Source organism: Atractosteus spatula, assembly GCF_055471065.1.
Source record: "Atractosteus spatula isolate fAtrSpa1 chromosome 10 unlocalized genomic scaffold, fAtrSpa1.hap1 SUPER_10_unloc_3, whole genome shotgun sequence".
Lineage (NCBI taxonomy): Eukaryota > Metazoa > Chordata > Actinopteri > Semionotiformes > Lepisosteidae > Atractosteus > Atractosteus spatula.
Window position 1 is genome coordinate 1072367 of NW_028296623.1, and position 53048 is coordinate 1125414.

General features: G+C 44.0%; 2 protein-coding genes and 1 pseudogene across 2 annotated transcripts; 1 reads left to right on the forward strand and 2 right to left on the reverse strand.

The window, feature by feature from the left end:
* Positions 1–11769: 11769 nt before the first annotated feature.
* Positions 11770–22771, reverse strand: LOC148812395 (uncharacterized; annotated as a pseudogene).
* Positions 22772–32160: 9389 nt separating this feature from the next.
* On the reverse strand, positions 32161–35796 carry LOC148812396 (uncharacterized). Its single transcript, XM_088908618.1, has 6 exons — positions 35754–35796; positions 35255–35590; positions 34526–34804; positions 34015–34117; positions 33539–33619; positions 32161–32206 (listed from the first exon to the last, which is right to left on the reverse strand). Exons 1-6 carry the CDS (start codon positions 35794–35796, stop codon positions 32161–32163), a joined length of 888 nt encoding a protein of 295 aa, XP_088764744.1.
* Positions 35797–48021: 12225 nt separating this feature from the next.
* LOC148812397 (uncharacterized) lies at positions 48022–51686 on the forward strand. Its single transcript, XM_088908619.1, has 6 exons — positions 48022–48061; positions 49187–49549; positions 50111–50128; positions 50245–50355; positions 51162–51223; positions 51567–51686. The coding sequence occupies exons 1-6, from the start codon at positions 48022–48024 to the stop codon at positions 51684–51686; spliced, it is 714 nt and encodes a 237-aa protein (XP_088764745.1).
* The last annotated feature ends 1362 nt before the right edge of the window (positions 51687–53048 follow it).

The window sequence follows — 53048 nt, forward strand, 5'->3', positions numbered from 1 at the left end:
AGAGGTAAACTTCCTGACACAGACTCTGGTACAGTTAGTAAATCAAGTCCAGTTCACAGAAGAATTAGCAAGTCCTCGACAGGCAGGAAATGAAATGCAAAATCATTTAGATTAAATCAAAACCGAGAGAAGATCACATTTAAAACTAGACAAGTGCAGGGTTTTCAATAAATTTTAAACAACAAAACACTGAATGTGACACAGCAGTATTGTAACTGTCACACACTTCTCCTGTTTCACTTTCATTCTCAGAGAAAAGGAAGCTCATCGTGCAGCACTTCCCTCTGTGGTTTCTCTGGGTTATTCTTCAGTATTTTGTCCTGCTGACCTGTGTTCCTGCAGGTCACCACACCTCTCACAGTGTTGTCATTTCTGAGAAGTGTTGTCATTTCTGAAAATCATTCATTTTTTACTCTTCATAAGAACCTCTGTTGCTGCCTGGTGATGCCCCACTCCTCCAGACGCTGATGCCTCTTGCCTGGCCTGAGGCTCAGAGCATACTTATCCACTGGGCTTGACCCCTGAGCTTTCCCAAAATACACCTGTCCTTTGATGTCCCTCAATAAAGCATCTTTCATCCTGTCTATTTCATGTCATGAGACCCCCAGGCTTCTTAGCCCTGTTCAGCTCCAGACAGACCCCCTTGTTCCTCCCCTGAGAGAGGCCAGTGAGTTCCCACACAATCACTCACCTGACCAAATGCCTCAGTGCAGCATCTGTTGTTGTTGATGTGTGGTCAGGAACACCTCTCTTTCTAAAGCAGCTCCGGTACCTCTTCTAGTCCACTCAGTCTCTCAGCGGTGCGTGCTCCTATCATAACAGCTGGTGGCGTTCTCAGTTATAAACGCACACAACAGGACAGGAGACACAGTGAGAGAGAGGCAATAACAGATAATCGCTCATTAATAATTATACTCTAAACAGGTGGGGAGCTGTCTTCTGCACCCTTAGAACAAGATACCTCCTGCAAACTTTCTCAAACAGTTAAGTGCTCTTCTGTATAAATGACTGCTGCAGTAAGTGCCCTACTGTAAGGGTGAATAAAGGCCTGGGAGCTCAGCCCTGCACCTGCACCCTTTGTACAGCTGTCAGCTCTGGTGATCTTTCCAGCTCTGATCTCCAGCTCTGCACTCTAGTCCTGTGTCCTGTACTGGTCTTGATTGCTCCTGGTTCTGTCCCTTCTGCAGCATGCCAGCCACATTCTCGTGGGCGATGCAGCCTGATAACATCTTTCCAAAACCAAGGTACAGAATTATAGAAAATATCCAATAAAAATCACAACAGGGACATACAGACTGTAAAGCAATCAGTCATAGATCCTAGATATACAGTATGATGGATCCAGATTATTTTGAGGCTTATCAGACAGTAACAAGTTCTTGTATAATAACAAACCGAGGGAGAGCCCCTGGTGATTCCCCGAAGAAAATAGTGCTATACAGATGCAGCCATTCAAAATGCAACCCCATACCATGCGAAAATACCCACAGTTCACTGCTTTGTACTGCGGTACATGATTTGGCTGGCCAAAATGAGCGACGGGGGCACTTGTGGTGCATTGGTTGTTAGTGAAACAGTTTAATCTACGCCCTACACCCTAAAATTATCCTTTAGTTGTAAAATTCCATATAAAGATCCAATACTAAGTGGATTAAAACATGCACAGAAAAGAGATTAAATGATTAAATCTTTTCACTAACAACCAATGCACCACGAGTGCCCCTGTCGGTCATTTTGGCCAGCCAATCACTTACCGCGGTGCAATGCAGTGACCTGTGGGTAATTGCATGTGGTACAGGGTTGTACCGTGCATTTTGAATGGCTGCATCTGGATGTAACCGAATGAAAGAATTTGATGCTTAAAATGTTAAGGAAGAAAGTGGAATAGTGGTGTGTATTTTTTATTTAAACTACAAATACCAGCCATATACAGCTTACATAATATGTCTATGTTCCTAAATTAATATAGTTTATGAGCAATCTCCGGGAAACAATTATAGGCATGGTGAATTGGAGATTGCAGATTCTCAAAACTTACTTTGTATGATTGGAAACGAATATGTGATTGGATCAACGACATGCTGTGGTGTTACTATTTGTTAACAAAAAAATAAAGTCTTTTTTTGTGTCACAACAGTTAAACTGATGCAGACGGTTACAAAGAAAGTGGACCACTGTAATACTTTGAGCTTACAGCCTGTCCAAGGTCATTCATTATTAATACTATTAGTAATATCTTCCATAAAGACTTTGATGCATAAAATATTTCTGCAGAATTAAAATATTCATGATGAAGGTGGAAGGTTGTGTACTTTTGTCCAACTGAGCAATCTTGCTGTTATAAAATACACCGACTTTTTAATGTTTCATGATTAACATGCTGTAATACACAGTTTAAAATTCTTAAAAGTCTAAAGAGCATACAACTTAAAGTCTTAATGGGAAAAAGATTGTCCTTCAGCAGTGACTGGGCATTTTCTGGCGACTGCTCAAATGCTGGACATGAGAGGTTAAGCTTTATTAGCTCCACCTGGCAGTTTTACAAGGTGATTCTGGATACTATTAACATAACATGCGGTATGACGTGTTATGACTCGTTGTGACGTGCCAAACCTACTGCGTTTTACTGCAGTGTACTCCATGCATTTTGGCTGCATCTGTATATCAGAACCATAGAAGCTTTGATGTTACCTTCAATGGTACATACTTATCTTAAATACATGTTATTGTATATTGTATATAAATACACAAATTATTGTTTGTGCTGTTTGCTGGGGGACAAAACTTCATGGAGTTGAGCTGGGTTCACGTGGTCTGATCCACAGACATTGCTCTTCACCTCTGGAGATCTATGTGTTAATGAAGACCCAGTGTAAAGGAAGCGTTCTTACGGGACCCTTTGCAGACGACACAATCTGGGGATGAGTGAGGGAAAACACGGGGAAAAAAGCATGCAGGAGTCAGGAATGACAACAGGAATGGGGGCGTGTCCATGGTGCGCAGGTGTTCAGGGGGGTGAGTCCGGGGCAAACAATCCAAAACAGAATCCAATGGGAAATCGAAGACGAGGCGGCCCATCCGAGATGAAGACAAACAGGATTAAAAACCGTAGCGGGATCTGGTGGAGGGTTGGGGGGGAACAAGGGGGAGAATGGTTCCAGGCACTCCAGATCCCGGACTTGCCTGGTACGGGAACCAATGTAGAGCCGGGAACAGAGAGAGTGCCTGGCTTTTATAGGGAGGCAGGAACCAGGAGCAGGTGCACAAAATCACCTCAAAAGTGCAACAGTCGTGACACCCAAAAAACCTACAATCGTGACACCCAGTGTCTGAAGCACAGTTATTGTTCTCTTGAAGGAGAGATGTTAGGGATTGGGAGGTCACTGTGTAAATAGTTGCTGTCAAAAGAAGTCAGCCTCTTGGACTTGGTCACATTTTATTGTGTTATGTATTTAATGGGGACTGTTTTGCCATTGATTGACACAAAAATCTCTATTCTGTCAAAGTGAAAGCAAAATTCTACATTCTCCTAATTCTGATTTTTCTAAATTAATTATAAATACAAAACCAAAAATAACAATCTCATTACATGTCAAACCTGTATACTTAGTCTTAAAGTTATTTGCTTGTTGCTAAGCTACAGCTTCCTTTGTAGTTAAGCTGAACAAGCCACTTCCTCTTAAAGCAGCTTACAGAAGCAACTCTAAAGCACACAGTGACTAGTGCATACACTCAATGTAACTTAATTTATTTGAAAAAAAGGCCGACACTAAAGTAATCTATTATTGTTTTCTGTAATGTGTTTTTATTCCATTTTTTTCTGATTCAGTACAATTTTAATATTTCCATTTTTTGCACTTTTTACCCTCTGAACAACCATACTAATCTGATTGGATTGATGATCATAAATATGCCTCAGTGTTCTTATTTTGATAATCCAGTTTTGGGTGTGTCAGGGAAACAGTGATAAATATGTTGTGATTTCCTAGACATTAGAAATGAGTCCTTAGCTCTGACTACAGAGTTAAGACAGACTGAAAAAAAGTTACCTGCAGGGAGTAAGTGGCAAACACAGGGTAGAAAGTGTAGGAGTGAAGCAGAAACAGGATGCACTCTGTTGAATCTTGAATAAAATAACAGTTATTATTAGAACTGCTGCCATTTGCAAAATCAACACCTTCTGTGGTGCAAAAACATGTACATAAGCAGCTTGTGAATGTGTATGTGTGATGTTGGAGTCTGTCACTGTGCAGGCCCCTGTACTGCAAAATGAATAAATCTGGCTCTGTTGAATTCTCAGTCTTTGATTTCTGATTTTAATTGTAATGTTTGGCATGAGAATGTACATTATTCTCACTGGATTGGTAGCCAATTAAGTATAAATTCAGGTGACCAATTCCAGTTCTTAATAGGGTCGTAAAGGCAGCCTACCTCTCAATGTGACTAGATTTTGAAAAGAGACGCCACATGTTATAGGGTATCCAGTCTGCAAGATGACTGTGAATTTGCCTTTTAATTTTGTAAAATGCATCCCTTCAGTGAAGACTGAGTTATGACTTGGGCTGCATCATAAGCTTTGTGCGAATACACTCCCTTTAGTAGTCTGTTGAGCTCAATGATAAGAACTGTTAAATCTGATCTAAATATTAGCTAAGTAGCAGTCCTCCAGTTCAAATTCAGATTTTGGATGTAAAGACACTTTCCAGATAAATTCACTAGGAATGACAACACTCAAGATCAAAGCGTGATGAACTATTATGGGGTGGATATTGGCTTAACCCACTTGGCTGAGGGCCGACCTCCTGGCTGTCACGCCCTCTGCAGCCAGAGGGTGCTCCTTCTCTGTCCTGTCCCTAGTTTCCTGCCTGTCGTCCTTCTGGTCCCTCTCTTTCCCTTGGGCTATATATTTCTGGGTCTTGCACTCTGCCCTCGCTCAGCATTGACCTTCAGATGTCCTGAGACCCGCCTAGCACCAGGTCGCCCCACGTCCGCTACCTGAGGGCATAGGTTTCTATACGGCACTCCTGAACTCTAACGAACTAACGAGCCCGGGCCTTTTTCCTGTTCTGCCGCTACGCATATGGGTCTTTTTCCGCTCTCTCTCCTGCCTCTCCACGGTTAGTCCCTTTGGACGTCCATGACACTGGCCATAGGACAAGGAGGCCAAGTCATCCCTCTGTCATCCCTCCCGAACGTTCGTTATAAACTCCATTTAGTAAGCTAAATACATAGTAAGTCTACACAATTTTCTGTCACATCATTTTACAATGTTTAATAAACACAGTATAGACATGGCCCTTCGTAGCTCACAGTATTTGCCCATCCATAACAAACACAGGAATTATTTTACAGTATGTAATCAGATGATTATTTTGTCCTTAGCCCTGCTAATCTGTTTCTGTACACAGCAAACAAAGACAATCTCAACCTACTTGCGTTGATCTGTCCCCATGATCTGTGATACTGTCATTCCTGCCACTGTAAAGATAGAACCAGCTACAATTTAAAAATTTCAGGGATTAAATTTTGCGATGTCATGTACATACAGTATGCAATTTAAAATACACCTCTGTATGGTTTCATTTTGACCTTTCATTTTACTTCTTGTTTTTTCATGTTGAGCAATGCACATGCTGGGGGCTATTTTTAATTTGCTGCTGCTTTCACAGCACGGTTTCCTGGAAAGGTTAGTAAGGTTAGTGGAGGGGTAGTGCTCTGCAGTTAGTTCTTGCAGTTGCAAGTTGTTGAACAGCAGTTCTACCTTCACTGGTAGCTTCAGGAATAATAAAATATGGTTATTGACTGAAAACAGAGTAAAATAAGTTTTTCTTTTTCTGTGCTGGAGTTTGTTCTACCAGAGATTTTAGAGCACATTTTACAGCTCTTGTCCTTTATCCTGAGCAAACCCATAGTCGTTACAATACTTTCTTATATATGATAATACAGTAAATCTCTTCTTCTACCCACACATGTTCTCACAGAGATTTTACAGTCTTTTGGATAAAAGAAATCATGTGGTTGAACCAGACAGATGTATCCAATCAGAAACTGACCCATGAGAATTGGGTGAATTAATGGTTAATTAATGATTAATAAACTGAGGGAGGTGGTGGGTGACCAGAAGACAAACAGACGGGAGACAGATATGTGAGGTGTTTTGAGTCTTCATAAATTACGAGTGTTAGAGCAGCTGATAAGAGCACTCAATTGTATTAAGTCTCTGTGATATTTATTGACATGTTCTAATTGATTTGCAATGTTTTAGATCTAGACTTACCCAACAAATTCTCTGCGAGTGTGTAAGTGCGTAGCTGTGTAATAAAGTATTTCTGTCAGTCCTCACAGTGAAGCTGCCCCCCATACAAACAGCCAAAACTATGAAACTCCATGTTAATAGTGCTTATTCTTGAGAAAGAGCAGCTATTGTATATATTTCAATTGAGATTGTATTGTAGTTCTAAGTCTGCAATATCCCTCCTTCTGTTAGAGGCTCTGATACAAGGGTGTGCAAGGGGAGTTACTTTACTACAATAAGGATGGACATCTAGTCTGCATAGTCTAGCAGTCTGTCACACAGGCAAATACTTTTTGAGCATGAAGTCAGCTGGACTCCCTCTGCAGACCTTGTGACTCTGCTTTCTGCTTCTCTCTCCACTATCCTGATTCTCTTTGACCTTTGACATGACTGGCCACATCCTCTTCCTGTCCTTGATATTTCCGTTGCTGCTCTTAGCTGGTTCTCTTCCTGTCCCTCGAAGTGCTCTTTCCAAGTGTCCTGGTGAGGCTCTGTCTTCATCTGGCCTTCTCCCCCCTGGTGGTCATCAGGGGTTAGTACTGTGGCCCCTTCCTTTCTCTGTGTATCTTCTGCCTGGGTCCACCTGTTTCATTGCTTTGATGATACTGATGATACTCAGATCATCCTCCTGATTCTCTCTGTCTCTAGATCTTTCAGTCTCTCCCTCATGCTCTCTCAGCAGCTTGGGTCATAAAGGCCAGTGATCTCTGTCTGTATCACAGGGGAACCATTACCTCAGGATGGATTATCTCAATCTCCTAGCTGCTGCTGGACACTCTGTACATTGCCTGCAGTGTCAGCTTACAGCAAGAGCTTGTCTTAATGACGGTGCTGCTGCAGTCTTGCTGCTCGGTGACCTGTGGAGGAGAGGAGATCACAGGGTGACACTGCTGGGAACAGGGGAACAAAAACACGACAGGAAGTCGTGCTGGAGAAACAGATGGACAGTGACAGGAAGTGCTGGGAGAGACAGACAGAGGGACTGGAAGTGCTAGAGAGACGGGCAGACACAGGAAGTGCTGGAGAGGTAGACAGGCAGAGAGACAGGAAGTGTTGGGAGAGACAGACAGATAGAGACAGGAAGTGGTGAAGAGGTAGACAGACAGAGAGACAGGAAGTCCCCTGTACCTGGCTGAGAAGTACGTTCCCAGGGAGCACAAAAATGTTCAGTTTGGGCAGCAGGTCCACACCATCCCCCAGCTGCAGGAACAGCAGCACCTGTCCCAGGATACTGGAGTCCCACAGGCTCTTCAAGAGACCCCACAGGGACAGGCCGGTGATGGACGTGAGAGATGAGATGTCACAGGTGTGGAAGCAAAGACTCAGGTGTGTCTCCAGTGTAGGAGATGAGATGTCACAGGTGTGGAGGTAAAGACTCAGGTGTGTCTCCAGTGTAGGAGATGAGATGTCACAGGTGTGAAGGTAAAGACCTCAGGTGTGTCTCCAGTTGAGCAGATGAGATCTCACAAGTGTGGAAGCAAAGACTCAGGTGTGTCTCCAGTGTGGGAGATGAGATGTCACAGGTGTGGAGGTAAAGACTCAGGTGTGTCTCCAGTGTAGGAGATTAGATCTTACAGGTATGGAGGTAAATACTTTTCCTGGAGGTACAAACACTTACTTTGGTTCTGTTAACTTCATCAGGCTCATCTCCCCCAGACAGTGAGCCCCCAGTCTCAGGTGCCCCAGATGAATATTCCTCAGCTGCTGAACTTGTTGAAAGAAAGAGCTGGGCATCACGGAGTGACAGGAGTGAGTCTGTCTCAGTATCTCAGGTGGTACAAACTGTTGAATACAGCTGTCTGATCTTCTGAGACGATCTAGGTGCTGTTTTGACACCATCATCATGATTATGGGCTCGTTATGGATCTGGAGTGATATAGCTCACTGTGTTTAGAGTCTACTGTAACTCTCATGCCGTGTAGATTTCTGGGTTCTTCTGCGTGTTCAGGATCCCTCTGTTTCCTGCATTTTAGAATATTTACTTCATATCGAAGTCTTATCACACTGCTAGAGAAAGTGTGGATCATCCTGGATCAGAAGGGACAAGTGAATTTGTTTATTTCAAGTGAATTTCTTTATTTTATTTGATTTGGCAACACTGATTGTACCCTTTGGTCATGCTAATAAAGCATCTTGAATTGAAATTGAATTCATTACAGAGAGACACTGCCGCAGGTCAGTCACCGATCCACACAGTCTTTCCCAGCAGCAGAGGAAGACTGGATACTTCCTGGACACAGAGTTCCACTGAAACACTGATCTCTTCCTTGTAAGAGATCTGACTTACTGAAAACCTGCCGTTAGTTTCCCATGTTAAGAAAAGTACTTTTAAATTAATAGTGTATGTTGATCTTGTTTGTATTTTGTTATTCTTTATACATATGTCATGTATACTTTTTGGATATAATTCTAACGTTGTATACAGTATACAGTAACAGTATATATATGTACACTCATACCCCGGTATGAGAATGATCGGTATATGAATTTTCGTAAAATATTGTAACGCATACGGCCACCAGTGAGTGTGTAAGAGCCGGCTTACCAGAGCGGTGACGTCACCGCCCTTCCCTGTGATAGCAGGGGTTGCAGCCGCTGGGCTTAGGGGAGATCTCTCTTTAGCTCAAAAGGCTGGGTCCCTGTTGAGTGACGCCAGAGGCCTGGTTTCGTGTCCCTGATGGTGGGGGGCCGACCAGATGCAGTGGCGGCAAGGGCGCCCACCTGAACCCCGAAGCCTTACAATATGAACATGAAGAACTTGTACCATGTAATTCATTATAAGAACAAAATTTCGCTAAGCCAAACTCTGAAGTTCGAAAGTGACCAATTTTGGCTGAACGCTTGAATTCAGCGCCAGCGAACAGTTGTTTTGTTCTGCGTGGGCATTGTGGAGGCAGCCTTGCTTTGTGTACAATTCAATTCAATTTATTTTTTTATATGGCACCTTATATATATATTATATATACACCTTATATATTTTTATATAGCACCTTTCGGTAATTCGTTATAAGAACACAATGTCACTGATCGGGACTCTGAAGCTGGAAAGTGACCGATTTTGGGCCTCTTGTTTTCCATCATGGGCAGATTGTGGCCGAGATTGCGAACAGCTGTTTCCAGCGGGCGACAGGCATTGTGGGCAAGGACAACCGTGAGGCAGCCGGGCTTTGTCTACGATCACAGCGGGAGCTTGTGCGCTCATTTTCAAAGTGTTTCTAGTGTTTGTTTTAGAGGTGCTGTTCATGATGGGGTCTTAAGGAAGAGACAAAGGTGCTTTAGCATAATGATCAACAACACTGCGTGCATCATTCCAGCCGATTGCTTGGACAAACAGACCTTTCTGGAAGAAAAGAGTGTTTTTACCTCCTTCCAGCCGAAGTACAGCTGTAGAAACATATCGCTCGCTTGTTTAGAATGATGTTGAAACGCTGTTGGAAAACAAATGTGATGATGAAAGAAGTCATTTAACTGGTGCCAAAACCCGCTTCCGGCTCGTCTCTCGGATACCGCTGCAGCGTCGGTTGCTAAGCGACGCTCCGAGTCTGAGCGCTTGAGCTCCTCTCAGGGCTGTTTTATTCCCAGGTTAGGAGCCGCTTCTTTCCTGGAAATCCCAGGAATGACTGGGAATCCCCCGCCAGCTCCTTCCAGCGGGAATCTCCTGTGGGCTGGGAGGGATGGCGGAGGCTCTTCCCTGGTGTTTCTGCAGACGAGGGGAGTCCTGGTGTCCGTGTGGCGGCGCAGCTGGTAAAAACGCTCCCTGTGCTGTGTGTGTTGTGGGCTGCAGGTGTTTCCGAGAGAAACGGGCTGTTTGTGTGGGAAGATACTCTTTCCTCAGGAGGGGAAAAGTCCATCTGGGGCTCAGCTTGAATAACCGAGCGGGAAGGAAAGTTCTGGAAGTGCGCGTCTCCTCTCCGTCTGCTTCAGTCCCAGTTACTGTTACAACAGACAGGATCCCTTTAGTCCTACAGGACTTCATTCTGATTTTTATTCAACTACTTCTTTCATAATCACAATTGTTTTCCAACAACGTTTCTATATTATTCTAAAGAAGCAAACAATGTTTCTACTGCTGTACTTCGACTGGAAGGAGGTAAAAACACAGTTTCCTGTTTCTCTTCAATACCTGGTCCTCTACACTGGTCTTCTGTCACATCAGCTAAAAAGTCACTTTTTACGTTGGGTGGTGATATAGATAATAGACTCACAAAAAAATCATAAAGATACTTCAATTTGTTAGTCGAACTGGACATCCTTTTCCTTCTCATTAAAAAGTATCAGATGCCAATTTACAACATCTCACCTTAAATGTATATTTCACTTTTTTTATATAAACAGTATCCCAGTTAATTTTTCAGCCTTGGAAAGAGGTTCAGACACAGTGACCCTTTCCCTGATCCTGCTGGTGGATCTCAAGAGATCAAGGGATCCAGTCACTCTCTGGGATCTTTGCCCATCAGTCAAACACAAAATCACAAGTAATAATAATAATAGAAAAAAACAACTTTATTTTATATAGCGCCTTTTAAGGTGGCTTCTCAAAGCGCTTTACAGAATGACAACAACAATAAAACAAGATTATACACAAGATAAAACACAATTACAATGTACAGAGGAGACTGTGGATGGTGGAACTAAGAAGAGCGAGGGGTAAAGAATGGAACCAGTTCAGTAAAGGCTCTTCTGAAGAAGAGGGTTTGGAGTCTGGAGTTTGAAGGAGTTTAGAGAAGGTGACTCTCTGATATCCTTGGGCAAAGAGTTCCAGAGCTTGGGGGCATAACAGGAGAAGGCCCTGTCACACATACAATGTAGACGGACTTGGGGGACAGTAAGGAGGGCAGAATGTGAAGAGGTTGCGAGTTGGGGAGTAGGGCGATAATAGTTCAGACAGGTACTAAGGTGCCAAGCCATGCAGAGCCTTATAGGTGAGCATGAGGATTTTAAAGCCCGCACGGAATTTGACCGGAAGCCAGTGCAAGAATCCAGGACAGGAGTGATGTGATTTCCTGCACTAGAGCTGGTCAGGATCCTGGCTGCTGAATTTTGGACATACTGCAGTTTGTTCCAAGTAGATTTAGATACCCCAGCGAGTAGAGCATTACAGTAGTCAATTCGAGAGAACACAAATGTGTTGATCAGCTTTTCAGCCACAGTTAGTGATAGCATAGGGTGTAGTCTAGCGATATTTCTGAGGTGAAAAAAATATATTTTGACAGTATGCTGCACATGTGGGTCGAATGTTAAGCCAGAATCAAATATCACCCCAAAGTTTTTTGATTAGATAATTTAGACTTTAATAAAGAACCGGGGTGCTGTTCAAGGCAGCCCCAATACAGATAGAACAGGAAAGAAAGCACACCCCAAAATTACAGGGGTGCTGTCTGGAGAAAAGCCCTTTCGTGTTTGCGGGCTGTCTGTGCTCTTGTCTCAGTCATCTTCTGTGACCTTCTTCTCAATGCGCTGCTTCTGGTCCTCAATCACACTCCTGTACCTCCTGTGTGTCTCTGATGCCACACAGTAAATCTGTCCACCAATGTGTTTAGTCTCTCTACTGTCTCTCTCAGCTCCTCTATCTGCCTCCTGCAGCTCCTGTGCTCCTGTCCTGCTGGAGTGAACTGTGTTTTCGACACACTGACCTGCTGGAGAGTCTCTCTGTGTCTCTCTGCCTCCTCTCTGGCCTTTTCCTCATAGTGCTGCCTGAGCTTTTCCATCTCCTTTCTGTGTGTCTCCTCCCTCTCTCTCCTCTCCCTCTCCTGCTCCTCTCTCACTTCCTGCTTCTCTCTCTGCAGCCTCTCTCTCTCCTCAGCTCCTTCTCCAGCTCTCTCCTCCTCCCCTCATCCCTCTCCTCCCTCAGCGTCTCCTCCAGCTCTGCTATCTGCTCCTCCAGCGCTCTGATCTTCTCCTCTCCTGTCTGGATCTCCTCCTCCATCCTGCGGAGGTGGTTCTGCAGCTCCTTCTGGTGCTTCTCCCTCAGTCTCTCCTCCTCCCTCTGTCTCCTCTCCTCTCTTTCCCTCATGATCTGCAGTTGCCTCTGTCTGATCTGGGACTTGGCCTCCTGGTACATCTCACTGCTGTAGTAGCTGCCCTTGTTTCCTGCTACCAGCTCCTCTATCTTCTCCAGCAGCTCTGTGACCTGAGTGCCACCCCTGTCCTTGTTGTTGAGGGCGTGATACCTGTTCCCACATTTCTCCAGCAGCCACTGGAGCTCCCTGCTGCCTATGTGCACAAACTCCTCCAGGGTCCAGCTGGTCAGCTCATCAGCGTGGGTGAACAGGACCATGGTGTGTCCCAGGGCCCACTCCCCGAATATCTCCAAGACTGTCTCCAGTGTCCTCCTCTCCTCCCCTGTGGATCGGCCCAGCGGGGTCACCAGGAGGAAGGCGTGGGGTCCCGGGGCAGACAGGTTAACACAGAGCCCCACATCCCGTCTCCTGTCCCCCTCAGACGGTCCGGTGTGGAGCCAGTCTGGAGTGTCCACTACAGTCACCCGTCTCCTGGACACTTGTCCTGTCCTGAGTGACCTCGGAGCTGCTGGCTTCAGAGAGAAACTCCTCTGAGCCCAGGATGGTGTTTCCTGCTGTGCTCTTCCCAGCACCAGTCCTGCCCAGCAGCACCAGTCTCAGCTCAGAGGGGCGGGGCTGGTCTGGGTTCGACTGCAGGGTCTCCTTCACTCACTGTAACGGGAGGAGAGACAGGAGCATCAGAGAGGATACACATGAGAGGAGACCAACCTTTCCACAGGTAAGAGGAGTTCAGTTTGCTCAAGACATTTCTTAATAAATGTGACTTAAAAGTCATTATGAAAGAAATTTACAGACATAAACATCTGGGAATTAGTCTTGAGCATCAACTTACTAAATTGTTTAACCGCATGTTCATGATGATTCACTTGTGTCAGATATTTTTTTCCAAAGTGACTCAAATTTCACCTTAAAAATCTGTGTTCATTTACTGGCCTTCAAGCAACAACAGTCATGCTGTAGTACTGGGGTGATTTTCCCGAACGCATCGTAGTGCTAAGATCATCGTAAACTCGATCTTAAGATCGATCGTTCATTTACGAGCGTTTCCCAAAATCCATCGTAACTAAAGTAGCACATTAAATCCTTCGTAATCTACGTGGCCCCCGACCCACTCGTTAATCACTAAGTGCTTCTTGCGCCAACCTTAGCGGCAGAGATCGCCAGGCAGAGCATATTAAATTCACGTCATGACAATTCTCTGGAAATTTAGAATACAAAGATTTTATATTAAGGATTTTGATATTTTGTTGTACCATGTAAGAGGACATTTGGAAAAAGAACATTTATTTATACAGTAATGAATTTATTAGTCACCCTGGGTGAATTTCATATTCATAAGTCAAATGGTCCAATAATACTCCCTCCTTTAGTACCTTTGAGGTGAAGTTTAAATTGTATTTAAATTCCATAAAGAACGTGCTAAATGTTAAAGCTTAAGCTAAAGCAAGGAACACATTTGATATATGTAAACATATAACTTGGTTACATAAATATTTACCTCATTACCGCTGGCAGTTAATTGTTTTTTTGTTCTGTTTATGTTTTCTTTCTTTTATCTGTATTTTCTCCTCTACTTGTATTTGTATGGGAGCGGTGAGGGCGCATGCCCAGAGATCCCCAATCCGTTACAATGCACACACACAAAAAAGTTTTATACTTGACAAGATGATATGATTTTCATGATGAAATGCAGTAATGGATTATTTAAGTTAAATCATTGGGCCTAACATGTATTTATAATGTAGCGCCACACAGGGTGCTTTAGCATGCGCACGCAAGGCGGGCTGAGAACAGCACCTGGGGACTACCGGACTGTATATAGTGGGACGGAGGCTGGGATAGTCTCTCACCCCTTCGTGTGTGTGTATGTTAGTGTAGGTGCAGCGCTGTAACCCCTGTCCCTGTGTGTGTACCTTTCCCAATTCGAGTTAATACATGTGTTGTTCAACCCTATTCCCTGAGTCCCACGCCTGCTCCATTCCCTATCGAAACCCGCGGTCGATACAATATTTCAAGTTCGAATACCGTTTTATATTCTGTCGTGGTTGTTGACGGTAAAGCTTAGACCTACTTGTTTTTAAATGTTATTATAGGTCCTGTATTTGTTGAGTGACACATGCCAAGCTTTGAAGTTAATTTTACCAGATGTCATGTTAATAAGGAGTTCCAATACACCCAATAACTATAAATAAGAACAGTATTTTTCTCATGAAACACTTAACAATGGCAGCGCGCCAAAAATATTGCTTTAAATCAAAGATGTCGTGCAGGACGCATACACTGTCCACGCAGTCAATCTTGGTTTTGTTTTATGGCATGTCAGTAATTTATTTTATTTTCTCTTAGAAACAATGTGTCCCATTTTGTGCCTGTCTATACGCTTTCGCTTACAGTAAATGGTTGTTAAATTATGATGTCATGTTGACTTCATATTCCTTTTCACAACTCGATTTCATCCCACTGAAGGACCAAAACCGACACCATATAATGAAAGTATTGTCAATCGATTGTTTTTCAATCGACGTGTGATGCTTTTTGCTAAGCGACTTCAGGAGCGGGGTTAGCAAAGAAGTACTTTATACTCGCTCGTAAAATGACCGATTAAGAGCGGTTTGGGAAACGCACGAAAAAGTAGCACGTACGTTACGTACATCGTAAAGTTGCTCGTTAGTCTCTAAGATTAATCGTTTTCGGGAAACTCACCCCAGTCCAGTTCACGGTCAGCTGCCCAAGTGCAATGAAAGGCTTATGCACATGTAGGCTCCAGGACAGAGACATTGAGGAAACACCAGAAACATAAACAGCAGCAGCAACAACGAGTTAAATAACACACATCTTTAAAAAGAGAGCATCAGTGTGAGCTGGTGGGGGGGGGTAGAGTTCAGAACTTGAGTAACGTGTCAGAAAACACAGAAACGTGCAAGTAAAAAAAAAAGGTAAAATCGCTTTTATAATTGTAAACATTAAAATAAGCTCCATGTAGGACCAGCAGTAGTGAGGTACAACATCAAAATAATACATCAATTTAATAAACTAAGGGGGTCTCTTTAATTCAAGACTCCAACCCAGCCTGCACTCAGGGTGAAACCCAGGATCCGTCTCTTCTCGGCTCGGGGACAAGGAACATTTTGGAAGCTTTGAGTCCCAGTTTTCCGGTCTCTCTGGGTGGGAGCCCGAGAGCCGCTGTCACTTCAGATCCGGACAGCAGCTCTCGGGCTCCCACCCAGAGAGACTGGAAAACTGGGACTCAAAGCTTCCGAAATAAGAACGCCTTCCGAAGACAAAGGACAAACAAGCCCATTGTGTCTGATTCTTTTATTGATAAAATAAATCTTTTACAACAAGTTTTCCAAACCGAACTGGTGTTTGTAAGTGATAAAAGTTCAGGTCTATGTTATCTTCTGAACGAAGACCGTTCCAGTTATCGTGCCCAGTCTCAGGTTTGGGAAAAAAATATCTGAAATATCACAGCAGCAGTATTGCATGATCTGGAACATATTTTAAGTGCCTGCTGCGTGATAAAAAATTACAACTTGGCTCATTCCATCTTCTTCTACTCTGAATCTCTGATTAAGTCTCAATATTAAAGCAACATTCAAGTGTTTTTGTTTTAATTAGAGACTAGGACATGGCCTCTTGTAACAGTCACAGTCCTCTCATACTGCCAGCGCCCAACACAAAGACAGCGCTTGAAGAATAAAAGTAAGGCCTCCAACAGGAAGAGGATACTGGTAGTTAATGGCTCACTGATGCTTCTTTGGCAATGATTTGCTTCAACAACAGGGCGGGGCAGCTTGTTCCCCACCCCCACCACCCTTTGTGTAAAGAAGAGCTTCCTGCCCTGATTTCTCTGCAGCTGTGTCTGGAGAGAAGCCAGGGTATCGGCTTCAACCACACGGCTGGGCAGTTTTGCTTCCCACTCCCACTGCCCACACAATAACTTTTTATGTACCTTGGCTGTGCAATGAACAACACTCACATACAGTACATGGCACATGTATTGAAGCCATTCCAGTGGGGAGCCTGTACAGGCTCCACAGGAAAAGGTAAAGGTTCATTCCACAGCTCAGGGCAAGCTGCAGATCAATAAGGCACAGGAGAACAGCAGGAGCAGGGAGGAGAAGGGCATTCACCAGGCGGGAATGAGCCCCACTCAGGGAGAAGAGGAAAGGTCTGGAAAGCCAAAACCTGCAAAGGAACTGAACAAACTCCTACTGAACGAAGCCACAAGTGAATCTGCAGGTTTCGGCTTTCCACTCCTCCCCGAGACTGGACGACAACAGATCTGCTGCATACCCCGTCTCTCCCTCGCACCTGGAGACGAGATCACAGACCCCCCAAAGACAAGCTGCAGCATGAACCTTGACCTGCTTTTAAAAACAGGCCAAGTCAAAGCCCCGATCTGAAATCTCAAAACTGAAAAGAAAACTTAATGTAAATACTGCACAAACCCACAGAGCTAAAATCCCTCTGGTTCATATGGCTCCAATAGACACATCTCACAATTAACAACATTACATAAATCTATACAAAGAAAAATTCACAAATACATAGATAAAAAAAAACTTCTAGACAGCTGAAGGTCAGATTTGAACCAAGGTTTGAAAGCCACATGTATCTGACACTTCAAAACGCCCCAAACCCCTCAGTACAAACCCCATACATCTGTCCATTCCAGCCGTCAACACTAACATTTTCCACACTCAGTTTGTACAGCAGCAACTGTATCAGTGTGGATGCGACACCCCATAGACAAAAAATCCCATCAACGCAAAACCACAAAACCATGAAATTCCTATGAAAGCTCAACCACAGGGCACAAGACATGAAGAAATGTACCGAACATATAAAATTACAAAAAACCTAGTACGTACACATCTAATGGGTACTTTTTTACCACACCACAGGGGAAATCGCATCATGGCTTGTAATCTGTTGGCAGTTCCACTGGAAACACTGCCACTTGATTATTGACATTCAGCAACACCACATATCTTCTAGTCCAGTGGTTCTCAAACTGTGGTACGCGGACCGGCAGTGGTACGCGGAGTGCCGCCAGGTGGTCCGCCAAATGACCCTGGAACTGTGTCCTGTGCTTTGAAAAATCGGGACTGGTTTTCATATTTTGTATTTTAATACGTGTTGAATACGCAGCCTACGTACTACGATACAGTGCGCGCTAATACTTCAGTGGACACAAGAGATACTCTGTAATTCTATACCACTCTATAGGAATGCGTGCTACGGACACAAGTGACCAATAGTATTTAAAAAATGCTACTGTATCTCCAGCAAATAGGGAGGAAGGAGAATGTGCGTGATTTTGGAACAATGCCAACGTTGTAAACACAGGAATGCATAGAAATGCGTGCTACGAACGGTGGTGATCTTGTGAGCACAGGAAAGTGTGATAGATAACAATATTTACGAACTGTTCTAAGTTAATTTGAGAAAAATACACTGAGCGTCTCTGTGTTTCGCTCCCATGCGCATGAAATAAAAACTTAAAATAAATACGGAAATAAATACGTAAAAGCGGAAAAATGAAAGCTTGCGGATTGCTAAAGCGCTATTTTTGAAGAACCTTATTTGCCATTGGCAAAAGAGCTGACACGTATTATGTGTGGAGAAAAAGCTGCTAAACAGCTCGACCTGCTGCCCCCTCTGAAAGACAGTCACTCACAGAATTATTGAAATGGCGGATGATGTCAAAAGTATGCTGATAGAGCGCGTTCAGATGAGCCGATGCTTCTCACTGCAATTAGATGAGTCTGTAGTCGATTTGGCCGGTTCGTTTGCTTACGTTAGATACGAGTTTGAGGGCACGTCCCTTTAGGACTTTCTGTTCTGTAAACCGCTACCAACAGGAACTACAGCAGAGCACATTTCAGCTTCTGAATGAATTTATCGAAGAGAATGGCATCGAGTTGATAAAACGCGTCAGAGTTTGTACAGACGGAGCTAGAGCTTTGACAAGCAGATATAACGGTGTAGTTGCACGAATTAGAGAGGTTGCTTCAGAAATGAATGGACGAATTGCAACATCCATCGCGAGAACTTTGCCGTCAAGAAAATGCCTATCGATTTAAAATCTGTTAGACTCTGTTGTGAATTGTATCAAGGCTCGAAAAATTAATTCACCTCTGCTTTGCTCAACTAAACAGGCTCACAACCCTCACTGAAATGGTGCTTTTTTTATTAATTGTTTTTACTGTTTTTATTCTGTAAAACACTTTGGGAAGCCACCTTTAAAGGCGCTATATCAAATAAAGTTTATTATTATAATATTTATTATATGTGTGTGAGTGTGTGTGTGTGCACGCGCGCTCATGTTGGTCATTGAGAATTTCTGGGGTTCCCATGAGATGATGACTTGTAGGTGGTACCTGGATGCTTTAGTTGGATTAGGGGTGGTACTTGGTCCAAAACGTTTGAGAACCACTGTTCTAGTCCCATTTAATACAGTCTAGATTCTTCTGCAACGATTCATATTATTCGGCAAACCGGTTTTAAGAATCTTTTTTATTCCCAGAAATTATATTGTTTAGCTTCCCACTTTGGGACATTCAGGAGTTTTGTATCCAGACTCACTTCTATATGTTAAGTGCTTAAAAGCTCTTTGAGCAAAATAAAAAAAAAACTCCTAGGGCTCCAGATTTATCTTATACTCTGTGAATGACTGGCAATAACCTGTGCACAAACCAATTCATCATTTAAAAAAACAAATCTCTAATCAGTGCATAATCCAGCCTGGAGTGTCTGATGCTCCCAGTAACACATATAGAGATGTTGTATGATATAGAGATGCTGTAGCAGTGCAATGATACACTCAAAACACTCAGATCTGATCGATTCAGAGCCGAGTGTTACACATAAAAAAACGTCCAAAGGAACGTTCCTAACACACTTCCTTCTAGATATGTGCAAATGAAAATAAGACATATCAATACTGTAAATTCCCTCTGCACTCTTCTGCTCCCTCTCTCCAATTTTTCAGTTATTCCCGAAATCCCATAGGACACAGAGGCATCTAGGCTTCTGGTAACTTGTGTTTTGGTTCCTGAAAAATGGTGGAGCTGATTCTCCAGTGTTTAGACACCGTCAGTAAAATGTACAATCCCAGATCAAGATCAACCCTGCTGGGAACTGGGGGAGGTATTGAGCGTGACAGACCGGTAGATCTGAGGAAGTCAGGAGAACGAGGATTCGAGAGTGGAGAGCAGAAGACCGTCGCTGTGGAGTCAGACTTGTCAGTGTGCAATGAGCTTCGTATTGTGTCAGTGTATGGCACACACTGTAGACCATCACAGACTCCTTCTGTGGTCGTCCCTCAGCACTGCAGTTCAGTCTGGAGACAGTGCTGAGCAGCTGTTGTTAACAGAGGGAGCGGCATGGATCAGAACACTGAGCAGAATAAATAACACACCCCCACCCTGAAGGGATGTTCATAAAGCACCTCCTACTGGATAGGTACAAGAAAAAAAAAAGTTATCAATATTGCATTATCGTTCTTCCTAAAGGACCCGAAGGTGCTTCACACATAGGAGGGCACTGTTCACCCATACACCTTAGCCTGTTCAAGCTCTGATCTTGCCAGGAATGAGGTCAGGACACTTGACTATGAATACTGCTAATCTGTTTCTAATCAATACTCATAAGAATTGAAAGAATACTGCTGGCATTAATTGATTATTAATACTGCTTTGCATTCATTTGGCACTTGTCTTTCCAAACGATCCCAGGGTGTTTCATGTGTAGGAGGGGACAGTTCAAGCTCAGATACAGCCGGGACTCTGGGACGCTGGGACTCCACACGCCTGCTCCTACAATCAATGTCTCTGGAATATTAACCAATTAAGCAGTCAGGACCTCAGCTGTAATCCTCTTTTGATCTAATTCTGACCTCCTACGGCTCAGTGTCCCTGGTCATCTCTAGTTTGGAAATGACATCAGACAGAGCGCCACCTACTGGTCCACCAGTACTAGGTGGCCGAGCTGCCACAACCCAACTGGATCCAGCCACCAAGTAGTAAGACTGCTCCCCACAGGCAGCCCCACAGTGGGGAAACCAGAGAGTGGGCTCACTCATAACCACAGCTGAGCAGCACTGTCTGTACAACAACAATAAGAGGAACACGCGTACAAGCATGAAAAGCACATTGATTCAATTTCACGTTTGGCACATGAAGTTGTCCAGAGAACAGGTTTTTGTCCAGGTCCATCTTTACAGATACAGCGCTTAGGGGTTCCATCAGCAGGGCTGTGCCCAGTGGAACCAGCAGAGGGAAAGTCCCAGTCAGTACCCAGGAGCTGCCACTAGGGGGTGGGAGAGTGTCAAGGCTGCTTGTGTCCTGAGGCTCTTTTCCTGATCTCTTCCAATGTATTGTCTAAGGGAAACTGGTGGTCTTTGTTCAGCTCTGGAGCAGGCAGGAGAGGGAACCCTCTTGTGAAGGTGAGGTTCCTGTGGGGAGAGTCGCCCCTGGATGAAGATCAGACTGGTGGAGGTGAAGAAGAGCTGTCGGTCCAGGGGGTCTCTCTCTGATCAGTCTGTATCCCCAGTACAGCAGGAGAGCTGGGAGTCCCTTCACCTTGACAAGTGAAATAATCTCACCACTGTGACATCAGCAGCTCTCGTCCTGGGCTTGACCATGTCTCTCTCCGCCTCTGCTGTCAATGACCTCCTCCATCAAACAGCAGAGCCTCTTCCAGACTCGACTGCCTCTCCTCCACACAGCAGCTGGGCTCCTGGTCTTCAGGGGCAGCTGGGGTCGTCACTCCACTGAGCTCCAGGACTAATTCTTCTTCACCTGGAGGAGGCAGCTCACCTTCCTCCTCCTCAGATGGATATCCTAAGACTGTCCCCTGCTCTGGGTCTTTCACAATAACGGTGCCTGAAGGGATTCCTGGAGTAACACTGGGAGAATGATCTACTGGGAAAACTGGAGTAGATTGGGGTTTCAGCACTGGAACAATCTCTCCTCCTGTTCCATCGTCTTCTTCCATGCGCAGGGACACAGCATCACTGAGCCTTTCAGACCCCTTAAGGAATTCATTTTCTTTACGGATATTAATATTGTAACGCTTACGGCCGACAGGCACTGTGTAAGAGCCGGCGTACCAGAGCAGCTGACGTCACCGCCCTTCCCTGTGATAGCAGGACTACAGCTACTGGGCTGTAGAGAGATCTCTCTTTGGCTCACCGGGCTGGGTCGCTACAGAGAGACGTGGGAGTCCTGGGTTCGAGCCCCTGACGGTGGGGGGCCAACCTAATGCGGCAAGGGTGCCCGCCTGAGCTCCCGTTGTGTTACAATATTGTTGCATGGAACTGGTATCATGCTTCTCTCCTCTCTCATCTTCAACCATTTCTTACACACAACAGCACCCAGTCCAGCACTCATCAGCACAGCCACTGCTGCTGTGATGACTAAAATAATTCCAACCCATGACACACTCCTCATCTCTGAAAAAACAAGAACAGAGACAGTTACACAGAAAGCAAATCTAGAACAGCAAGAAGGAAAAAAAAAACTATCTAGTAGCCAGTGTCTGACAGCATTCTTGCTGCCCGGTTTCACATCCCAGCTCAGAGCCCAAGAAACACCAGGAGAGGAGCTGGAAAACTCCAGTTTCTGAAATACCAGCTGAAACACTGGACGTGTGTGACTGGTTTCAAACCACAGGAGAAAATCAGCACTAAAACAGCTGAAGTCAAGTATTTTCTTTATATGCAGGTAAGTTCAGGTGGAGATCAGTTTAACTCAGTTTCTCCTGTACTAAAGACTCACCTCCCACAGTGACAGTGAGGGAGACAGTGCTGATGGTGTTTCCCTGAAGGTCCCTCACTGTGTAGCTCCCCTGATCAGCTGGAGGGAGCGCAGTGTCAGAGGGCTGTCCTGCACCAACACTCTCTGCTCGTACCCGGGGCCAGGGAGCCCTGCGCTGCTCAGTAAGACTCTGGGAGACTGGGCAGATCCTGCAGGATCAAACAGCACCTCTACTGGAGCAGCAGTGTGGAGAGGAAGAGTCAGATTGTCTTCAGACCGCAGGGTGAGGACTTCTGATCGAGCTTAAATTCAAGGAAAGGAGCAGAGTGTAAGAATGATGCAGACAGTAATTCATCAGCTAGAAAGACTCCACTCACTCAGAGACATTATTTATCACATTAAGTCTTGAAATTGAAGATATTTTCATAACAGCAACACTGATTTAGAGTTTTAAGTTAAAATATATTCAAGTACTGTAATGAAAAATCCTTCAATGTCAGGAAATCAATACCTAACCCAATACCTCCTATTAACCCCACACATCAGGGACTGACACTCGTGAAAGAGTCACACTGCGCAAGTTCCCCACTGGAGCCCCACTACTCACCTCCCACAGTGACGTGGACACTGCTGATGGGGTTCCTCTGGGAGTCCTTCACTGTATAAGTGTATAACTGTATAAGTGCCCCCATCTTCAGCTCTCACACTGGAGATCTTCAGCCTGGTCTTGAACCCAGGGCTTCAGCCTGCTGGAGTCCGAGATCACAGTGCTATCGAGCACAGAGCACAGCCTGCGAGACTCTCCTCCCTCAGGCCTGAACCACAGCTCTACAGCCTGCTGTGTGCGCAGAGGGACACTGAGGGGGTCTCCACAGGAGAGACGGATGTTCTCCTCATGTCCTACAGGAAGACATTGACAAGTGACCGGTCAGTCACATGGTTGTGTCCCAGAATTCCCTCTCTACAACCTGAAGAGAGAATTCAGTCATCGAACCTGACATCATTCAAGTTGAGCCCCAGCTACTGTGAGGATAATGAGCTAAAATTTACCAATGACCCTGATCTGGGGTTTGAGATGAAAAGTTTAGAAGAAAGACTAGAGATGCTGGTGCACCAAAATTAAAAAAAGGAATAACAACTGTAGATCTGGTTTGTTGACACGAGTCATGGATCACTGTCCTGTAAACAACCGATTCCCTGAAAACTGCTCAAATCACAAGGAAGGAAAATGAGATTACCTAGAACTGTGAACTTCACATCTCCAAGGAATTTCCTGTTGCTCTTGTCATTCACAAATCGACACTCGTAGATATCTTCATTCGAGAACATCACGTTATGAAGGATCAGGGAGAAATCCCCATCTCTGATCCTCTCTCTGGACAGCTCAGCTCCGTTCTCGAACCCTGGGTAAGTGTGGATTTGTCCTCTGTTGAACTCCAGCACACGGCGGTCGGCGGTCTCCCACTGGATAATCTTCTTCTTCTCAGGAGTGTGTCTGTAGGAGCTCCCATCACAGGGTAGAGCAACTGTGTCCCCATAGAGCCCAGACACAGAGAGGAGAGCAGAGCACATTGGGAGACAGAGGACAGAGACAGAGAGAGACTTCAGCTCCCTTAAAACACACAACAGTGAGACACAGCTCTCTGGATGTAACTGTAACTGCTTGTGGACAGCATTTCTTCACAGGCGAGGGAACAACAACTCTGATCTCTTACCTTGTGAGCAAAACACCGTCAGGACAACAACCAGGACCATCATGATGAGGGACCTGCAATAAGAGTGCAATATGAGTGAAGGAATTAAAGCTAAAAAGAAAACCAGTGTCCAGTGTGGTTTAAATAATCAGTTAAGAAAAATACAAGAGAAGAGAAAGCTCTTTGTAAAAAATGATGAAAAGACACCAGGATCCAGCTACAAGGAGCTGAATTGAACACATAAAATGTACAATGTTGTAATAATTTTCAATATGTTCTTTCACACTAGAACAGCAAGATAAACGTGCACACATTTCTCCCCATATCCCATTTTCATTTTAAGTGCCTTGCCCAAGTATCCAAACCCTTTAAAAGTTTACAAATGTTGCTGGATTACAAAAGACATCTTTTTCCAGTCAGTATTTGGATTGCAAACAGTATGCATTTAAAGATAAAACCAGTTATCTGCTGACAAATATCGTAAAGTCAAAACCCGAAATACAGTGCTTGCAGAAGTATTCAGACCCCACACATTAATATTTGGTAGACATTTTACCACAATAACAGCTTTAAGTCTTTTAGGGTACAGTAGGTGTCTACCAGTTTAGCACACTGGTTAGGAGTGATTTCCGCGCAGTATTACCGTAATGTCCATAATACGAGCTCTCACAATCTGTTAATGCCAGCGAGACAGACTGAAGTACCAGATAGACTTCACGCAGTGATCTCACCCAGAACACTGCACTGATACGACAGTTTCACGGAATAAACTTCTCACCTGAAGAGCTTTCAGATGAAAGCTACTCCTTGATAAAATGCTTTCTTGACCCCGGGCTCTGCCTAAACTCGCTCTGCTTTGATGGAAGACGAATTTCGGCTAAGTGTGAACTGACCGGCGACAGAGGAGCAACAGCTCTCGGATCTCTTCCCCGCTCGTAACACCGTAAAATAAGTTTAATGCTGGTGCAGCTGAGCCTGCTTACCGCAGAACAACAGAGGGCTTCTTATCTTTTTGCTATTGCACATGTAACCTTGTCTTAAGGGGAGCCGGGTTTTAGAACTGGGTACAGCTGTTCACAGCTGCCTTTACGAACTACAACTCCCATAAAAGCACTGGGCAACTTCCGGCACTCACAGCCGAGAGGGGGGGGCAGTCACTTACAGCCGGGGGGAGGAGCTCCTTTCTAAAGTTTATTTTCTAACCTCACGTTTAAACAACAGAATGAGCTCTAATATTACTACAACACACTTTTCACCCAGCGACTCGACACAATTCGCAAACGAGGGTCGGTCTTCATCTGTGACAACCCGCAGCCCCTGAATACACACTTCACAACAAAACTACACGCTGAATCCTTAAACTGAAACGGTGACAGCGGTAAACGAAACTTCAGACCTTTTAAAAAAGCACCTCATTACTTCGGGTTTACGGCTCTTACCTACGAAATCAGAAGAACACCTCGGGAGGATTTGCAGAGATATCTGCTGATCCGGGGTACAGCAGGCTGGCAGCCGGGCTCTATGTCCTCACCCCTGGTTGGTTACTCGTGTAAAGCGATGGGAATCTCCTTCGCTGAAGTTTCGCACCCGGGACAGACCTCGACTCACCTTCCTGAGCCCAGAGACCGGCCGGGTACTGGGGTACTGGAGTAAAGCACTGTGACTCTGTCATCGCACCACTGGTGCTGAACTAACAATCTCACGCCCAGGAGCCGCAGGGAAACATTAAATACCCCCCAGGCTAACCACTCAATGTGGTACAGGACGCGCCAAATCAGCTTTAAGGCTTAAGGAAGGGGAGGGAAAGAACAAGCTTAAAAAGGTGTTTTGCAGTTAAGTGTCCTAAGGCGTGGGTACAATAGGAGTGGTTTGTATGTCTCTGTCCTGAGAGCACTGCTCTACCGACGGATTTCACTTCCATTTCAAGCCCGTGTGCTTTTTTATTTGTTTCTTTAATTTAACGATGTCTCCTACATAGTTTGCCGTTGGGTTTTTTTTTAATGTATGGACTTAATGGCGATGTTCGTCTCTCTATAAAAACAAAAGCGTAATCGCTGTGCTTCACTAAGCACGTTTGTCTAACTGGCTCCTCTTTATTTTCGGGGGATTCATGTGGCTCATTTGTCAAGATATTCATGCTTTACCTGCCTGTAAAGTACTTTTACGGGTTTCTTCAATGATTCTTTTAAAAAAACGAGGCAGGAAACCGTGGTTCTCTACTTGACTCACCCCCCGCTATTTTGACTAAGGAAAGGTTTACTCCTGTTCTGAATTCCTTTTGTTAAAATTAAGTTTTTATTTAAACAATAAATATCAATAAAGTCTTATCTATCTAATCACCAAAAAAGGAGACAGAATAGTGAACTATATACATTAATAGACACTTCACAGCCAGGGGAATTCACAATTGTAAAAAATTACAATTATTGTAAAAATTACAAACATTGTAATAAAGGAAACGTTGATGTTGAGTGGTGCACTGAGGTCTCTGGCGTTACGGGGTTTAAAAACTGCATTTTCTTTTAATTAGGAAACACGTCTCCGTCGGGCAGCATGATAAGAGCTGCACTGTGTCGCCGGGTTGGCAAGAAACTACAGTAGAAGCGAAAGTCAGATTGGAGATTTCCTGTGGACATTTAATATGGATTAAACCTCAGTGGCTTCTTTTTGATTGCTGTGTAGCTTGTAAAAAATCTGTCCCTTTCCTTCAAAAATCGGATTTAAATTCCATTTAGACAAGCAGAAACAAAACCGGTGTATATATATATATCTAAAACACACCAAGTGTCTATAGATTAGTTTTCCTTGGGGGCCGAGACCACATCCCCCATTTAAACTTCAAGTTTTTTACAAACCTTTTTTCAGCTTTAAAAGGTTACTTACCGCAAATCGCCTTTGAGCAAGTGAGCAAAAGTGAAGAACAGACGGGTGATGCCCTTTTTTCCTTTAAGAGGGAAAAAAAAATAACCGGAAAGGAGAGCCCAGATAAAAAAAGTAGTCTTTTTCTGGAGTGAGAACCGTGAACCGCTTTCGAAAACCAGGAGCTGGAAGAACGACTTTGTGAGCCGAGGTGAAGCAAGGATTACACCGGACTCGCTCGCTGTCTAGTGTGGGCAAACTCTCTCTCGCTCTCTCTCGGCTGGTCGGGAGAGTGCAGTGCTGCTGGCAGGTGATAACGGAGAAAGAAATACAGGGCCGTTTATAACTCCGCAAGTCTGAGTGTCTCTGTGTTCGTCCTCACCGAACCCGCATTCGTTACAATATGTCTGTGTGCTCTTGCTTTTTGGCTCTGACAGGCAGCAGATAGACCACAGCGGATTACGGAAATGAAGAGGGTTCAGTCAACCAACAGCATGAATGATCCCCTGCAAGAGACTGAGCACCCCCCCTTCTCCTCCAGTCACTCCTACAGCACGAATGACCCCCTGCAAGACACTGAGCACCCCCCCTTCCCCTCCAGTCACTCCTACAGCACGAATGATCCCCTGCAAGAGACTGACCACACTCCCTTCCCCTCCAGTCACTCCTACAGCACGAATGATCCCCTGCAAGAGACTGAGCACCCCCCCTTCTCCTCCAGTCACTCCTACAGCACGAATGTCCCCCTGCAAGACACTGAGCACCCCCCCTTCCCCTCCAGTCACTCCTACAGCACGAATGATCCCCTGCAAGAGACTGACCACACTCCCTTCCTCTCCAGTCAGAAGGCTCTCACAGCAGCTGGTGTCACTCCACGGATGTGTTGCAGCAGTGTATATTATCATACAAAATAATTAATCGAATTTACCCAGTTAAGACTCTTGTTACCCAGCGATTTAAAATCAATATAGATGACAAATGTGTTTTTTTGTGACAATTGCCCTGAAACTATTCAGCATTTGTTTTGGTTATGTCCCAGGGTAAAAAGTTTCTGGACTAAATTGCAGACTTATAAAAGAGAAACCAATAGTGAAATTTGTTTTGAGGGAAAAAAGATGCTATGTTAAGTTTCAGCCCCATCGAAAACGATATTAAAATTTCGTTTGTAATACCTTGAATTATTCTAATGGCATGTTATTATATACATAAAATGAAGTGGTCTGGGAAGACCCCTTTGCTTGAGCATTTTAAAATGGACGTAAGGGGGTATTTGCAGACTATTTTGAAGTGCAAAAAATATGAGAGCGGTGGGGACATTATTTTTATTTAACCTTTTTTCATAACTTGAATTGATGTAGTAATATGTACCCCCGACGATCTTTTTGTCTTGAATTGTTATACGTACTCTTGTTTGTATTGTAATTTTTATTTTGTTAAGCAGAAAAAAAGCAGTGTATATTAATGTTGGATAGTGCAAAAGAGCAGCATGGGAGGATCTAAAAATTGTAGAAGCTCTTTTTTTTTCCTAAACATGTTTCTGTACCTTGTGTGGTGAAGCTCCAGTTGATGAGGAAGCTGGGTTCCCCCTACAGACAGCACAGTGACCCACTCCAGCTTTTGACTGCTGCTGCTCTTCTCCCCGGGATCTAAAGCTGCCTGCTCAGCTGTGACGCGGCTGTGACCCACCGATATGTTTGACTAAACATCACAACCAACTGTCCGTCTTCATGCAGCTGACGGCAGCACCGAGTGTTGAACTGGATGGGAGATATGAGCTGCACCTTCAACTGGGGACCTTTGCAAATCCTAAGTTATTGTATTACGCTGTTGTGGGATATTATGGTATTATTAATGTTGTCAATTAGTTTTTAATGGAGATTTTTTAATTGCAGGAAGCAGCTGGATGAGGTCACTTAACTGCTCACTAGAGGACCAGACTGGCCAGATAGCCTCTGCCTCTCGGTCTCTGGTCTTGTGTTGGTTTGGGTGGTGGTACCCCACATCACCAAATATATTTCAGAGTTTCCCAGCTGTTCCTGACCCTGACCTTTTCTCTGTTTTCCAGGTGTCATGGTGTCCCGGGACAGGCTGGGAGGAGGTGACTGTGGCTGCACTGACCGCTGAGCTCCTGGCCAAGGAGAGGAGGCCTGTCCAGCAGTGGACAGGAGGAAGACCGCTGAGCTCCTGGCCCAGGAGAGGAGGCCTGTCCAGCAGTGGACAGGAGGAAGACCACTGAGCTCCTAGCACAGGAGACGAGGCCTGTCAAGCGGTGGACAGGAGGAAGACCGCTGAGCTCCTGGCCCAGGAGAGCAGGCCTGTGCAGCAGTGGACAGAAGGAAGACCGCTGAGCTTTTGGCCCAGGAGAGCAAGCTTGTCCAGCAGTGGACAGGAGGAAGACTGTGGGCTGGAGGTGTTGTAGCGCAGGGTGAGGAAGGTGAGAGTGTAGAGAGGAATGAAAGTGCTTTGTATATCACGACTTTCCAACTCTGAATAAAGTTTTCAGAAAACCTTTCATTTGTTTGTGTTCATTAAGTTATTTCTGACATTTGGAATCTAACCAGATGCCCATGGGTCAGTATAAATAGCACCGGGGCCCAGGTTTCAATTGTGAGTGTGTGAGTGTCCTGTGAGGGACTGGTGTCCTGTGATCCCACTACACTCGGAAACCCAGGATCCATCTTACCACCACACTGACCTGCAGGGGAATCTCCCTCAGTTCCCTGGAGAGGTGTCTGGACAAGAGGACCACGCCCGCTCTCTTCACGGAGGTCAAGACCACCGAGATTTCAGGGAGACCGTCTCTGGCCCCTGGGTGCCGGGGTTTGAATACAGAACAGGCTCCGAGGCCCAGATCTCCCAGGGGACCGACTCTTCTCGGCTCGGGGACGAGGAACAGCATCTGTCTGGATCTGAAGGGACAGCGGCTCTCAGACTCCCACAGAGAGATCAGAAAACTGGGACTCAAAGCTTCCGAAATAAGAACGTCTTTCAAAGACAAAGGACAAACAAGCCCCTTGTGTCTTTTCCCCCCCTTTTATTGAAAAATTAAAATGTTTTACAAAAAGGGTTCCAAACAGAACCTTTATCGCTTACTGACACCAGTTCTCTTTTGAACGAAGGCTGTCCTGCCCAGTCTCAGGTTTGGGGAAAAAGTATCTGGAATATCACAGCAGCAGTATTGCATAATCTGGAACATATTTTAAGTGTCTGCTTTGTGATAAAAAAATTACAACTTGGCTTATTGCATCTTCTTCTCCTCTGAATCTGAATTTGATCACGTCTCCATATTAAAGCAACATTCTTTCTCTCAGAACTGGGACATGGCCTCCTGTAACAGTCACAGTTCCCTCATACTGCCAGCACCCAACACAATGACAGCGCTTGAAGAATAAAAGTAAGGCCACCAACAGGAAGAGGATATTGGTAGTTAATGGCTCATTGATGATTCTTTGCCAAGGATCTGCTTCAACCACAGGGCTGGGCAGCTTGTTCCCCACCCCCACCACCCTTTGTGTAAAGAAGAGCTTCCTGCCCTGACTTTTCTGCAGCTGTGTCTGCAGAGAAGCCAGGGTATCGGATTCAACCACACGGCTGGGCAGTTTTGCTTCCCACTCCCACTGCCCACACAATAACCTTTTATGTACCTTGGGTGTGCAATGAATAACACTCACATACAGTACATGGCACATGTATTGAAGCCATTCCAGTGGGGAGCCTGTACAGGCTCCACAGGAAAAGGTAAAGGTTCATTCCACAGCTCAGGGCAAGCTGCAGATCAATAAGGCACAGGAGAACAGCAGGAGCAGGGAGGAGAAGGGCATTTAGCAGGCGGGAATGAGCCCCAACTCGGGGAGAAGAGGAGGAAAGGTCTGGAAAGCCGAAACTTGCAATGGAACTGAACAAACTCCTACTGAACGAAGCCACAAGTGAATCTGCCGGTTTCAGCTTTCCACTCCTCCCCGAGACTGGACGATAGCAGATCTGCTGCACACCCCATCTCTCCTTCGCACCTGGAGACGAGGGCCCCACAGACCCCCCACAGACAAGCTGCAGCATGAACCTTGACCTGCTTTTATAAACAGGCCTAGTCAAAGCCCCGATCTGAAATCTCAAAACTGACAAGAAAACTTAATGTAAATACTGCACAAACCCAGAGTTAAAATCCCTCTGGTTCATATGGCTCCAATAGACACATTTCACAATTAACAACACAACATAAATCTATACAAAGAAAAATTCACAAATACATAGATAAAAAAAAACTTCTAGACAGCTGAAGGTCAGATCTGAACCCTTGTCAGATTTGAAAGCCACATGTATCTGACACTTCAAAACGCCCCAAACCCCTCAGTACAAGCCCCGTACATCCATTCATTCCAATCGTCAACACTGAACATTTTCCACACTCAGTTTGTACAGCAGCAACTGTATCAGTGTGGATGCGACACCCCATAGACAAAAATCCCATCAACGCAAAACCACAAAACCATGAAATTCATATGAAAGCTCAACCACAGGGCACAAGACATGAAAACATGTACCGAAAACATATAAAATTACAAAAAACCTAATAGGTACACATCCAATGGGTATTTTTTATCACACTACAGGGGAAATCGCATCATGGCTTGTAATCTGTTGGCAGCTACACTGGAAACACTGCCACTTGATTACTGACACTCAGCAACACCGTATATCTCCCAGTCCCATTTAATACAGTCTAGATTCTTCTGCAACGATTCATATTATTCAGCAAACCATTTTTAAGAATATTTTTGAATCCCAGAAATTATATTGTTTACCTTCCCATTTTGGGACACTCAGAAGTTTTGTATCCAGAATTACTTCTATATAAGTGCTTTAAAGCTCTTTGAGCAATATAAAAAAATCCTAGGTGTCCAGATTTATACTCTGTGAATGACTGGCATTAACCTGTGCACAAACCAATTCATCATTTAAAAAAAACAAATCTCTAATCAGTGCATAATCAGCCTGGAGTGTGTGATGTTTCCAGTAAGACATATAGAGATGTTGCATCAGTGCAATGATACACTCAAAACACTCAGATCTGATCGATTCAGTGCCGAGTGTAACATAAAAAAACGTCCAAAGGAATGTTCCTAACACACTTCCTTCTAGATATGTGCAAATGAAAATAAGACACATCAATACTGTGAATTCCCTCTGCAGTCTTCTGCTCCCTCTCTCTCCAATTTTTCAGTTATTCCTGAAATCCCACAGGAAACAGAGGCACTTAGGCTTCTGGTAACTTGTGTTTTGGTTCCTGAAAAACAGTGGAGCCAATTCTCCAGTATTAAGTACTCTGTCAGTAAAATGTACAATCCCAGATCAAGATTAGCACTGCAGGGAACTGGGGAGGTATTGATCATGACAGACCGGCGGATCTGAGGAAGTCAGGAGAATGAGGATTTGAGAGAGGAGAGCAGAAGACCATCGCTGTGGAGTCAGACTTGACAGAGTGCAAAGAGCTTCGCACTGTGTCAGTGAATGGCACACACCATAGACCATCACAGACTCCTGCTGGGGTCATCCCTCAGCACCGTGGAGCGCAGTCTGGAGTTAACAGAGGGAGCGACATGTATCAGGACACATGACCACCCCCAGCCTGAAGGGATGTTCCTAACGCACCTCCTTCTGGATATTTGCGAAGGAAAATAAGACTTACATCAATACTGCTGTGCATTCAATTTTGGGAGTTTAATAATCTCCCAAATTAATAAAATTAAGTTAATAAACTCATGAAATCCTTTCCAAAGGACCTGAAGGTGCTTTACATATAGGAGGGCACTGTTCACCCGTGAACCTCAGACTGTTCAAGCTCTGATCTAGCCAGGAATGTGGTCAGGACACTGATTATTAATACTGCTAATCTGGCCATGTTCAACTATTTCAATGGGTCCCTGACTGTCGTGTGGATAAACTACTCTTTTGCTTGACAAAGCCTCTGTCTGGCCCAAGCCAGTCGGGTGCGACGTCTAGGAGGTGTGAGCAGAGGGCCTCTGACAGGTCGCTTTGCTCTAAGGCCAGCAGCATGGAGCCTCACTGTCCTGTCACTGATGCGGGCACTGTGTCTGCCGGCAGTTTCAGCAGCAGTATGGGTGGCAGATCTGAAACGATCTCTCAGATGGACAAGTCTGATGTGTCGGTCCTGCTCTGGTGTGGTCACTCGAGGATGACCGGATCATCTGTCCTGCCTGTCTGCTGAAACCTTCTCTGCAGTCGGGACACAGTGGAGCGGCTTACTCCATAGTGTCTGGCAACGCTGGCACATGACATGCCTGCCTGCAGCATGCCAATGGCCCTCTCCCTTGCTTCTGGTGACATTCGAGGCATTATGGAATGCACAGCAAACTGACTAAGTGTGGCCTTTTTCTTGTAGTGACCTCAGCTTTGAATTAAGGCCTTTTTAAAGGTAACCTGATCAGGCATTGTTCCACCTGGACCTCGTTGGGTAAAAGTGCACCTAACGAGCTTTCATGTGATTGGCAAGTTGCAATGCCTCACTGCACAAGCTGTACTGCTGGTCAGAGGGCTTAAAACAAATTGACAAGCTATAACTATAGGAGGCTGCAAGTAACAGGTTTCTTCCGGTGCTGAAAAGAGAAGAAAGAAAACACAACGTTTCGGCTGTGGAGCCTTCTTCAGGTGTGAGCCGAAAAGTTGTCTTATCTTCTTGTCTTGCTCCTTTGCAGCCTACGCATGCTGACGCAGCTCCCCACCTTAACTACGATAACTATAGTATTCTCATTCCCGAAAATGTTGCACTTCTTTTTCCCCCATCAGTATATTTCTTAAAACGTCCTGTCTGATTGCTCATCCAAGCTAACGAGCCCTGGACTGTACCCCAGTGAGCAGATCAAGGGCTCTGTGCAGCACTGACCCGACCGCAGGCTGAGCTTGGCTCCGGACCAGAGCTTCAGAGCGATGTTCAGATGTTCCCATGAGCTCAAGCTCCCTTTGTCTCGTCTGCAGCACGAACGCTGGGCTCAGGAAGAAGGTGGAGAATTTGACAACAGACTTGCACTGACAGTTTCCTGTCTTGTGTCTGTTGCTGTGTCTCTGCTGGGCTGTGTGCTGGTTTATTCCTATCCACCCCGGAGGGCACCATCAAGCAGAATTTGGATCAGAAACTACCCAAATGTGTCCAAAATATCCCAAGGTGATGGTGAGAAACAAAAATGTGTAAAACTGGTCTGTGCTCCGTTTTTGTAAGACGCCTGTAACCCCACCGTTTTTTTTTCTCAAATATCAGATGCTTTTGATTCTGCACACATCAGTGAGCTTTTCAGATTCCTCAAGGTGTCCGTTTTCTTTATGGTTATTAACAATCTTGCTCTTTCAGCTGACCGGACAGTGGTCACAAGTCCTCACAACAACACTTAACACACCCAATACAGCACATCAGCACAACCAACACTGCAACAGTGATTCCAACAATTGCAGGCCATGACATGGTCCTTGCGTCTGAAAAAAAACAAGAACAGAGGCAATTCAATATAAACAAACCTAGAACAGCAAAATGAAAAATATCCAGCAGCCGGCGTCTGAGACACAGAGCTTTCTACATCAGTAAGGGATCTTGTTGTCAAGAATCACATCCTGAAACATCTCTAATTGCAGCTCAGAACCCGAGAGACGCCATGAGAGGGGCTGGAAAACAAGACAGTCTCACTCTCATATCTGAAACAGCAGCAGATGGTTTCACACTACAGAAGAAAATCAGCACTGAAACAGCTGGAGCAGAGGGCTGATCTCAAGTCAATTTTATTCATGCAGTTGCTTGATTTTGTCTACTGAGACTGAATGACAGAAGACATTTACTTTAGGTGAAGATCAGTTTAACTCATAGTTTTTCCTGTACTAAAGACTCACCTCCCACAGTGACGACCGCAGTGCTGATAATGTTTCCCTGAAGGTCCTTCACTGTGTAGTTGCCCTGATCAGCTGGTGTGAGGGAGCGCAGTGTCAGAGAGTCGTCCTGCACCGACACTCTCTGCTCGTACCCGGGGCCAGGGAGCCCTGCGCTGCTCAGTAAGACTCTGGGAGACTGGGCAGATCCTCCAGGATCAAACAGCACCTCCACATGAGCACCAGTGTGGAGAGGGAGAGTCAGACTGTCTCCAGACCGCAGTGTGAGGACTTCTGAACGAGCTGAAATTCAAGGTACAGAGTAAGACTGATTCATTCAGCAAATTATCAGCCTGAGAGACTCTCCTCCCTGAGGCCTGAACCACATCTACAGCCTGCTGTGTGCACAGAGGGACACTGAGAGGGTCTCCACAGTAGAGACTGATGTTCTCCTCATGCATTGACAAATGATCAGCAACAATAGGAAAAACGCAGTGTTCTCCCAAAATTCCCAGACTCTCCTGAATAGAGAATTCAGCAACGTAACCCGACACCGTCTGAGTTGAGCCCCGGCCATTATAATGAGCTAAAATTTAGCAACAACCCTTTTCTGTGGTTTGGGATAAAAGAAATGTAGAAGAAAAATCAGATATGCCCAAATATAAAAGAGGAAAAACAGCTGTAGGGATCCTTTCTCTTACAGAACCGATTTCCTCTAACTGCTCGGATCACAAGGAAGGAAAAGGAGATTACCTATAACTGATGTGAGCTTCACATCTCCGAGGAATTTCCTGTAGCCATTTTCATCCACAGTTCGACACTCGTAGGTATCTTCATCTGAGAATTTCACATTATGAAGGATCAGGGAGAAATCCCCATGTCTGATCCTCTCTCTGGACAGCTCAGCTCTGTTCTCAAACCCATTGTAAGTTTGGATTCGTCCTCTGTAGAAATCCACCACGTGGCGGTCGGCAGTCTCCCACTGTATAATCTTTCTCTCCTCAGGAATGTGTCTGTAGGAGCTCCCATCACAGGGAAGAAAGACTGTGTCCCCATAGATCCCAGTCACAGGGTCGAGAGCAGAGCACACTGGGAGACAGAGGACAGAGACAGAGAGAGACTCAGAAACACAAGTCAGACATCAGCTCCCTTAAAACAAACAACAGTGAGACACAGCACTCTGGACGTGACTAACTGCTTGTGGACAGCATTTCTTCACAAGCAACTTCACACAACAACTGTGATCTCTTACCTTGAGAGCAAAACACCATCAAGACAACAACCAGGACCTTCATGTTGAGGGACCTGCAATACGATTGCAATATGAGTGAGGGAATTAAAGCTAAAAAGAAAATCAGTGTCCAACGTGGTTTAAATAATCAGTTAGGAAAAAATCAAAGTAAGAATGTTCTTTGTAAAATAATGAAAAAACACCAGGATCCAGCAACAAGGAGTAAATTCTACAAATAAAAAAAGGAAGTTATAATAATGTTCAATAAGTTCTTTCAACACTATAACAGCCAAGTACGTGCACACATTTATTTTCATCCACAGTGCCTTGCAACGGTATCCAAACCCTTTATACGTTTACAAAAGTTGCTGGATTACAAAATATACTCGCACATCTTTTTCCAGTCAGAATGGGGATGGCAAACAGAATAAGCAGTTGCCAAATCTGCTGCCAAATATCGAAAAGTCAAAAACTGAAATATAGTGCTTGCAGACGTATTCAGACCCCACACAGTCTCACAGGGCACAGGAGGTGTGTACGAGCTCAGCACACTGGTTAGGAAAGATGCTCACTCACGGTTATGGGACAGCGCCTGAGGACCACAGATTCTGGCTGGGGTTGAGGTGGGGACTTTGACTTTTATTGACTGGTCCACTCGAGGACATTCAGCTTGTCTTTCTTGAGCCACACACCCATGCTGCTCCAGCCCTGAATGTGGCATCACCGACCTGCTCCCAAGCGTCGGATCCTCAGCAGACTGAAACAGTCCCCCCCAGTGCACGATGCTGCCTCTGTCACGCATCACTGCAGGGACATGGACTGGTCAGCCTAGCGTCACACACAGCTCTTTGAATTTGGGTCCAAAAAGCTCTATCTTGGTCTCATCCAGCTGCAGACCCTTTTCCCAAATCCTAGCTCAATCACGCTTGTGTTGCAAGCTCCAGAGAGACTGTAAGACGGTTCTTTCTGAGCAATGGCTTTTTTCTTACAACCCTCTCATACTGACCGGCGTTATGCCGAGAGAGTTCTGGATATCGTCGACTGACGCACCTTGACTCCACTCTGAGCCCCTGAGCTCCTCAGGTCTGTCAGAGTGACTACTGGCCTCTCAGCGGTATGGCTCATGTAGCGGAGCTGGTGTGGTGATGTCAGCGCCCTCACTGCGCGTAGCAGGGTCCTCAGCTGCCTGGGCTGGGGGAGGTCTCCTTTAGCTCGCGCGGTTGGTGCCCTGTTGCGTTACGCCGGAGACCCAGGTTCGCGCCCCAGGTGTTGCGGGACGGAACGGGTGGCGGAGGGCACGAATCCGCGCAGAACCGCTATGTTACACTCACAACTTGCTCCTTGTTCAGAGGCTGCGTTTCGAGCAACAGCCTTTTCCAGGCACGGTCTGGGTGGTGTGAAACAGCTTTCCCTTCTTGATGACTGAGCCAGCAGTGCTCACCAGGCTTTCCAAACACTCTGATATTTTTCAAATCCTTTTTTCCTAATCTACTCATTCCTATCCTTCAAAAAAACGAGCTCATCCACCATCAGCTCACGATTTAAGTAGGACTTTTAATACCCATCGACTGAGTCGCACTGAGCTTTGGAACGATAATAAACCACACCCTCAACTCGGACAACCACGAATAAACCTACTTTTATCTCCAATTTCTGGTTTCAAGACTTAGCACATATTTACCAACCCCTTTAAAAAACAAGCACATCCACCATCAGCTTACGATGTTAGAGGAAAAAATGAAAGAACAAGCAGAGTAGAAATAAACCCGTCTCACAGAGGGGAGTTTCCAGTTTCCTGTCCTAAGAACACAGCTCTAGCGAGGGACTTCACGCTGTTAAAAATGCGGCTTACAAATGCAGCCTGTGTGGCTCTGTTATTGAATCCTTTATTTCAGCGATGGCTCATAAAGTTTAAAGTTGATTTTTTTTTTCATGAGGACATAATCAGGTCTTAAATCTTGCGATTATCGAGATGAAGCTAATTCAAAAGCCACCGGGCTTTATATATATATAATAAGACGTACATGTAGGATAATGAACAAATTTGTTAAGGGGTTTATGCTGTGTGATCCCTGCCTGCAAGGCGGGTGTCCCCATCTGGGACAGTTAAAGGTTTCTGGAATGTGATGTTTAAAAAACCGGGGACAGAAAACCGCACTCAGAACGACAACGGTTGACCCTGAACTTGTCTCTCTCTATTTTCCAGGTGTCATGGCGGACAGCAGTGGACAGGAGGAAGACTTTCAGATTTTTCAGAATGAATTCACTTTGTATTCCACTCTCTAAATAAAGTTTCCGGGAAACCTATCTCGTCTCTCTGGGCTCATGAGTTTATTCTGGAGCTGTTCTGTGGTCTACCCAGGTGCCCTGGCCCAGTGTGAGGGGTTCTGGGGAATATCCATCATCACCTTCACTGCAAACTGGGAGTGCAGCCAGCCTGTCTCCTGCCCCAGTCCAACAAACACACCTGCACAGCCAGCACAGTCCTGAACCTCACTGAACTGCACCGGGATCAAACCAGTTCAAAAAGACAAAGAGGCCTCAAATAGAAGATCTGAACAAACTCTGTGATGAAGAACTCCACTACAAGACAAGCCGGGAGATACAGGGATACTACCAGGCTGGGAGCAAGATCCTTAGCACTCCCCAATTAAAAAACACATAGAACAGTAATTTCGGCTTTTAACACAGATGCAGCCATATTCACTACGATTCTTGTATCTATGTAGCAAACAAGTATGTAGAGGCTGTGTGCAGACCTAGAAGAGAGATCAGTGCTGTTGATATTCACAATGTGAGGATTCAGAGATCTTTATAAACCCTGCAGGCCTGTGTGTTACTGTAGTTTCTAACCCCAGTGGCTCAGAGAGAGCAGTGCTGTTGATATTCACACTGTGAGGATTCAGAGATCTCTATAAACCCCGCAGGTCTGTGTGTCACTGTAGTTTCTAACCCCAGTGGCTCAGAGAGAGCAGTGCTGTCAAAATTCACACTGTGAGGAGTCAGAGATCTCTAGAAACTCTGCAGGCCTGTGTGTTACTGTAGTTTCTAACCCTAGTGGCTCAGAGAGAGCAGTGCTGTTGATATTCACACTGTGAGGATTCAGAGATCTCTATAAACCCTGCAGGTCTGTGTGTTACTGTAGTTTCTAACCCCAGTGGCTCAGAGAGAGCAGTGCTGTTGATATTCACACTGTGAGGATTCAGAGATCTCTATAAACCCCGCAGGTCTGTGTGTTACTGTAGTTTCTAACCCCAGTGGCTCAGAGAGAGCAGTGCTGTTGATATTCACACTGTGAGGATTCAGAGATCTCTTTAAACCCCGCAGTTCTGTGTGTTACTGTAGTTTCTGACCCCAGTGGCTCAGAGAGAGCAGTGCTGATATTCACACTGTGAGGATTCAGAGATCTCTAGAAACCCTGCAGGTCTGTGTGTTACTGTAGTTTCTAACCCCAGTGGCTCAGAGAGAGCAGTGCTGTCGAAATTCACACTGTGAGGAGTCAGAGATCTCTAGAAACTCCGCAGGCCTGTGTGTTACTGTAATTCATAACTTCCTGTCGAAGTAGCCGAAGTGAAGGCTCTGAAAACAAACCTCTCTGAGACTCACAAATCACAACGCAAGCTTTTCCATATACCTAGGACATTTATTAAAAACGGTATTGACGTTCCGAAATGAGCCAACTTCACCGTGGTACAAGAGAAAGGAAAACGTTTTAGCTTTGATCCCTCCGAATCAAGCGCTCGATGCGTCAATGGAGGTCACGCTCAACCGAAAGTGAAAGTAATTTTTAAAACGAGTGCGAGGTAACCTAAAACTCACTCGTTTCTCTATTTTCTTTGGCGGTCTGGGGTAAGCGATAGAACATTTTTATCTTATGTAGTTAGACGACATATATCCAACACTTTCGGCGCAAAACGTGTTGAGCTCAACCGCTGCGCCGCCAGTTACTTAACACGACGGCGACCTGGTGTCCTTCGCTTCCGGGAAGACGCCAGATGTGACCTCACGTCATACGAACCCAGTCGCTCAAACTTGATATTACGTGACGTTTTTCCAAAATGGTATATGGAAGACATTTATTTATTACTTAATCTGGTATTAAGACTGGCAGATATCACAGTCACAATACAGAATTGTCTTATGCGTCTCCCATCTGCAGTGCTTATAAGGTGGAAGGTTGACTGTATTGGTGGCATAATGGTTTACAGATGCAGCCATTCAAAATGCGTGAGGTATTTCGCGGCATACCCCGGTGGGCGTGTCACAGTATCACGCGGTATGACGCAGTTAACGTGGTGTCACGTGGTTAACTATCCGGCGTCGCCTTGTAAAACCGCCAGGGGGAGCTTAACCTCTCATGTACAGCATTTGAGCCTTTAATTTTGAACTGTGTATTACAGCATGTTAATCATCAGTCATTAAAATGTTGGTATATTTTATGAAAGCAAGATTGCTCAGTTGGACAAAAGTACACAGCCTACCTTTATCATAAATATTTATGCATCAAAGCCTTTACTGAAGATATTACTAATAGTATTAATAATGGATGACTTTAGACAAGCTGTATACTCAAAGTATAATTTCTTTAGCACATTTGTACAAGCACTTGGAATCTGTCCAAGCCATACTTTGTCAGGCATTTTGTTTTACTTCAACGGGCATAAAAACTTCCTTGCTTTTAACAGGGCGTTTCATAATTTCTAACTACGAAAATGATTTAAAATGCGACACTTATCATTCAACTAGAGCTTAAAATATCACAAGGATCCTCAAGAGCACAGCAAAGAGTGTATTAAAAGACACTTGTATTTATCAACGCTTTCTTTTCCGTATACCAGATTTTATGGAACCACTTCAGAGGGGTGTCAGCCAGTCAGATTCCAGGATTCGGCACTTTAAAGGAAAAATACACACCGGTATTCCATTTCTCCCTAACGATTTTAAGCATCGAAGTATTTAACTAGCATGTGAAATAGCGTGTGAAAAAGTGGTAGTTTTAAGCTTTTCTGCTAATATAATATGGAATCGATATTGATTTAAATCGTGTTCTGATTTAAATCGCAAACGCGTGTTTAATTATATGTGTTTTTTAATCATAATCAGGCTAATGCAACATAAATTGATACAGTATCTTTGTCTTCTAAGCATCTTAATAAACTTTCAGCATAGCTTTCTACCCGTCAAGATTTATATTTCTTGGGATTTTGGGATCAAACGTGGAAGGATTAGATTATAATCGTTTTTATTTGTCAAATACGTGATTGTATTTCTGAATGTTATGTGACACCTACAGTAGTTCACTGCTTTAAATACATCGAATTAAGAAAGTTATGTGTAGCACTTTAGATCTTTTTTCTGAACCAGGGAAAATCTGATCATGTTTCTCTATAACAATAATAAAAAAAACTTTATTTTACATATCGCCTTTAAAAGTGGCATCTCAAAGCAATACAGTAGATCGAAAAACAGTTAAAAGGGACCAGATTAAATACCAGACAATCGCAAACGCATTTTCAATAAAATTATTTTATTCATTCAGCAGTTTGTGAGAGGAACATCCAGCAGGGAGAGACACACACACCGGTTTTCATTGACAAAATTGTTTTTTTTCAATTCCTTTTGTCTAACAGGAATGTTTTGTTTGTGGACAAACTGTTAGACAAGAGGAAAAGACCGCCTCCTCCTACGAAGCATTAATCGCGTATCTAAGGAAAATTGCAGTATACCTTTGTTCATGCACATCATTATACAGTACAGTATCTCAATTTGTATTTCGATAAAAAAAATCGTTTGCCCAGCCACTACTGTTGTTATTGTTTTTATCCTGTAAAGCGTTTTCTTTTTCTGCGTTTTCCATTTCCTTTTTCTGATCACTCGCTTTCTGGATACACATCTCACCTGTCCTGTTCTTTGTTTTCCTGGTTTGCTGATTATGCCTGCTGCGGTCCACTCCTACCCTCACACCTAAAGAATACTATTTTAAATTTCTTGGCGCAGTTCATTAACCCTTGTATGTGCTGTCCGCGCCCAAAATGCAATTAAAAAAAAGTAAAAAACCGCGCTCAAAATGCAATTTAGAGCTTAATAAGATACACTCCACAGGCAAAATTAAAGACAAAATTAAAGACGATTAAAATCTGTAATCTTTCCACTTGTACTGTGAGTCATCGGACAGTTTCTGCTTTGTGTAAGGATGGTGAGAAAGCTGTGTTCAATGTATTTAAGGGACTCAGAAGTAAAAGAAGATGCTTCATATTGCGTGACTAATTTTAAAAACCAAGTTATAAATGCAGACGCTCCCTCGGTGCCGCGCCGGGTGTAAATATCAAAGTATACATTCCCAACAAGAATTGTACCCATCTGTCAAACAAATAAAACACCTTGAATTGAATTGAGGGAGAGATGGGGGTAGTGGGACAGAGATACTGTAGACAGACTCAAGGCAAATAAGATACTTATGGGTACGCAGGCATTCACGACAGCAACATACGAAACGTTTGCACGTACTGTATAGTTAAGTTATTACTTGGTTTTCAAAGTGCAACGAAATACAATATTGTTGTTGCTGCTGTTCTGGTTGTTTTTATCCCGTAAAGCGTTTTGAGAAGCCACCTTTAAAGGCGATATATACTGTAAAACCACTGATTCTTATGGAATGTGCTCCGCAGGAGATTCAAATTTTTATTTATTTATTTTTTAATCGCGTATCTTAGGAAATCTCAGTATAACTTTGTTCATGAACAGTGGCATGTTACATTATCATTCGTTTTTTTAACAAGGCTCGCCAGCTAATGTGAATCGAAACCTGTCTTGCTAGCTTTTAAAGTCGTGCATGTGTAAACTGTACTAGAGGGCATGCAAGTTACTCTGCCCCTTTCAGCGGCAGGGAGTCCCTCTGCTGCAACACACAGCAGACAGAACGGGAGACTATTGCCTTTCATATCTGACACCAGTGAAGTAAAAGGGGTGTCTAAAGGGGTGATTTTAGACCACATTTTAGTTACTTTATTTTGTTTACTTTTAACATTTCTGTAATTTACAGTAGATGTCACAATAGAAGCCCGAAGCCTATTATACTCAGTCTAGCCTTGGATCCTCTGAGTCCCTTGACTCAGTTATTGCATATTAATTTCTTGAGATACGCGATTCCATATTATATTCCCTTTTAATCAAATTCTAAAAGTATGCTTGTTGACTCCGGTATCGCGTTACTTAAAGACTTCGATGCTTAAAATGTTTAGGGAGAAATGGAATACTGGTGTGTATGTTTTCTTTAAAGTACCGAGACCAGCCATATACTGAACGTTTAAGTTCCAAAATTAATATCGTTTATGGACTTCACACGCGTTGCAGTATGCTCCTATTCTTTTTATGCTCAGGCACTAAAATCTCCCTTCTGCTTTGTGTAAGGATGGTATCAAGAGCAATCTTAAGTGGTGAGAAAGCTGTGTTCAATGTATTTAAGGGACTCAAAAGTAAAAGAAGATGCTTCATATTGCTTGACTAATTTTAAAAACCAAGTTATAAATGCAGACGCTCCCTCGGTGCCGCGCCGGGTGTAAATATCAAAGTATACATTCCCAACAAGAATTGTACCCATCTGTCATGCAAATAAAACACCTTGAATTGAATTGAGGGAGAGATGGGGGTAGTGGGACAGAGATACTGTAGACAGACTCAAGGCAAATAAGATACTTATGGGTACGCAGACATTCACGACAGCAACATACGAAACGTTTGCACGTACTGTATAGTTAAGTTATTACTTGGTTTTCAAAGTGCAACGAAATACAATATTGTTGTTGCTGCTGTTCTGGTTGTTTTTATCCCGTAAAGCGTTTTGAGAAGCCACCTTTAAAGGCGATATATACTGTAAAACCACTGATTCTTATGGAATGTGTTCCGCGGGAGATTCAAATTTTTATTTATTTATTTTTTAATCGCGTATCTTAGGAAATCTCAGTATAACTTTGTTCATGAACAGTGGCATGTTACATTATCATTCGTTTTTTTAACAAGGCTCGCCAGCTAATGTGAATCGAAACCTGTCTTGCTAGCTTTTAAAGTCGTGCATGTGTAAACTGTACTAGAGGGCATGCAAGTTACTCTGCCCCTTTCAGCGGCAGGGAGTCCCTCTGCTGCAACACACAGCAGACAGAACGGGAGACTATTGCCTTTCATATCTGACACCAGTGAAGTAAAAGGGGTGTCTAAAGGGGTGATTTTAGACCACATTTTAGTTACTTTATTTTGTTTACTTTTAACATTTCTGTAATTTACAGTAGATGTCACAATAGAAGCCCGAAGCCTATTATACTCAGTCTAGCCTTGGATCCTCTGAGTCCCTTGACTCAGTTATTGCATATTAATTTCTTGAGATACGCGATTCCATATTATATTCCCTTTTAATCAAATTCTAAAAGTATGCTTGTTGACTCCGGTATCGCGTTACTTAAAGACTTCGATGCTTAAAATGTTTAGGGAGAAATTGAATACTGGTGTGTATGTTTTCTTTAAAGTACCGAGACCAGCCATATACTGAACGTTTAAGTTCCAAAATTAATATCGTTTATGGACTTCACACGCGTTGCAGTATGCTCCTATTCTTTTTATGCTCAGGCACTAAAATCTCCCTTCTGCTTTGTGTAAGGATGGTATCAAGAGCAATCTTAAGTGGTGAGAAAGCTGTGTTCAATGTATTTAAGGGACTCAAAAGTAAAAGAAGATGCTTCATATTGCTTGACTAATTTTAAAAACCAAGTTATAAATGCAGACGCTCCCTCGGTGCGCTGCTCTGGTGCGCCGGCTGTTACACAGTGCCTGTCTGCCGTAAGCGTTACAATATACATACCCAACACTGCTTGTACCCATCTGTCATGCAAATAAAACACCTTGAATTGAATTGAATTGAGGGGAGAGGGGGGGAATACTAAAGCCAATACTGGCTCAATACCCTCAATGGGCTTTGACGTGCTAATGCGTTGGTTTAACAGTCCGGGTGTGGCAGGCTTCCAATGTCAACTCGACTCGATTGGAAGACAATGAACGTATTTTAGCCCTAAATGAATTAATAGCAAACATGGTTTACATAAAATACATTTTTCCAAGAAAGTTTATAATAATACGATCTATAGTTGAAATCTGAGCCTACTTTAAAAATAAAGGAAAAGCATTTTCAGAGAGTAATCATGCTGTGTTTATGTAGAAAAAGCGATTAGGTTTACGAGCAATCTAATTACCTATTCGCTTAAAACGCTATTAAAAATTTACTCTGTTGCACACACACACACAATAGAAGCAGGCACCGCTGTCAGAAGGGAAGATATGTTCAAAATATCGCAAATATCGATCATGTTGCGATATTTTGAAATATAAAAGTCAATTGATTGTCCATAATATCGCTATTCTATTTTTTCGAAGAAATGTTTGTTAAAAGAAAAGACCAGCACCAGCTGGATTCGAAAACACAACCTGTCAGCTGGTAGTCACGTCTACAAGACAGCTCACATGAACAGGCAGGCGAAACAGCCCTACACAGCCCTGTCGCAGCACACGAATACCATTATTAAATTCTTTAGATACGCGATTCCATATTATATTCCCTTTTAATCAAATTCTAAAAGTATGCTTGTTGACTCCGGTATCGCGTTAGTTAAAGACTTCGAAGCTTAAAATGTTTAGGGAGAAATGGAATACTGGTGTGTATTTTTTTCTTTAAAGTACCAAGACCAGCTATACACTGTATGTTTATGTTCCAAAATTAATATCGTTTATGACCTTCACACGCGTTACAGTATGCTCCTATTCTTTTTATGCTCAGCTACTAAGATTTCCCTTCAGTGGTAAAATTCAATACCTACAACGGGCACAGCAAAGACGTTTACTGTCTTTCTACGACAGACCAACGGACCACGAGTGCCCCTGTCGGTCAACCAATCACGTACTGCGGTGCCCCGCGTCATCTTGCGTCATACTGAGCGACGTCACCTGCGGTACGTGTCTGTAACGCGCACTTTGAATGGCTGCATCTGTACGTCACTAACTTGTAACACTAAGGTCGGGTGTTCAAATTTAGCTGTCGCCATGAGTTTAGAGCGGAGTGGTGGCTCTGTTTGCCGGTTCGAATCCCGCAATTGGCAGAGGAATCCTACTCCGTTGGGCCCCTGAGCAAGGCCCTTAACCCCAACTACTCCAGGGGCGCTGTACAATGGCAGACCCTGCGCTCTGACGACTTTGCGAAAAGACAAGTCCTCATGCAATAAATTGTATAGGGCTAATAATCTGATCTGCGCTAGATGACTCTATAGGGCTAGCAAAGTGATGTGATGTAATGTTAATGAAATGCAGTTATTACTTAAACTCCATTAGAAAACATGAAAATCACAAGGCAGAAACAGAAATTGGGGACAGAACACGTGCTCCTTTACATTATTTTTTCCCTTAAAAGAGGAGTGTAACGATATTGTTCTGTTGTTAAAGTCAGTGCAACTTTGCACGGGACAATATTATTACAAATGTAACGCAATATATGAATATCGAAGTTGGCAATACTGTTCACAGATGAACTATTGTGTTTCAATGTAATGCATTTCTCGTCTAAACGAGATTTTTTTCTCCGTGGCGCTAATAAGCTTTCGTAGCCACTAGGGGGCGTGAGAGTGTCAATCTTTTTATCATGAGGAGTGAAGAAACACTAACCGGGAGAAACGCTCGACAGGTTAACCCAACACTGAGGCAAACTGTGCTTAAACACATTGAGAGGAGAGGGTGTGTCGGAAAATAAGCGAACCGATAGGTTAGCTGATTTAGCGTGGTCTATGCCTCCTTCTAAGGCTTGACCGGGACGCCGGGGTGGTAACAATAGACACCTTACAAACAAGAGCAAGAAGCACCCCTTTTTACTAAGGTAACGTATTTTAACATTAAAAATAAAACAAGAAATGTTACCCTGCTAACATGGAGTAAAACAGCTCCAGCAGTCTACCTGTCTGCGAGAAAATCGGGCTTGTCTTCCGTCCTGTGGTTGCATGGGATCAAACTGAAACCAACGTGTTTGTAGCAGCAGGCGTAGGCTGCAAAGGAAGAGGAAAAAAAGAAAAATTGCTCACACTTATATAGCGCCTTGCTGGATCCTCCACTCCGAGCTCTTTCCAGGTCATGGGGACTCCCCTCCAGCCCCACCCGTGTGCAGCCCCACCTGGATGATGCGACGGCAGCCAAAGTGCGCCAGTCCGCCCATGTGTTTGGCTGCGGGAGCCTTCTTCAGGCGTGAGGGAGGGGACAGTCAGCTGATAAGGCGCCCGGAGAACCCTCCGCAGCCGAATCGTCGAGTTTCTTTTCTGCTCTTATCAGCACCGGAATAAACCTTCGCGTGTTCCCAAGTTCGCCTAAACCAAGGGCCGGTCCTGCGTTCCCTGTTCTTTTTATTGCACACGAGAGAGAGAAAGTGTCAATAATTAATAAATGAAGTACACCTAATTCACTCACAGGAAAAGATCACAATTTCAGACAATTTCTGAGAGCGCCGTGTCCAGAGAGCGGCAGGGCGCGTCTGAAACTGCTGCTAATAAAGAAAAGGAGAAACTAAGGAGACAGGCCAGGTATACGCATATAAAATATTCTGCCTCGTGTCTAATAAGGTTCCTAATTAAAAAACAGCTCTCTCTATAGCTCTGTTTATAGATTACATCACTCACCATTTGATAATAAAAAAAAACTCTGTTGAAGTCACTTCTGTTATTAACGACAAGATTCCACGACAACCATCGAGATCTACTGTCAACTCCAGACATGACTGCTCTCGGTTTGAAACCACCCTGATTCCCTGACAGTCCGGGGAGAAAGTTTAAATGAGCAATTGATCCGTCTGATTTCCTACAACCCTCAGATCTTCTGATTATTTATCACAGAGCTCTGCTCTCTCTGTCTTCCTGTCCCGCACCGGCCATGAATGGTGCAGCCATTAACACGACACCCAGTAACGCGTGCAAAGGCTTTTTCATCTAAACCACACGGAATTCACGTAAAACGATTAAAACGAACAATTCATTTACAAATGTGCATTCCTGTGACCCGAGTGTGCAGCGGTTCTGGTCTCAGGGGATGAGGAGATACAAAGACAGACACCTTCTGTCTGCATTTCTTAAAGATATTTTTTGTGAATTTTTTTGGACTGGCGTACATCGGTTTACACGTCATTGGAAACGAATATCTGGGCCCAATGAGAGCGCGGTGTGCACAGAGTGAGGCGCAGGTTAAGAGACCCGCTCTATCTCTTTCACCAGACGGAATGGACACTGTGCGGACGACATATAATCTGCTCTTCCTCTGTGAGTAGATATATTTGTATATATGTTTGTTTCGTTAATATGCTTCTGTCAACAAAGCAGTGAATTAAAATTGTTTTATACATTCAAACATTATATTGGGCGGCATGAGAGTTTCTGGGGTCAGTGCTTCTCCAGTGCTCTGTCTTCTGCAGGGCTGTACTTGTATATAAAGATGATGTATAACATGTTTACAATATGTATTACCCGTATATGTACAGGTGTATACAACGTATATAAAGACTGTGTATAAAGTATATCGTTGTGAGTTGTATATAAAAACAGTATGTAAAATATACAGCTATTAGATGTATATAAAGACAGTATATAGGTATGTAGCTCTTGGTTGGATATAAAGACAGTATATATGTATGTAGCTGTTGGTTGGATGTAAAGACAGTACAGTATATAGGTATAGCTCTTGGTTGGAGATAAAGACAGTATAAAGGTATGTAGCTGTTGGTTGGATACAGTGTACCAAGCTGAGTTACACGGTTGATCTCTGAAAGAAACAGCCAGCTCTCTTCCGGAGGGAAGTAACTCGCTATCAAGCAATTAAATAGTGTGAAGGCACGAGGGGGTTTGTTCAGTTGAGATGAGCTGCCACAGAAAAAAAAAGTCTAAAATAATTTACAGTTAGCTTCACAAAACTGCATGCAAAGTTTGGATTATCACACTGAAGTCGAACTTTATTCGACGTCAATAAAAATGGTACAACAGGTGATGTACGTTTTTGGTTATCTTGAAATTATCCGAAACTGCCGAAAAGAGTTTGAGATTTTATTATATTTTTATATTATTATACTTTTTATTATATTGTTCCAGAATTTCCAAACATGGTCAATTTTCACAAATTTCAGGGGAAAAAATCAATATTAAACAGTAGCATGAAAGTTGTTTCCCTCTAGAGGTATTTAACTCTTGGATCAGTCGTGAACTGGTGACACGGTACTTAATAATACCAGAAAGATGGAATAAACCCCAAAATGATGGTCATATGTAACTGTTCTGTTCATTATGTTTAATAAGAATGATCTGAATCAAAACTACTGTATTGTTCAGATCGCAGAGATAGATCTTGTATCCTGATGAGTTTCTGAAAGGACTGACGCGAGTTTCATGTCTCAGATGTCTTCCTGGCAGGGGAACTGTTCGCTGGCTCGGCCGCGATGGTGGAGCTGCGGGTCCGAGCCGGAGACACGGTCACCCTGCCCTGCGGCATCAGGCACCAGAAGGAGACGCTGTGGGTGATACAGCGCCCCCTGGAGGTGCCGCTCATCGCCGCCATCGCCCGAATTAGCAACTCTGAAATCACCAAGGATGTGGAAGAGGAGTACCGGTCTCGCCTCTCCCTCGTCCTCGAACCCTCAACCCTCTCCGTCAGCCTGACGCTCGCCAACCTGACAGAGTCCGACCGGGCGCTGTACTACTGCGCCGACAGAGTCTACGGGCGGCTGCGCTTCGGAAACGGGACGGAGCTCGTCTTCCCCGGTGAGCCCCAACCACCGCCCGACACCCCGATAACCCCTCACGCACGCTAACACGCGTCTGCAGTTCCAGTCTGTGCACATATTCCCCTGCACAGCACAGACACCCTGGGGTCCCATTCATTCACTATTCAACACTACAGTCTTGTTCGGTACCTGTTTCGTTTTTGACATGTTTATACCCGACACCGGCTGCTTTCCATTTTCACACCTGCTTAGTGTGAAATCGTTTCCCTTTACCTGATTTTACTGTGCTTTATTACAGCTTAGTTAGAGTCATTTAGGCACCCAGAGAAACCGATAATCAATACCAATATCATGGAAAATGAACAGTGTCCTGTCCATATTTCAGAAAGGCTGTCCAGCGGCAGTGAAGATGTTGTGAATTAGCCTCTCACCTGCTCTTTGTCTTGTAGAAAACTCCTCCTTGGAAGAACCTGACCGGACAGTGGTCAGTCCCAGTAAGTGATTCTTCATGTCTGAGCTGTTACTTCAGAAAGGCTGTCCAGCGGCAGTGTAGAAATTGTGAAGTAGCCTCTCACCTGCTCTATCTGTGGTCTTGTAGAGGAATCAGACCGGACACGTCTGAGCTGTTACTTCAGAAAGGCTGTCCAGCAGCAGTGAAGATGTTGTGAATTAGCCTCTCACTTGCTCTGTGTCCTTTAGAAAACTCCTCCTTGGAGGAACCTGACTGGACAGTGGTCAGTCCCTGTCCCTGCCTGATGTGCTGGACTCTTCTGCCCTCTGTGAGTGTGGTCTGTGCCATCGTGTCCTCTGTCTGTGTTTTCTCCTGCTTTTCCCTTAGAAGAGGTAAGAGTGTTCACACTGCTGTGTTTTATTATGAAAAGTGAAATACAATTTGCGCAAAAGCTGCTGTTAGTTAGGAAAACATCAACAGACACGCAAAAGCGTGAAAGCTAAATCATTGAGATACTGTAGCATTTACATTTGCTATGGTTTCATGAAGGTTTCAGCGATATGAATGTTGTATCTGGACTTACTTTAACATGACGATAAAACACGAGAAAACACTTTAAAAACAAAAGCGACAATTGAGTACTAAGTATTTGGGCTGACATTTTCATGGGCTGAAACTGGGATTTCGTATTTGTGATGCTAAAGATTACATCGTAATATTATATTACAACCAGGAGAGCGAAAAGATAAAAATAACGATGAAACTGATCCAAAGCCTTATCCTTATATAACAGCTTGCTGGAATTGAACTTTTTCACACTGGTTTTCTGTCAATCCCTGATATGAAAAGTCACTGTGTATAACAATGATTATTTTACCAGTTGCATCAAAGCAGGAAGACGTATTTTAAATTCGACATACAGTCAGCACCGGCCGGTTACATTTTCTTCTCTTTCTCTGTTACCTGACAGATTAACAAAAACATCTTTCACGGTGCTGCTCAGATGTGTAGAACATTGATTTCCTTTTATTTTCTGGTCACCTTTTGTCTGAGACAAAAAGTTCTTTTAACTCTGGTTCTCCATACAGTAGGTTCTCAGTGTACTAAGTAATGTATTGTGATAAATGTATTACAGTCACTGTTGGTCATTTTTGGGGGTCACAGCGGAGTATAACTGTGTTTCCTCTTTAAAAACCAGGCAGTAAAAGTTCTGAGAGTCGCCCCCAGACTGGAGGACACAGCAAGAGACAGGACAGTCAGGTACCGATCAGATTTTTCTTTCTGATACAACACTGTGTCTCATCACCAGGAGTGTTGCTTCTGTCTGTGATATAACACATTCTCAGATCATATCTCGTTTCAACAACAACAATACAAACCATAAATGAAGGTGTGATCCAGCTGTTATTAGTGATTATGGTATTTGTTGGCATTTTTGTGGGCAGCTAAGTGTTTTTTCTGGATTTTTTATTTCGATCCTGACGAAAGTTGGCCATTCTTACCACAGTGTGTCAGGTGGGTCACAGACGAAATTAGCAGAGTGTGTGTGTGTGTTCAGACTCGTCCTCACCAGCAGCTGTGCTGTGTGTCTGTGTGTTTGCAGGAGGAGGCAGGAGAGACCACTATAGAGATCAGCAGCCAAAACACAAAGCACATGAAGAGAGGTGGCCACAACACACAGTCTACTGTGTATGCTGAGATCAAGCATGGGAGACGCGTGTGAAAGTAAAGTACAGAAGTACACTCACAGAGTGCTTAGCTGAGCTGAAAAAACATAAGCAGGTTGAGTACTGGGAATCAAAATGGATAAATGTATAACTCATAAAAAATGTATTTTATCAAGTCTTCCAGTGGAGAACTAGTTAAACTGGATTGAATTGTCCTCTTACACAATAATCCTGTGAAACTGTGATTTCTGTTAGATTTATACATTTCCTGTCTCCAGTTGTTTTTTTCCACTGCTTTAATATGGATTAAGGGGACCATCCAGACAACTTCCTCTGAAATGAAATTTAGGAATCTTTTGTTGAACACTGGAGGGAGGGATCCAAATTTCTAAAAATTAAAATTTATTCTTAGATTAAGTATCTCTTTATTTCACATGAAAAATCTATATGCTTGGCAGCAATATTGTAAAGTCCTTGGAATTTAAATATATAGCTACAATCATAACATAGATAATGCAAGATATCCATCCATCTCTATTATCTAACCTCTTTATCCAGTACAGGGTCACACGGGAGCTGGAGTCTGTCCCAGCAAGCAACAGGCACAAGGCAGGGTTCACGCTGGGCAGGACACAAGTCCATCACAGGACACACACACACCCTGGACAGGACACCAGTCCATCACAGGACACACACACACTCACACACCCTGGACAGGACACCAGTCCATCACAGGACACACACAGACACTCACACACCCTGGACAGGACACCAGTCCATCACAAGACACACACACTCTCACACACCCTGGACAGGACACACACATACTCACACACACCCTGGACAGGACACACTCACACACCCTGGTGAGGACACCAGTCCATCACAGGACACACACACACACACACACACACACACACACCCTGGACAGGACACCAGTCCATCACAGGACACATACACATTCACAGATTCACACACTCACACCAGGGCCAATTTTCCTAGAAGCCAATTCACCAACCAGCCTGTCTGTGGACTGTTGGAGAAAAACTGGAGCACCTGGAGGAAACCCGCACATGGAAAGAACATACAAACTCCACACAGACAGCACCCCCAGGAATCGCACAATGTACTCTTTTTGCTCATTGTGAGGCAGCAATGCGAACCACTATTTCAGATCAAGAAATTTTTGCTTGGCAGTTATCTTGTAAAGCCCTGAGAATCTAAAAAACACACAAATATAATCATAAAAAGGATAATGCAAAATTATAAAAAATCTTAATTGCTGATAAAAGCAAGGCCCTTGCACTGATAGGGGAGTCTTGCAACAGTAGTTGTTCTGGAAAGCATCAGGAAGTTAGGCTCTGCCTTTATTTACGCTATTGTTTTTTTCCGAACTCTTCAGTGCAATTACAGGATTA

What these genes read in the sequence shown, in the direction of transcription:
- LOC148812397 (XM_088908619.1), top strand. Translation starts at nt 48,022, where the DNA reads ATGGACACTGTGCGGACGACATATAATCTGCTCTTCCTCT. An exon ending in ATATAATCTGCTCTTCCTCT is followed by an intron (nt 48,062 to 49,186) that starts GTGAGTAGATAT and finishes TTCATGTCTCAG; the next exon opens with ATGTCTTCCTGGCAGGGGAA. An exon ending in GCAAGAGACAGGACAGTCAG is followed by an intron (nt 51,224 to 51,566) that starts GTACCGATCAGA and finishes GTGTGTTTGCAG; the next exon opens with GAGGAGGCAGGAGAGACCAC.
- LOC148812396 (XM_088908618.1), bottom strand. Translation starts at nt 35,796, where the DNA reads ATGAAGGTCCTGGTTGTTGTCTTGATGGTGTTTTGCTCTCAAG. An exon ending in GATGGTGTTTTGCTCTCAAG is followed by an intron (nt 35,591 to 35,753) that starts GTAAGAGATCAC and finishes TCTGTCTCCCAG; the next exon opens with TGTGCTCTGCTCTCGACCCT. An exon ending in GGAGCCAAGCTCAGCCTGCG is followed by an intron (nt 32,207 to 33,538) that starts GTCGGGTCAGTG and finishes TGTTAACTCCAG; the next exon opens with ACTGCGCTCCACGGTGCTGA.